Source organism: Triticum aestivum, chromosome 7B, assembly GCF_018294505.1.
Source record: "Triticum aestivum cultivar Chinese Spring chromosome 7B, IWGSC CS RefSeq v2.1, whole genome shotgun sequence".
NCBI lineage: Eukaryota > Viridiplantae > Streptophyta > Magnoliopsida > Poales > Poaceae > Triticum > Triticum aestivum.
Genome location: NC_057813.1, coordinates 47,697,330 through 47,769,418, shown reverse-complemented (window position 1 = coordinate 47,769,418; position 72,089 = coordinate 47,697,330). Strand labels below are relative to the sequence as shown.

Sequence of the window (72,089 nt, the reverse complement as noted above, 5' to 3'; positions counted from 1 at the left end):
TTATTAGCAGCGCCACTCCCCGTGCTACTGATACACCTAAAACCCGCGCTGCTGCTAGCCTTTTCCCTAGTAGTGTTGGAGATCCGGGAATACCAACTATACCTTGCTCCATCAAAAGGAATTATGTGAAAACTACTTTGTGTGATTTAGGAGCTGGTGTTAGTGTTATGTCTTTCTCTTTATATAAAATACTTGATTTGAATAAACTCACACCTACTGAAATATCTTTGCAAATGCCTGACAAATCAACTGCCATACCTATCGGTATCTGTGAGGATGTGCCCGTTGTTGTTGCTAATGTTACTATTTTGACTGACTTTGTTATACTTGAGATGTCTGAGGACGACAACATGTCGATTATCCTTGGTAGACCCTTCTTGAATAATGCAGGGGCTGTTATTGATTGCAATAAAAGCAAGGTCACTTTTCATATCAATGGTAATGAGCATACAGTGCATTTTCTGAAGAAACAATTCCAAGTGAATGGTATTAATGTTACTGAAAAATCTTCGACAATCACTATTGGAAGTTTTCAAATACCTCTACCTACTGTCAAAAAGAAATATGAAATGCTTATTGTTGGGGACATTCATATCCCCATTGAGGTAACTTAGTGATTTGCGAAAGTTTTTCGGTTTCATGCTAATCAAAAGTGGTTGTTAATAAGACCTGATCAACCTTATTAATGAATCATTTTTGAGCGGTATGAAGTTGATGAATTTAGTTAGCACTACCTTTTGTCCTTACCTTTTGTTTTCTGTTTTTATTAGTTAAATAAAATAAATGCCATGCTTTGTTTGTTTTCTGTATTTCCCGTGCAATAAAAAATGACCCAAAAATAAAAGTTATCAGAATGCTCTGAAAATTTAATATGATTTTTTTTCTGAATATATCTGAATTTCTGGTGCAAATAATATCAGAGGGAGGTGCACCCGGTGGGCACAACCCACCTGGGCGTGCCAGGACCCCCAGGCGCGCCCTAGTGGGTTGTGGTCCCCACGTGGGACCCCTCACTTACCTCTTCATCCCACATCATCACTTACCTCCAAAAAAATTCCATTGCTCTCTATCCCGTGTACTTGCTCTCAAACTCGCGGATTTCGATCTCTTTGCTTGAAGCTCCGCTTCCGAAACTGTTTCGGGGGATTGTTGCTTGGTATGTGACTCCACCATTTTTCCAATTAGTTTTCGTCTTAGTGGTTTATATTTTGAATAATTAGCTACTCTTGATGCTGCTGTAGATGAGCTTGCATGTTGAATTCTTAGAGTTCTAAGTAGTTTGAATGCTTGCTATGGCCTCTATGTATCCCTATGAGTAGTTGGTATCATTTTTGTGAAGTTTTTTTGAGAAAATTTTGTGGGCTAATAAATTTCAGAATTTTGTTCATAGGAAAACCATGAATATCTTTAGGAAGTTTGGATCTAAGAAGAACTCCAAGGGTGTTATTGAGGAGTCATCTGATAGTGATCTCCATCCTCGGAGGTTGGCGGAAGTACGATCGTGTGAATGGCCACACACCCCGTTCCTGGAAGAGGCTGGAATCCTTTAGGAGTTCACACAATATGCTGCTAATGCCGGCATCACCGACTTCATCGCAGATTAGTGTGAACAACATCAAATCCTCACAAACATCTTTGTTCAAAGTTTTACTTTCCTGCCTAGGAATAATCCTCCTGAAGTAAGCTTTGATTTATATGCTAAAAACCATCAGATAACAGTTACTGAATTTTGTAACATTTGCTTGATCCGTTCTGATGGGAGCTTAGCTGAGCCTAGGCCGGCTGGGTTTGAGGCCTTTTATCGCACTTTGACCGTGGGAGATGAGAGAGGGGTGTCAGCTACCACTATCGTTGGCTTGTATTTTCCTGCTGTTCATTACTTTGCACTTTTCATTACAAAATGCTTGCTTGCTAGGGAGAAGGTGGGTGCATTTAGTTCACCGGATCTTGCTATTTTATGTCGTGCATTAGAGGGCGACAACACTCATAGCTTGGGAGCTATTGTGGCTCGTCGCCTCCATATTAATAAATCCCAGGGTAAATTACATGGTGGGATTTATGCTACTCCTTTGGCGGCTCACTTTAATGTTGAGATACGCCCTCATGATTACCCTCTGACCAAGGTTTACCTAGACCGCGCAGCCATGGAACACTATCATTTTCTTGCACAAGATTATCCTAACATCCCTATTCCTTATAACCTGGTTTTTAGCGTTGAAACTCGTCATATTATTCCATTGCCTGCTCCTGCTTTGTTTGATTCTGTTGCCAGGGCGGATATAGGATTGTGCCTGCGGACATCATTGCCTACCGGAATGCTCAGTCTGCCGCAGAGGCAGCAAAGGAACCTCGGCTGTGGGATGAGTGGATGCCTGCTCCTCAGCACCCCTACTAGCATCCAGGCTACTGATTGACTACCAAGTTAGGCCAAAAGCCTAAGCTTGGGGGAGTACGTGTTCTCACCAACATTACATTCATGTCCAATTCTTTTCATTTGTCGGTGTTCACACTTTTTCATTGTATCATCCATGCTTAGATTTATTTTCTTGCTTTCTTCTTATGTGTTTGAAAAACCTTAGAAAACCCCAAGAAATTAGTTGTAGTTAATTTACTTTCTATGCATGCTTAGTAGTAATATTAAAAAGAAAACCCACAAAGATTTCCTTATTCCTCTTTTGCTTGTTGGGAGCTTTCCCGTGTAAATAGTTTATCTCGTTTTTGCTTTTCCATTTTATCTGCTTGTTCAAGAAAACCAAAAACTCCAAAAATATTTCAGTGTGTCTCTCTGAATTTCTTTTCTTTTTATTCGAGTTGTACCAAGGAGAAGACCACAATGAAAATGTTGAGTGGCTCTCATATGAATAATTGTTGAACTAATAAAGAGCCCAATTTACCTTGTCTTCTCCTTTTGAATTATTATTTTCATATCGTTCGGTCGTGCAAGTGAAAGGCAATAATGACGATATTCGATGAACTGGCCGTGGCAGATAGAAACTGGTATGACACTAGTGCAGAACCGGTCTTTAGTGCCGGTTCGTGACGGCCTTTAGTGCCGGTTCGCCAACCGGCACTAAAGAGTGGGGACTAAAGGCCCCCCCCCCTTTAGTACCGGTTCGTCAGGAACCGGCGCTAAAGTGCAAACACGTGGCACGAGCCAGGCCCGGGTGCGCGTAGGGCTTTAGTACCGGTTGGTAACACCAACCGGTACTAAATGTTTTTTTAATTTTTCCTTTAATTTTTCATTTTCAATTTAATTTAGTGATTGTTTTACATTATAATGAGTTGTTAAATCCATATCCATATTATACTTGATCACCTAATTAGGTGATCAAGTATAATATATATGGATATGGCATATATAATTGATCACTTAGGTAGGATCCATCCAACTGAAACTAATCTGCGGTTTCTTTCATTAAATGATATAATAACTCATCATCATATCATCATATTAATATAAAAACTCTTGCATCATATCATCAACATGAGTATATATATACTCTAGCTAGCTAGCTAAAAATCATCGTAGTCGTCATTATCACTATTTAATCATCATAGTCATTACCGCTATCTAATCACCACCAACACTAGCTAAAAGAAGAAACATTCACTTGTACCAGAAGCAAAAATATCATCGAGTTCAACATGATTGTCATGATATTATAAGCGTTCATATATAACACCACAAAAGCAAATAACTCTTTGAGATTAAGTTCAGAACGAAGAACACGGACATGAAAGGACAAGTACTACGAGCATGAACTAGCTAAATCACTCCTGCTGCTCTCTCTCAGGTAAAATAGCATAGAACATGTATAGCTCTCCTGATTCATCATACTGGAGCATGCAGATGAACCTGTCTCCTAATCGTGGGTTGCGCTTCTCATTGCTGCCCCCTAGTACTTCTCTGTGATCGTTAACAGTTTTCCTCCAATCTTTCACTATTAAGCATTCATCGCTTCTAGAAATCCTGAATGCACTCATGTGCAATGCAGGATATCTTGGCCGTAAGCTAACAATTGACATGCGACCTTTAGTCTCGATCCCCTGAGGCACAACTGTCATCAGGAGTCCCTGTTGAAGAACATCGTATAGTACTTAATTAATTAATATACTTAGCAATGAAAGTTTAGCAAAAAAAATTATGTATGCAAAAGATGCACTAAGGACAAATAGTAAAAATCTTACCATCATTCCTAAATAGATGTGACCGTAGTTCAATACGATCACTATTGGTCGCACGTTTTGAGTACTAACATTTCTAAGTCCAGGAAGAAAATTTGTCTTGACAGTATGAAGATCCTCAAGCCATGAAACATAATGACTTATCTCCTCGTAGTTTAGTTCAGCTCCGGGACAGTAGTAGGTCCTGTCTACCAAGCGTCGGACATGTTTGCTTGAATGGAAATAAGCTGTCAATAGAAATTAGTTGTCAATTATTTTTGAATAAGCAATATCAAAGACAAAATATAGTTGAGAAGAACTCACATAATGGTAGAACTGGAGGCGTTTGCACATCGACCCATATGTCTTTATTACCTTCAATATCATCTTCCGGACGAATATCAAAGGTGATAACCATATTAGGCTCAAATGCATAAGCCTTGCATAGTGCTTGCCAAGTTTTGCATTCAAAATAGGTGTACGTCTTTGCATTGTATACTTTGACGTTGAAAGTATAACCATTCTCAGTTTTCAGGTAAACTCTCTTTACCTCCATAGTTTCCATATCATTAAAACCTATCTTATCCAAGACAAAAATTCTTGCATGGCAGGGGATGCGCTAGTAGAATAGAGAAAATTAAAAATTATAAGTCAGGCAAATGAAGCATATATAAGTCATGCTTAAGTACGAAAACAGACTTGTCCTTGTGACTTACTGTATCGAATTCGAAGGTCTCATCCAGCTTGATGCTGAATCGCCTATCATCAACAAGGAAATTTCTGTCGCACAGGCCGCGCTGGTCTTCACAGTATTCGCACATAATGAAATTTTTTCCGTCGTCAGACGACATTTCCTATATATGTTCATATAGGCGAAACATTAAACACTTACTAATTCAATTAATTCAACTAATTCAACTAAGCATTTACTAAAAATAAACTAGTTTTATTAATTCAACTAGTTCAAATAATCTCATATACCTAAATTTTCTTACTAAAAATAAACTAGTTCTATTAATTCAACTAGTTCAAATAATCTCATATACCTAAATTTTCTTACTAAAAATAAACTAGTTCTATTAATTCAACTAGTTCAAATAATCTCATATACCTAAATTTTCTTATTAAAAATAAACTAGTTCTATTAATTCAACTAGTTCAAATAATCTCATGTACCTAAATTTTCTTACTAAAAATAAACTAGCTCTATTAATTCAACTAGTTCAAATAATCTCATATACCTAAATTTTCTTACTAAAAATAAACTAGTTCTATTAATTCAACAAGTTCAAATAATCTCATATACCTAAATTTTCTTACTAAAAATAAACTAGTTATATTAATTCAACTAGTTCAAATAATCTCATATAACTAAATTTTCTTGCTAAAAATAAACTAGTTATATTGATTCAACTAGTTCAAATAATCTCATATACCTAAATTCTCTTACTAAAAACAGAAAATAAGTAAAAAATAATAGAAAACAAAAAATAAATAAAAAAATATGTGTGTGTGTGTATGCGTGTGTGTATATATGTGTGTGTGTGTATGTATGTGTGTGTGTATGTGTGTGTGTATGTGTGTGTGTGGGTACGACGAGCGGGCGTACGGGCAGCGGGGGCGGCGACGACGGGCGGCGGGGGCGGCGAGGGCGGCGACGAGGATGGGCGGCGGGGGCGCGCGGCGACGATGGGGACGGCGACGACGGGCGGCGGGGGTGGCGAGGGCGCGGCGGGGACGGCGACGACGTACGTGCAGCGGGGGCGGCGATCAAGGGCGGCGGGGGCGACGGCACGGCGGCGCGGCGGCGTCGGCGTTGGCGTCGGCGATAGCACGAGAAGAAAAGTGGAGAAGTGGTCGGCGATGGAACTGATTTTTTGTAAGTGCAGTATTTATAGGAGGGGCCTTTAGTACCGGTTGGAGCCACCAACCGGTACTAAAGGCCAATTTTGGCCAGGCCAAGCTGCGGGAAACGAGGGCCTTTAGTATCGGTTGGAGCCACCAACCAGTACTAAAGGACAACATGGCTCCAACCGGTACTAAAGGACAACCATTAGTATCGGTTGGAGCCACCAACCGGTACTAAAGGCCGTGCGCTGCCACCCGCGATGCGCTGGTTTTAGTCCCACCTCGCCGAGCGAAGGGCAGCCGCACTGATTTATAAACCCAGCCGCGGCTGCCCTTTCGAACTCCTCTATATAGCAGGCTTCTGGGCCTAACTCCGGCGCGCTGCCCTGTGAGCCTGCTGGCCCTTCTGGGCCTGAATTTGCACACCCTAGGTCTGGCAGGCCCACCGGGCGGCGCCCCAACAATTTTTTTTTATTTTTTTTCTTTTCTGCATTATTTATTTTCTTGTATTTATTTTTGAGTAATTTTTATATAGTTTTTTCTTTTCTGCTTTATTTGTTTTCTTCTATTTATTTCTGAGTAGTTTTTTTTGCTGTATTTAGTTTCTTTGTGAATATTTTTGCTTTATATAATTTTTTTCTTTTCTGCATTATTTATTTTCTTCTATTTATTTTTGAGTAATTTTTTATATAGTTTTTTCTGCTTTATTTGTTTTCTTCTATTTATTTCTGAGTAGTTTTTTTTGCTGTACTTAGTTTCTTTGTGAATATTTTTGCTTTATATATTTTTTTGTTTTCTGCATTATTTATTTTTGAGTAATTTTTTATATAGTTTTTTCTTTTTTTCTTTATTTGTTTTCTTCTATTTATTTCTGAGTAGTTTTTTTGCTGTATTTAGTTTCTTTGTGAATATTTTTGCTTTATATTTTTTTTCTTTTCTGCATTATTTATTTTCTTCTATTTATTTTTGAGTAATTTTTTATATAGTTTTTTATTTTTAGCCCTGCCACAACCTCTTTAGTACCGGTTCGTGCTAGGGGAGCAAATGATGTGAGAAAGGATTGAAAATTGATGATGTGGCTTAGAATGGTGCGTACTGGACGCAAAAAAGTCTGGAGTTGTAATAAGTTTAAAAAATGAAGTGCCAGTGTAACAGATGAGTTTTCGTTCGAAACCAGCCCTGATACTTCGAAAGAGATTGTCCAGTTTGTACACGAAGTGTATCCAGTTTTTGTCGTAACACAAGAAGTGCGGAGTTCTAATAAGTTATTAAAAGTAAAAAAAGGCGCATTGCTCGTTAATTAGCTTCAAGCCTTTTGGAACAGTGTAGACTACACTGCACATAGCTCCGTGCAATCTATTCTATTCCGAAAGGCTTGAAGCTAAGCAACCTGCAGGTGAGCATTGCGCCTCTCCTTCATCGTCTTTGCACTCACGGCTTATAAACCGCTCCTACTGCCTCTCTCCTCGCGAGGTGGGACTAAAACTCAGCTTAATAAGAAACTCTAGTACCGGTTCATGCCATGAACTGGTACTAAAGGTGTTCGTGGGGCCCACAGCCTAACACAGCCTCATTAGTACTGGTTCATGCCATGAACCGGTACTAATTGTTGCCAACGAACCGGTACTAATGATGTCCGCCCGCCTAGCCGTTGGAACCGGCACTAATGGACACATTAGTGCCAGCTCAAATTCAAACCGGCACTAATGTGCTTCACATTTGACCCTTTTTCTACTAGTGTGAACTCGACTTGTTCTGTTTGTGTAAATATGTTTAACCTAGCATCCATGATTCAGCCCATTATGATTAAACATGTTTGCAATGGCAATTAGAGATTATAGTTTCTCATGCCATGCATAAGTAGCTAGGAGTGGATAATGATTTATCTTGGATATCAATATTGCGTTAAAATGATTGTGATGTAGTATGATGATATAGTATCCTCCTCTGAATGTTCGAGTGGCTTGACTTGACACATGTTCATGCATGTAGTTGAATCAAAATCAACATAGCCTCTATGATATTTGTGTTCATGGTGTTCATATCCTACTCACGCTAGTGTCCAATGTTACTTACGCATAATGCATGTTTATGACCGTTGTTGCTCTCTAGCTGGCCGCTTCTCAATCTAATTGCTAGCCTTCACCTGTACTAAGTGAGAACTTTGCTTGTACAGCAAAAACCTTGAACCCAAAGTTATTCTAGATGAGTCCACCATACCTACCTATATGCGGTATTACCCTGCTGTCCTAAGTAAATTTACATGTGCCACCTCTAAAAACTTCTAAATAAATATCTTTTTTGTGTGCCTGGATCGTTCATGGAACAACAGCAGGTGGTCGGTATCTTCCATGCTAAGCGGGTTATTCTCAGGTCGAGTGTTTATTCACTTGCCATCGCACGAGAAAAGGGCGGTAATAGGGATTCCCAGTCCCGAACTAAAAATGAAAATAATTAAACAAAACTCCCTTGGGACCGTTGTTGGTTTGGACGGCACCCATTGTTTCGGACAAGCCGTGGAATGTGATTGTCGGTGGAGGGGTAGTAAACCTTTACTTTTATCACTTGGGAACCGCCACTAGCATCCTTAGCATGGAAGATATTGATAACTGATGCTCGTGAAGTAAATGAGAAGGGTGCATGTCTCAAAATATCATTTATCTTTGTTTTAAAAACTTGAGCTCTGGCACCTCTGCAAATCACTACTTCCCTCTGCGAAGGGACTATCTATTTACTTTTATGTTGTGTCATCACCTTCTAAAACAAGCGCTAGAACCTGAGAGCACGACTGTCATGACTTATGCATTGTGTGTAGCTAATGTTGGGTGCATCATGACTGGATCTTTTCTACCATGAATTACAATGTTTAGTCGCTGCTTGAACTTTGGAGGTGCTCTGCATTTATGTTTTGCGGTCTCGGAAAGGGCTAGCGAGATACCATTATTGTCATATTATATCATGGTTGTTTTGACAACGAGTTGCCATTTGAGATATCTTATTATTGCTTGCTAGCTGATTATGTCATTGATACGAGTCATTATAATCTGTAAGAGTTATTGTCGGCATTGTTAGTTATAATGTTGGCTAAAAACCTAGGTGATGTTTAAGCTTATTTATGCAAGCAAGAGCAAAAGAGTTCGTAAAAGTTTTTCTTTTTCACTTTCAGTTTATCAATTGAATTGCTTGAGGACAAGCAAAGGTTTAAGCTTGGGGGAGTTGATACGTCTCCAATGTATCTACTTTTCCTAACGCTTTTCCTCTTGTTTTGGACTCTAATTTGCATGATTTCAATGAAACTAACCCCGGACTAACGCTGTTTTCAGCAGATCTACCATGGTGTTGTTTTTGTGCAGAAATAAAAGTTCTCGGAATGGAATGAAACTTTGCGAGTAATTTTTATATAATAAATAAGAATTTCTGGAGCCAAGACCTACTGGAGAGGGCCCCCTAGATGGGCACAACCCACCAGGGCGCGCCCACGTGGGTTGTCCCCACCTGGTGGCCCCGCAGACCCTGAAACCGACGCTATAAAATCCTATTTTTCTAGAAAAAATCAGGGAGAAAGAATTATCGCGATCCACGAGACGGAGCCGCCATCACCTCATGTTCTTCATCGGGAGGCCAGATCTGGAGTCCGTTTGGGGCTCCGGAGAGGGGGATCTTCGTTCTTCGTCATCACCAACCCTTCTCCATCGCCAATTCCATGATGCTCCCCACCAGGAGTGAGTAATTCATTTGTAGGCTCGCTGGTCGGTGAGGAGTTGGATGAGATTCATCATGTAATCGAGTTAGTTTTGTTAGGGCTTGATCCCTAGTATCCACTGTGTTCTAAGATTGATGTTGCTATGACTTTGCCATGCTTATTGCTTGTCACTTTGGGCACAGGTGCCATGAACTCAGATATGAACCGTTTATGTTATCATCATTATATCCATGTTTTAGATCCGATCTTGCAAGTTATAGTCGCCTACTACGTGTTATGACCCGGCAACCCCGGAGTGACAATAGTCAGAACCACTCTCGGTGATGACCGTAGTTTGAGGAGTTCATGTATTCACTATGTGTTAATGCTTTGTTACAGTTCTCTATTAAAAGGAGGCCTTAATATCCCTTAGTTTCCAATATGGACCCCGCTGCCATGGGAGGGTAGGACAAAAGATGTCATGGAAGTTCTTTCCATAAGCACGTATGACTATTTACAGAATACATGCCTACATTATATTGACGAACTGGAGCTAGTGTCGTATCGCCCTAGGTTATAACTGTCTCATGATGAATATCATCCAACAAGTCACTGATCCAATGCCTACGAATTTATCTTATATTGTTTCTGCTAAGTTACTACTGCTATCATCACCGTTACACTTGCTACAAAATTACTGCTATCACTGTTACCATTACCGTTACTGCTGTTACTATTATCAAAACTATCAAACTACTTTGCTAGTGATCACTTTGATGTAGCTAATTAATTTCCAGGTGTGGTTGAATTTACAACTCAGTTGCTAATACCTTTAAATATTCTTTGGCTCCCCTCGTGTCGAATCTATAAATTTGGGTTGAATACTCTACCCTCGAAAACTGTTGTGATCCCCTATACTTGTGGGTTATCATTCACACGCTGCCCTGTCGCTTGACTATAGATGTCCAGCACCTGGTTGACCTCAGCAGCACCCACATTGTTTGCGTTAAAGAACAGCAGGCTGTCATCAGCAAATAAGAGATGGTTTACTCGGGGCACCGTAGGTGCCACTTGTAGACCTTCAAGATAGGATGATTCACTTCTAGATTTAAGGAGGCCCAAAAGGCCCTCTGCTGCCAGTAAGAACAAGTATGGAGATATTGGGTTTCCCTGTCTGATTCCTCGTGATGGTTTGAATTGTTCAAGCTTCTTCCCATTGAACATGACTAAAAAATGAATAGTCGTCACCATGTTCATAACTATGTTGACCCAGCTCTCACTGAACACTAACTTTAGCATGATGGCCCTAAGGTATGGCCATTGTACTCTGTCATAGGCTTTCATCATGTCATGTTTTAGTGCACACGCTTGGTGCTTCTTTGCTATGTTCCTTTTCAGAAAAAGAAGGCACTCATAGGCAGTAATGATGTTGTCAGTGATAAACCTTCCTCGAACAAAAGTTGATTGTTCTTCTGCTATGATATTAGGTAGCACTAACGTCAACCGATTAGAAATCACCTTTGATGGTATCTTATATACAACATTGCATAAGTTGATTAGTCTGAACCGAGACAAGAGAGTGGGATTTTTTATCTTAGGAATTAATACCATCATAGTTTCATTAATGCTCTCCGCCGACTCCTTGCCTTCAACTATCTGCAACACTACTATAGTTACATCATCACCACATATGTCCTAGTGTTGCTAAAAAAAGTGGGCGGGAAAGCCATCCGGGCCTAGAACTTTGAGTGGGAACATTTGAAATAGTGCCTTCTTAATTTCATCTTGGCTGTACGGCGCATTCAGAGCAGCATTCATTTCCGGGGTCACCTGATAGCCCACAAGTATAGGGGATCAATTATAGTCTCTTTCGATAAGTAAGAGTGTCGAACCCAACGAGGAGCTAAAGGTAGAACAAATATTCCCTCAAGTTCTATCGACCACCGATACAACTCTGCGCACGCTTAACGTTCGCTTTACCTAGAACAAGTATAAAACTAGAAGTACTTTGTAGGTGTGATAGGATAAGTTTGCAAGATAATAAAGAGCACGTAAATAAAATCTAGGGGTTGTTTAGATAAAGGCACAATTAAGTTAGTTTAGTAGAGAGATTTTGTCAACAAGAAAGTTATTTGTCCCTAGGCAATCGATAACAAGTACCGGTAATCATTCTTGTAAATTTATATGAGGGAGAGGCATGAGCTAACATACTTTCTCTACTTGGATCATATGCACTTATGATTGGACCCCTAGCAATCATCCGCAACTACTAAAGATCATTAAGGCCGTGAAACCCAACCATAGCATTAAGTATCAAGTCCTCTTTACTCCCATACGTCATACCCCACTTACTCGGGTTTAAGCTTCTGTCACTCTAGCAACCCACCATAAGCAAACCATGAACATATTGCAACATCCTATAGCGTGGGGCCCTCACGTTTGCGCGAGAACTGAGGGCACCATAGGACAACACTATAAATAAAATATACAATCATACCAACCAAGATCACGATTAACCCACAGGACAAAACGGATCTACTCAAACATCATAGGATAACCATAGATCATTGAGAAATAATATATGGAGTTGAGCACCATGTTTAAGTAGAGATTACAACGGGAGAAGAGGTGTTACACCGCTGCATAGAGGGGGAGAAAGTTAGTGTTGACGGTAGCAAGATTGTTGATGTAGATCGCCGTCACGATCCTAGCCCCGACGGCACTCCGGCGCCACCGGGAGAGAGAGGGGGAGATAGCCCGCCTCCTTCTTCTTCTTCCTTGGCCTCCCCCCTAGATGGGAGGAGAGTTCCCCCTCTGGTCCATGGCCTCCATGGCTGCCGGTGGGGCGGGAGCCCCTCCGAGATTGGATCTCCCTCTCTGTTCTCTTCTGTTTCGCGTTCTCTAGATCTGGCCGAAAACCGCTTCTTATATTCCCGAAGATCCATAACTCCGATTGCGCTGAGATTTTAACACGATTTTTTTCCGGATATAACCTTCCTTGCACCCGAAGTAGTTCTCCAACCGATGTTCGAGGAGGGCACAATCCACCACGCCACGCCTGGCTCCGGGACCGCGCCCTGGTCGGTTGTGCCCACCACGGGCCTCCGTTTGCGGTGATTCCAACTCCCCAAAATCACATATATTTCAAAATAATTCTCCATAAAATTTTATTGCATTTGGACTTTGTTTGATATGGCTTTTCTGCAATACAAAAAACATGCAGAAAACAGGAACTGGCACTGGGCATTGGATCAATAGGTTAGTCCAATAAATCATATAAAAAGTTGCCAAAAGTATGTAAAAGTTGTATAATATTGGCATGAAACAATAAAAAATTATAGATACGACGGGGACGAATCAGCATCCCCCAAGCTTAATTCCTGCTCGTCCTTGAGTAGGTAAATGATAAAAAAGATAATTTTTGATGTGGAATGCTACCTAAGATAAACTTGATCATATATCTAATCATGGCATGAATATTAAGACATAAGTGATTCAAAGCAATAGTCTATAATTTGACATAAAGACATCAATACTCAGGCATCCCAACAAACAATCATGTCTTTCAAAATATCAACGCTAAAGAAAGCTATCCCTACAAAATCATATAGTCTTGTCATGCTCTGTCTTCTTAACACAAAGTATTTATCATGCACAACCCCGATGACAAACCGAGCAATTGGTTCATACTTTTTAACGCGCTTCAGCTTTTTCAACCCTCACGCAATACATGAGCGCAAGCCATGGATATAGCACTACGGGTGGAATAGAGTATAATGATAGGGGTAAATATAAAGAAGACAAAAAGGTAGAAAGTCTCACATCGATGCGGCTAACCAACGGGCTATGGAGATGCCCATCAATTGATATCAACGTGAGGAGTAGGGATTGCCATGCAACGAATGCACTAAGAGCTATAAGTGTATGAAAGCTCAATATGAAAACTAAGTGGGTGTGCATCTAATCCTATAATGAAAAATTCCCACTTGTATATGAAAGTGACAAAATAGGAGACTCTCCATATGAAAAACATGGTGCTACTTTGAAGCACAAGTGTGGTAAAGGATACTAACAATGCCCCTTCTCTGTTTGTTTATTTATTTTCTTTTTCTTTTTCTTTTTCTTTTTTTTTCTTTTTTCCTTTTTCTTTTTCTTCTTTTTTTCTTTTTTTCTTTTTTCTCTCTCTCATTGTCCGGAGTCTCATCCCGACTTGTGGGGGAATCATAGTCTCCATCATCCTTTCCTCACTGGGGCACTGCTCTAAAAATGAATAATGATGATCATCACACTTCTATCTACTTATAACTCAAAAGAAATAAAAATTACAACTCGATACCTATATATGACAAAGTATGACTCTATAAGAATGCCTTTGGCAATGTACCAGGATGTGCAATGATCTAGCATAACATGTATGAAAAATTATGGATGGTAGCCACAACTACTATGTCAGCTATATGATCATGCAAAGCAATATGAAAATGAATGCTCATGTCATCAAATGGAAGCGGTGGAAGTTGCATGGGAATATATCTCGGAATGGCCATCGAAAAGCCATAATAGGTAGGTATGGTGGCTGTTTTGAGGAAGATATAATAAGGCTTATGTGTGATATAGCGTATCATATCACGGGGTTTGGATGCACCTGCGAAGTTTGCACCACGTCTCTATGTGAGAAAGGACAATGCACGGTACCGTAGAGGCTAGCAAATTGCGGAAAGGTAAGAGTGTGTATAATCCATGGACTCACATTAGTCATAAAGAACTCATATACTTATTACAAAAGTTTATTAGCCCTCGAAGCAAAGTACTACTACACATGCCCCTAGGGGGATAGATTGGTAGGAAAAGACCATCGCTCGTCCCCGATCGCCACTCATAAGGAAGACAATCAATAATAAATCATGCTCCAACTTCATAGCATAATGAGAGACTATACGTGCATGCTTCGGGAATCACAAACCTTAACACCAATATTCCTACTAAACACAATCATTCACTAGTACCTCCCACATATTACCATCTCTATATCGCAAAACTACTGCAAGGAATCAAACATACCATATTCAGTGATCCATAAGTTTTAGGTAGGATTTTATGACTAACCATGCAATTGACCAATTCCTTTTAACTCTCTAAATAGATATAAGTGAAACATGAGAGTATAATTCTTTGTACAAAATATCATGCTCTAACAAATATAAGTGAAGCAAAAAATAATTCTTCAAACAACAGTTTTCTATGTGAAGAGAAACAGGCAATCCAAACTTCAAATGATCTAAGTCAAGCACATGAAGCATTATATAAAGCCATACTCAAAAGATATAAGTGAAGTGCAATGAGCATTCTATAAATCAACCATGGACTATCTCATACCAGCATGGTGCACAAAAGAAAAAAAATGAAAACTAAATGCAAAATACGCTCCAAGATTTGCACATATCATGTGAACGAAACGAAACCGAAAACATACCGATACTTGTTGAAGAAAGATGGGATGCCTTCCGGGGCATCCCCAAGCTTAGACGCTTGAGTCTCCTTGAATATTTACTTGGGGTGCCTTGGGCATCCCCAAGCTAGAGCTCTTGCCTCTCCTCCTTCTCCTCATATCTAAACCTCCTCGATCTTTGATCACTTCATCCACACAAAACTCAATAGAAAGTTCGGTAAGATCCGTTAGTATAATAAAGAAAATCACTACTCTAAGTACTGTTGCGAATCAATTCATATTTTATTTTTGCATTTTATCTACTGTAATATAGCTTTTCCATGGCTTATACCACCGATAAAAATTGATAGTTTCATCAAAACGAGCAAAACAATGTATCAAAAATAGAATATGTCTTAAACAGGACAGTCTGTAGTAATCTGAACATTCACCATACTTCTGGTACTCCAAAAATTCTGAAAAATTAGGAAAAATAAAAATTTTGTATATCAAGACAGTGCAAAAGGTTTCAGAACCATTTGATGTTCCAGTAAAAAATGTAAAATCGCGCACTACAGCCAAAGTTTCTGTTTTGCACTGCACAAACCAACAAGCAATTTAAACATCCTAAAGGCAAATCTTCGCACATTATTTTTATAATACAATGGATTTGTACAAGGGAATAATTATTTTTTTGAAAAGTTTCTGCAATTCAAGATTCACAAAGTTTCCATGGGCATGAACAAAGTGCAAGGCATGCTCCCGCTTCCACGGTGCTCATCCTTCTCACTTTCACTTCTCTTTTTGTGAAGTTTTAAGTTCCCCTCTATATTTTTTGTTTTTAAACTTTATAAAAGCACTCAACAGAAATAAATGACTCTCTAAAAATTCCGGGTTGTCTCCCTGACAACGCTTTCTTTAAAGCCATTAAGCTAGGCATAAAGTGCTCAAGTAATGGATCCACCCGAATCCTAAGGTATATCAAAGCCAATTTTAATTAACAATGATTTGGCATTTAGTAATGAGCACAAAGAAACATATATCATGCAATGACGATGTCTAACTCTCTTCCTATGCATCGGCATGTCATACAAGAACAATTCATGAACATCAAGTAAAGGCCAATACATAGCATAAGTAGTTTCTTGCAATTTTATCGTGTTGGAAACATAGAAAGGCGGAGACGTAGTTCCTCTCTCATAATAATTGCAAGTAGGAGCAGAAAGAACATGCGTATTACATTCATCAATATTATCATGTGTAGTGGTAGAATACAACGCATCAATATAATCCTTAATAAGTGCAAACTTCTCTAATATAGTGTAGTTTGGAGAATCCAAAAGGATAATAGGACTATCATGTGTGGGTGCAATAGCAACAATTTCATTCTTAATATAAGGAACTATAGCAAGTTCATCTCCATAAGCATAATTCATATTGGCATCTTGGCCACAAGCATAGCAAGCATCAAGTTCATCAAAAAGGGATATTTCAAAATAAGCAACGGGACCAAAGCAATTATCATAGCATTCATCCTTTGGTAAGAACGAAGGGAAATTAAACAATGTATGAGTTGAAGAGTTACTCTCATTATAAGGTGGGCATGGGTGATCAATCCGCTCTTCCTCCTTTTGTTCTTCGCTCTCCTCATCATCTTTTTTATCCAATGAGCTCATAGTTTCATCAATTCCTTCTTCCATAGACTCCTGCAAAATATTATCTCTTCTTGGACAACAGAGACTTTCTCAATAAATGCATCAATATCGAAATTGAATTTATAATTATCATAGCAATATTTAAGGATGGCAAAATTTTCAGGTCTATAAACTGAATCATCAAAATCTTCAAACTTTTCAAACAAAGATTCAATTTCGTAAGCACCCTTAAAAGCAACAAATTCTTCTATTAGTTCCACATCATAGTAATCATATATAACTCTAGCATAAGAAGCCAAGGTTTCATTGTCATTAAATTCGCATGAAAAGGGAATGTGTGGAGCATTCATCCTAGAGCAACAAGTAAAATCATATCTCAAGCATAAATCCCAAGCATACCAATGCAACATATAAATTTGATCCCATAACAATTTCCCTTTATGAGTCAAACGATAATCCCTAAAGTATTCACGTTGATCCAACATTACTCCCATTATATAGTTGAATGGGGTTTTCTCAGGGTTATCAAAGTAGTGCATAATATCTTTTACATAACGAGCATCAAGGGTTTTAGGAGGTTCCCCTTCTCCATGCATAGCAAGTACCACTAATTTTTTTGGTGTTTCGTGTTCCATATCCATAACTAAAAATAGAGAGCAACTTAGAACAGAAAATAAAAACTTCTTAGTGATAAAGCAAACAAGCACACACGAGAATATTCACCCCACGCTATTGCTCCCCGGCAACGGCGCCAGAAAAAAGGTCTTGATAACCCACAAGTATAGGGGATCAATTGTAGCCTGTAAGAGTGTCGAACCCAGTGAGGAGCTAAAGGTAGAACAAATATTCCCTAAAGTTCTATCGACCACCGATACAACTCTACGCACGCTTGACGTTCGCTTTACCAAGAACAAGTATGAAACTAGTAGTACTTTGTAGGTGTGATAGGATAAGTTTGCAAGATAATAAAGAGCATGTAAATAAAATCCAGGGGTGTTTAGATAAAGACAGAATTAAGTTAGTTTTAGTAGAGAGCTTTTGTCAACAAGAAAGTTAATTGTACCTAGGCAATCGATAACAAGTACCGGTAATCATTCTTGTAATTTTATATGAGGGAGAGGCATGAGCTAACATACTTTCTCTACTTGGATCATATGCACTTATGATTGGATCCCTAGCAAGCATCCGCAAATACTAAAGATCATTAAGGTCGTGAAACCCAACCATAGCATTAAGTATCAAGTCCTCTTTACTCCCATACGTCATACCCCACTTACTCGGGTTTAAGGTTTTGTCACTCTCGCAACCCACCATATGCGAACCATGAACATATTGCAACATCCTACAGCGGGGGCCACTCACGTTTGCGTGGGAATGGAGGGAACCATAGGACAACACCATAAATAAGATATACAATCATACCAACCAAGATCACGATTAACCCACAGGACAAAACAGATCTACTCAAACATCATAGGATAACCATAGATCATTGGGAAATAATATATGGAGTTGAGAACCATGTTTAAGTAGAGATTACAGCGGGGGAAGAGGTGTTACACCACTGCATAGAGGGGGAGAAAGTTGGTGTTGACGGTAGCAAGATTGTTGATGTAGATCACCGTCACGATCCTAGCCCCGGCGGCACTCTGGCGCCACCGGGAGAGAGGGGGAGAGAGCCCCCCTCCTTCTTCTTCTTCCTTGGCCTCCCCCTAGATGGAAGGAGAGTTCCCCCTATGGTCCATGGCCTCCATGGCTGCTGGAGGGGCGGGAGCCCCTCCGAGATTGGATCTCCCTCTCTGTTCTCTTCTGTTTCGCGTTGTCTAGATCCGACCGAAAACCTTTTCTTATATTCCCAGATATCCGTAACTCCGATTGCGCTGAGATTTTAACACGATTTTTTTCTAGATATAAGTTTCCTTGCGCCCGAAGTAGAGCTCCAACCGACTTTCAAGGATGGCACAGCCCACCACACCACGCCTGGCTCCGGGACCGCGCCCTGGTGGGTTGTTCCCACCACGGGGCTCCGTTTGTGGTGATTCCAACTCCCAAAAATCACATATATTCCAAAATAATTCTCCATGAAACTTTATTGCATTTGGACTTTGTTTGATATGGATTTTCTGCGATACAAAAAATATGCAGAAAACAGGAACTGGCACTGGGTACTGGATCAATAGGTTAGTCCAATAAATCCTATAAAAAGTTGCCAAAAGTATGTAAAAGTTGTATAATATTGGCATGAAACAATCAAAAATTATAGATACATGGAGACGTATCATCACTCTAGTAGGTACTGTATCAAGGACTTGTTCCATACTGTTCACACCCTCCGACGTGTACAGATCCATATTAAACTCATTGGTTAACCCCTCCAGCTCAGCCACATCAGCTGTCAGTTGCCCATCAAAACGCTGCAATCCTTTTTTCTGATTCTTCCTTCGCCTCCATATTGCATGTAATTGGAAGAAATAAGGATTTTTGTCGCCGTGTGCTAGCCACTCCAATCTTGCCCTCTGCCTCCACATTATCTCTTCTATGTGAAACAACTCAACAAGATGATCTACAATTTTATGCTCAGCGTGTGACGGGCCTGTTCGGTTCAGCGCAGCTCGCATATCCTGCAGCACCTTCTTCAGTGCTGCTATCTCCCACTTTATGTTACCGAAGTGTGCGTGTTCCCATCTGGAAAGATCACCCGACAGTGACATCAGTTTATCTCGAACTGCCTCCACCGAGCTACCTTGTCGCTGCTGCCATCACTCTGTAATCACCTGCTCAAAACCTGGGTCTCTCTCCTAGCATAACTCGTATTTAAAACTATGCAGGACCCAGCTGCATGCATGCACATCACGTAGGTGAAGAACAAAGGGTGCATGATCCGGGGCAGCCGCTGTCTAGTGCTCTAGTCTCGCGCCTGGGAAGGCTAGCAGCCACGACGGGCTCGCCACACATCTGTCAAGCCGCACCCGTGTATAAGAGCCGTCTGCAACCTTTTTTTTAAAAGTCCACCATGGTCCAGCGTACCCAATATCAGTTGCCCACAAGTATCAAGGGCATCGCGAAATCCATCCATCTGTGCCTGACTCTGGTTCCCAACTCCATCATGCTCATGGCCATGGAGTACTTCATTGAAGTCTCCGATGACTGCCCATGGAATGTCATTAACTCCAACAATGCTTTGGAGCATGTCCCAAGTCATGTGCCTCTCATTCACTTGGGCTTCTCCATAGACAAAAGCGAAACGAGCCTGGAAGTCCACAAGTTCATTAGTAAGCACATCAATATGATACTTCTAATAACCCACAACTTCAATCTTTATTTCATCATTTCAGAATATTCCAAGGCCTCCACTCATACCGGAGCTACTAATAGCAAAACTCTTATTGTATCCTAAAGTACCGGCTAAACTTTCAACTCTACTTCCCTCTAACTGAGCTTCAAGAATGCATATAATAGAGGGGGCAAATTGCTTCGTGAGGTCACGAAGCTCTCGAACTGTCATCGGATCGCCAACCCCGCGACAGTTCCACATGAGTAGACTCATTGCGCCTGGCGAGACCCCCCTGGGGGGGCCCGCCACACGCGCATCATTGGTTTTGTTTGTTGTAGAGTTCTTTCCCTGGCTCTTGTTAGTCGCTGATAGTGTTGCTTTAGTCCTGTTCGGCTCATGTTTGGTAGAGGGGCTTTGGGGCAGTTCTGGCCCTGTGAGGAGTTGTGTCTCTCATTTTGTTTGTTGAACTAGTTGAATTAATAGAACTAATGTATTTTTAGTAAGTAAATTAATAAACTAGTTGAACTAGTTTAGTAAGTAAATTAATATAACTAGTTGAACTACTTTATTTTTAGAAAGAACTAGTTATTTTCTATTTATAGTAAGTTTATATTTAGTAAGAACTAGTTGAATTAATAGAACTAGTTGAACATGTCATATTTGTTGTTATTTTTTTAGTTTAAGCAATTATTCGAGATGTATTAGTGATAACTTATAAGGTTTTTGCTTTTGCAGAAATCAAGGAGCCCCTCCATCATCCCCGCCGTCGTCCCCGTCACCAACCCCCTCCGACCTCGAGGTGAGACCTGCCAAATCTCCATGTATATCTTGTGTTGCTCATATAGGATATGTGGTTGCCCAAGTGGCCGGTCATGTTCAGGTTACACCTCCGAGTGGCCTATGTTTTGCCGGAGTGTTGATTAATTTCCGTTCCGGCAAATTTCAGGCCCTCGATATGTCCTTTTTAGCAAAGGTCATGCCGGATTTTTCCGTGAATTCTGGCATGACTTGTGCTAGAATATGTAGGAAATATCGAGTGGCCTGGATTTTCTTGAAAAATAATGATCTAATTTAGGTTTTTTAATACATATATTTAATTGTACAAGTTTAATATTTGAATTATGAACGTAGGAAATGTCGTACTCGGACGACGACAGTCTCCCGGGGGAGTGCAGCTGGTGCCACGACGATTGAGGTATGTGCGACAGGTTCGTTGAGCTGGACGAAGATCGACACTTCAGCATTAAGCTCGAGGAGACCTTCGATGTTGAAACGGTACGCAACAACGACAAGTGTTTTTCCGTAATTAAGCATGACTTCAACTATTTCAATGTCTAATTTTCATCTTTTACAATTCAACTAGCTTATCCCATGCCATGCAAGACGCTATATCTTGGAGAGGATGGGTTTTGAAGACCATGAAAATTTTGAAACAAAGAAAATACACCTAAGGACCCATCATGATATGGATTTTGAAGTAAATCTGTGCAGCAATGCTCAGAGCGTAACCCATTTTGGTTGCCAAAATTGGGAAGCACTTTGCAAAATGTATGGTTTTTATGAGGGTATGATTGTCACCATGGATCTTGGTGATCCTGACATCGAGCAAGACAATATGGACATTTGGGTCCTTGTTGATACGCTTCCGATTGTACCGCAATGTGAGTTTCTCAAACATAGTTATTAACTAATTTATATTGTTTATTTCAGAAGAGTTGACAGCTTATTTTGATTTTTCAAAAGATGTGCGAAAGATGGTAGACAAAACCCACTACACTAATGGCTCTGAATTAACTTATAAGGAGAAAAGTCATCTGATCGCATTTTGTACTTACCTTGAGAATTACAATACCTATTACCGAACTCCTCCAAATTATGGTGAATACGTGCCACTAGTGCACATGTTGAACCACGGTAACTTCTATGGAGATACCCTGGTAAGATTTTTTACTATTACAACAACCGTGCATCTTTTGCATACTTCTAAAACTAGTACATCATTGCTAACTACGAAGTTATTACTATGTTTTTCAACAAAAACTCCCGATGGATTGTGTGCCTCATCTGATGTATGTGAATGGTCGCAATTCTGAACATACTGCCAGGTAAATATAGGGAGCTCACCTATGCATATCGGATTTCTAAAACCGGTGAACACATGCTCATCAAAGAATGGAAAAAATGTTTGGACATTCGCAAGTAGGTTCTTGGAAGTAACAATAAGCGAAAGGAAATAATTGGAGACAGGATAATCTCCATTCTCCATAATGGAGAGTCAGGGGCTATCTTGTTTTTTGCTATTTTACCTTAGAAAATGTAGTAGGTCCTAAGAGAATGTAGTAGGTCCTATGAGGTACAATATGTTTATTATGTGGTACAGTGTGTTAGAGTTGATGATGAGGAGTACTTGTGATTATGACTAGTGACCAATTTGCTATGTGATGTCATTGATGAAAATGATGATCTTGAGGAGGTGTTATATGACAATGATGTATTATGATGATACGTTGTTAATGATATGATGATGATGATGATATTTATTATATCACTGGGTGAAAGAACCGCGGATTAGTTTCAAGTGGATGGACATCCACTTGAAACTAGTCCACGGTTCTTTCACCCCGTGATGTAATAACTCATTATGATGTAAAAATAATCTCTAAATTCCTGTTGTATGAAAACTTGTGTAAAGGTGTATGAATACAACATGAAATAAAAAATAAATAAAATACGAAATAATAGTAGTAGCGCGGGCTAGGAGAAGCGCTACTACTAATTACCAGTAGCGCTCCTCTGGGCAAGCGCTACTACTAAGTCGATTTAGCAGCAGCGCCGGTTGAGGCACGCTACTGCTAAGCTTTAGCTGTAGCATCATACCAGTAGCGCTCCAGCGCTACTGATAGGCCTAAAACCCGCGCTGCTGCTAGGCTTTTCCCTAGTACTGACATAGACAAAACTGAGTGTCCCTAGTATGCCTCTACTTGACTAGCTCGTTAATAAAAGATGGTTAAGTTTCCTGATCATACACATGTGTTGTCATTTGATGAATGGGATCACATCATTAGAGAATGATGTGATGGACAAGACCCATCCGTTAGCTTAGCATAATGATCGTTAAGTTTTATTGCTTTTGCTTTCTTTATGACATACATATTCCTCTGACTATGAGATTATGCAACTCCCGAATACCGGAGGAACACCTTGTGTGCTATCAAACGTCACAACATAACTGGGTGATTATAAAGATGCTTGGGCTCTTACATCCTTCCTTCATCCATCGTAAGATAACTCAAAACTTGAAAACTTCAATTACACAAAACTCAACAAAACCTTTGTGAGATCCGTTAGTGTAAGAAAAATAAATCACTACTATAAGTGTTGTATCAAACCATTTTTTTGGTATTATATCTACTGTATTCCAACTTTTCTATGGCAAAAACTCATCAAAGAAAACCATAGAGCCATCAAAATAAGCACACAACGCAAAGAAAACGGAATCTGTCAAAACAGAACAGTCTGTAGTAATCTGACTTTTGCAAATACTTCTGGAACTTCAAAAATTTTACCAAATTAGGAAGACAAGTGTAATTCGTATATTAATCTTCTGCAAAATCATCAGAGAAAAATCTCTTTTCTATGATTTACGAAAACTATTTTTGTGAGCGCAAAGTTTCTGATTTTCAGCAAGATCAAACAACTATTACCCAAGAAGATCCTATCGGTTCTACTTGGCACAAACTCTAATTAAAACATAAAAAACACAATCATAACAGTAGCATAATTGTGCTAACACTCAATAACAGAAAACAAAAAGCAAAAGTAAATTTTATTCATTGGGTTGCCTCCCAACAAGCGCCATAGTTTTACGCCCTTAGCTAGGCATAAAATTTCAATGATGCTCACATAAAAGACAAGAATTGAAGCACAAAGAGAGCATCATGATACATGTGACAAACACAATTAAGTCTAACATACTTCCTATGCATAGGAATTTTATAAGCAAACAAATTACCAAGACAAGAAACATCTAACATATGCAAATAAGAGGAATAAAACATTAACGATCTCAACATAACGAGAGGTAAATTAGTAACATGAAAATTTCTACAACCATAATTTCCTCTCTCATGGTAATTACATGTAGGATCATATTCAAATTCAATAATATAGTTATCACATAACATATTCTCTACAAGATCCACATGCATGCAAAGTTGACACTCTTCCAAAATAGTAGGATTATCATCAAATAAAGTCATGTCCTCTCCAAGCCCACTTTTATCAAAAATTTCATAAGATTGAACACTCTCCAAATATGCGGGATTATTTTTATATAGAGTTGACACTCTTCCAAACCCACTTTTAATATTATTGCAAACATATTCATCATGAGTCATAAATAAATTTTTAAGATCATAGGAATCATCACCCCAATCATGATCATTGCAACAAGTAGTGGACATAGCAAAATTAGCATCCCTAAGCTTGGGGTTTTGCATATTATTAGCACAATTGACATTAATAGAATTTATAGTAAAATAATAGCAATCATGCTTTTCATTCAAGGAGCTATCATGAATCACTTCATAAATTTCTTCATCGCAATTTTCAGATTCACGAATCTCAAGCAAAAGTTCATAAAGATAATCTAGTGCACTCAACTCACTAGAAGTTGGTTCATCATGATTGGATCTTTTAAAAAGATTAGCAAGTGGATGGGGATCCATATCAATAGATTTTTAGCAAGCGAAGATGCAAGCATATAGAAGGCACATGGCAACACAAGCAAACATGAGATCTGACGAGAAAACGGCGAACGAAAAAGAGGGCGAATAGAAATTACAAGTTTTTTGAAGTGGGGGAGAGGAAAATGAGAGGCAAATGGAAAATAATATAAATTGCGAGGAGATGAGATTTGTGATTAGGAACCTGGTATATGTTGAAGATCCTCCCCGGCAACGGCGCCAGAAAATTCCTTTTGATGTTGCTTGAAGCTACTTCGGTTTTTCCCCAAAGAGGAAGGGATGATGCAGCACAGCGGCCGTAGCTATTTCCCTCAGATATGAAACCAAGGTTATCGTACTAGTAGGAGAACCAAGCAACACAACGTAAACAGCCCCTACACACAAATAACAACACCTCGCAACCCGACATGTTAAAGGGTTGTCAATCCCTTTCGGGGTACGAAGCCAGAAATTGCGTGTTGACGGGAGAAAGTTGTAAAAGATTGAATAAATAGATCGCAAATAAAATAAAGTGCAGCAAAGTATTTTTGTATTTTTCGTTTAACAGATCTGAATAAAAAGTGGAAATAAAATAGATAGCAAAGCAAATATATGACAAAGAAGACCAAGGGGCCGTAGATTTCACTAGTGGCTTCTCTCGAAAAAGATAGCAAATGGTGGGTAAACAAATTACTGTTGGGTAATTGATAGAACCTCAAATAATTATGACAATATCCAGGCAATGATCATTACATAGGCATCACATCCAAGATTAGTAGACCGACTCCTGCCTGCATCTACTACTATTACTCCACACATCGACCGCTATCCAGCATGCATTTAGTGTATTAATTCACGAAAAAACAGAGTAATGCAATAAGAACGATGACATGATGTAGAAAAGATCCGTTTATCTATGGCGGTAGATATAGATCCCATCTTTTTATCCTTAGTAGCAACGATACATACGTGTCGATTCCCTTTCTGTCATTGGGATCAAGCACCGTAAGATCGAACCCACTACCGGGCACCTCTTTCCATTGCAAGATAAATAGATCAAGTTGTCCAAACAAAACCCAAATATCGGAGAAGAAATACGAGGCTATAAGAGATCATGAATATAAGAGATCAAAGAAACTCAAATAACTTTCATGGATATAAATAGATATGACTAATCATAAACTCAAAGTTCATCAGATCCCAACAAACACACCGCAAAAGAGTTACATCATATGGATCTCCAAGAGACCATTGTATTGAGAATTCAGCGAGAGAAAGAAAACCATCTAGCTACTAACTACGGACCCGAAGGTCTACAAAGAACTACTCACGCATCATCGAAGAGGCACCAATGGAAGTGGTGAACCCCTCCGTGATGGTGTCTAGATTGGACCTGGTGGGTTTGGACTCTACGATGGCTGGATGAATATTTTGTTGATGCCTCTAGGATTCAGGGATTTTTGGGGTATTTATAGAGCAAAGAGGCGGTCCAGGGGGCACCCGAGGTGGGCACAACCCACCAGGGCGCGCCTGGGCCTCCTGGCGCGCCCTGGTGGATTGTCCCCTCCTCGAGACTCCCCTAGGTGCAACCAGGGCCCAACTTCTTCCTTTTGGTCCATAAAAATCATCGTGAAGTTTCGTTGCATTTGGACTTTGTCTCATATTGGTTTCCTGCGATGTAAAAAACATGGAAAAACAGTAACTGGCACTTGGCACTATGTCAATAGGTTAGTACCAAAAAATGATATAAATGACTATAAAATGATTATAAAACATCCAAGATTGATAATAAAACAGCATGGAATAATCAAAAGTTATAGATACGTTGGAGACATATCAGTTTGGCAAGAAACCTAAGTTGTCGTTTCTTAAAGTTTGGGGTTGTGATACTTATGTGAAAAAGCTTTAGCCTGATAAGCTCGAACCCAAATCGGAGAAGTGTGTCTTCATAGGATACCCAAAAGAAACTGTTGGGTATACCCTCTATCACAGATCCGAAGGCAAAATCTTTGTTGCTAAGAATAGATCCTTTCTAGAGAAGGAGTTTCTCTCGAAAGAAGTGAGTGGGAGGAAAGTAGAACTTGATAAGGTAATTGTACCTTCTCTCGAATTGGAACGTAGCTCATCACAGAAAACCGTTCCCGTGATGCCTACACCAACTAGTGAGGAAGCTAATGATAATGATCAAGAAACTTCAGATCAAGTTACTACCGAACCTCGTAGGTCAACGCGAGCATGTTCCTAACCAGAGTGGTATGGTAATCCTGATCTGGAAGTCATGTTACTAGACCATGATGAACCTACGAACTATGAGGAAGCAATGATGAGCCCAGACTCCGCGAAATGGCTTGAGGCCATGAAATCTGAGATGGGATCCATGTATGAGAACAAAGTATGGACTTTGATTGACTTGCCCAATAATCGGAGAGCCATTGAGAATAAATGGATCTTTAAGAGGAAGACGGACGCTGATAGTAGTGTTACTATCTACAAAGCTTGAATTGTTGCAAAAGGTTTTTGACAAGTTCAAGGTGTTGACTACGATGAGATTTTCTCACTCGTATCGATGCTTAAAGTCTGTCCGAATCATGTTAGCAATTGCCGCATTTTATGAAATCTAGCAAATGGATGTCAATATTGCATTCCTTAATGGATTTATTAAAGAAGGGTTGTATATGATGCAACCAGAAGGTTTTCTCAATCCTAAAGGTGCTAACAAAGTGTGCAAACTCCAGTGATCCATCTATGGACTTGTGCAACCATCTCGGAGTTGGAATATACGCTTTGATGAGTTGATCGAAGCATATAGTTTTATACAGACTTGCGGTGAAGCCTGTATTTACAAGAAAGTGAGTGGGAGCACTATAGCCTTTCTAATAAGTATATGTGAATGACATATTGTTGATCGAAAATGATGTAGAATTTTCTGGAAAGCATAAAGGAGTGTTTGAAAGGAGTTTTTTCGAAGAAAGACCTCGGTGAAGCTACTTACATATTGGGCATCAAGATCTATAAAGACAGATCAAGATGCCTGATAAGACTTTTGATGAATACATACCTTGATAAGATTTTGAAGGAGTTCAAAATGGATCAGTCAAAGAAGGAGTTCTTGCCTGAGTTCTAAGGTATGAAGTTGAGTAAGACTCAAAACCCGACCACGACAAAAGATAGAGAGAGAATGAGAGTCATTCCCTATGCCTCGGCCATAGGTTCTATAAAGTATGCGATGTTGTATACCAGACCTATTGTATACCTTGCCATGAGTTTGGCAAAGTGGTATAATAGTGATCCAGGAGTAGATCACTGGATAGCGGTCAAAATTATCCTTAGAGGACTAAGGAAATATTTCTCAGTTATGGAGGTAATAAAGAGTTAATCGTTAAGAGTTACGTTGATGCAAGCTTTAACACCGATCTAGATGACTCTGAGTCTCAATCTAGACACATATTGAAAGTGGGAGCAATTAGCTAGAGTAGCTCCATGCACAGCATTGTAGACATAGAAATTTGCAAAATACATACGGATCTGAATGTGACAGGCCCGTTGACTAAACTTCTCTCACAAGAAAAACACGATCACACCTTAATACTCTTTGGATGTTAATCACATGGCAATGTGAACTAGATTATTGACTCTAGTAAACCCTTTGGGTGTTGGTCACATGGTGATGTGAACTATTGGTTTTAAATCACATGGCGATGTGAACTAGATTATTGACTCTAGCAGACTGAAGGAAATATGCCCTAGAGGCAGTAATAAAGTTGTTATTTATATTTCCTTATATCATGATAAATGTTTATTATTCATGCTAGAATTGTATTAACCGGAAACTTAGTACATGTGTGAATACATAGATAAAACTGAGTGTCCCTAGTATGCCTCTACTTGACTAGCTGGTTAATCAAAGATGGTTAAGTTTCCTGACCATAGACATGTGTTGTCATTTTATGAACATGATCACATCATTAGAGAATGATGTGATGGACAAGAACCATCCGTTAGCTTAGCATAATGATCGTTAAGTTTTATTGCTATTGCATTCTTCATGACTTATACATATTCCTCTGACTATGAGATTATGCAACTCCCGAATACCGGAGGAACACCTTGTGTGCTATCAAATGTCACAACATAACTGGGTGATTATAAAGATGCTCTATAGGTGTCTCCGAAGGTGTTTGTTGGGTTGGCATAGATCGAGATTAGGATTTGTTACTCTGAGTATCGGAGAGGTATCTCTGGGCCCTCTCAGTAATGCACATCACTATAAGCCTTGCAAGCAATGTGACTAATGAGTTAGTTGCAGGAAGATGCATTACGGACCGAGTAAAGAGACTTGGCGATAACAAGGTTGAACTAGGTATAAGGATACTGACGATCGAATCTCGGGCAAGTAACATACCGATGACAAAGGGAATGACGTATATTATCATCGCGGTTTGATCGATAAAGATCTTCGTAGAATATGTAGGAACTAGTGTGAGCATCCAGGTTCCACTATGGGTTATTGACCGGAGATATGTCTTGGTCATGTCTACATAGTTCTCGAACCCTTAGGCTCCGCACGCTTAACATTTGATGATGATTTGCATTATGAGTTATGTGTTTTGGTGACCGAAGATTGTTCGGAGTCCCGGATGAGATCACGGACATGACGAGGAGTCTCTAAGTGGTCGAGAGGTAAAGATTGATATATTGGAAGGTAGTATTCAGACAATGGAAGGGTTCCGGAGTGTATCGGGTACATACCAGAGTACCGGAGGGGTTACCAGAACCCCTCGGGGAAAGATATGGGCCATATGGGCCATAGGAGGGAGGCTAACCAGCCCACAAGGGGCTGGTGCGCCCCCCCCCCCCCCCCCACAAGGGAGGAGGCCAAATTGCTTTAGGGAAGGGGGCGCCACCCCCCTTTCCTTCTCCTACTCCCTCTCCTCCCCCATTTCCACCTCCATGAGAAGGAAAAGAAGGGGGGCCGAATCCTACTAGGACTAGGAGTCCTAGTAGGACAACCCCCTTATGGCGCGCCCCCAAGGGACGGCCTCCTCCATCTCCCTCCTTTATATACGTGGGCAGGGCACCCCTTGGAGACACACCAATTGTTTCAAGCCATGTGCGGCGTCTCCCGCCACAGTTTGCTCCTCCGGTCATAGCGTCGTAGTGCTTAGGCGAAGCCCTGCACGGATCACATCACCATCACCATCACCATGCCGTCGTGCTGACGGAACTCTCCCTTGACCCTTTGCTGGATCAAGAGTTCGAGGGACGTTATCGAGCTAAACGTGTGCTAAACACGGAGGTGTCGTACGTTCAGTACCAGATCGGTTGGATTGTGAAGACATTCGACTACATCAACCGCGTTAACCTAACGCTTCCGCTTTCGGTCTATGAGGGTACATGGACACACTCTCCCCCTCTCGTTGCTATGCATCTCCTAGATATATCTTGCGTGAGCGTAGGAATTTTTTTGAAATTGCATGCTACGTTCCCCAACATCACATCCTCGTCCTCTTCCACCTTGAGTGCCTCCTCCCTTACCAAGTCCTCTCCCCGCCCCTTTGAACCAGGTAGCTTGTAGGTCTTTGAAGAAAACTGAGTTTGGAGGATGAACACCATTCCCACACTCCTTAAATAGATGGCCCAATTGACCACAAACCGCGCACCAGTCAGGTAGCCTCTCAAACTTCACCCAGAAGATCTCCCTGATAACCTCTTGCTTCCTCTTGACCACCAACGACCCAACATTCTTGAGGGGTTTTGTAACATCTATCTTGACACGCACCCTACAGAAATTTCGTTCGAAGTCAGGAGACTTTGGTTCAGCATATATGAACTCGCCCACCGTTGCCGACAGAGCTTTAACCTTGGAGAAATGACCATCCGGCAGGTCATGAATCTGCATCCAGATATCCATCTTGTTAAGGGCTATGGTAGATGGTCATGTGAAGCCATCGTAGGGAGCTATCACCACATCCTTTCCCTTTAACGCCCATGGCCCCTCCTGCATGACTCATTCCCAATCACCGAAGTACGAAAACTGCAACGTGTAGAGATTTTCTTCAAGTGGTCGGATCTTCACCTCCTGTGCCAAGTCCCAAGCCACCCTCATATTCCGAAAAAACCAATACTGACTATATGTCTTGTGCATGTGGATACGCGCCATGCCCATCCATCTAGTAGCTTCAGTTAGCAGTTCATCCTCCTCGATGTGACGCCCTCGATTCAATCGTACACTAATTATACACGAAAATGTGTACGATCAAGATCAAGGACTCACGGGAAGATATCACAACACAACTCTAGACACAAATTAAAATAATACAAGCTTTATATTACAAGCCAGGGGCCTCGAGGGCTCGAATACATAAGCTCGAATACAAAAGAGTCACCGGAAGCAACAATATCTGAGTACAGACATGAGTTAGACAAGTTTTCCTTAAGAAGGCTAGCACAAAAGCAACAACGATCGAAAAGGCAAGGCCTCCTGCCTGGGAGCCTCCTAACTGCTCCCGGTCGTCGGCGTCCGTCACGTGGTAGTAGGCACCCTCGGGGTAGTAGCAGTCGTCAAAGGTGTCATCTGGCTCCTGGACTCTGTCATCTGGTTGCATCAACCAGAAAGAAAAGAAAGGGGGAAAAGGGGGAGCAAAGCAACTGTGAGTACTCATCCAAAGTACTCGCAAGCAAGGATCTAAACTACATATGCAACATTATCAAAGAAAGGCTGTATATGTGGACTGTGCTGCAGAAATGCCAGAGTAGAGAGAAGGCCTAGTCCTATCGAAGACTAGCATCTTCTGGAAACCACCATCTTGCAGCAAACAAGAGGGAGTAGAGTAGCATAAAGTAAAGTAGTAGTAGTGTAATCAACCACGGCCGAAGATCCTTTCTCGACTCCCTGCGAGAAAGAAATCCCAGAGCCATACTATCCAGTTATCATCACAATCCATTTATCATCACCATCCAATTCTCATCACAAGTATCCAGTTCTAGTTGTATCGATCGGGATACAACTCCGAGTGTCCGTTACCGTAGGACAGGCTATCGATAGATGTTTTCTTCCCTGCAGGGGTGCACCAACTTACCCACCACGCTCGATTAACTCCGTCCGGACACACTTTCCTGGGTCATGCCCGGCCTCGGCCAAACAATACGCCACAACCCGACCTAGGCTTAATAGAGAGGACAACACGCCGGACTAAACCTATGCCCCCAGGGGTCATGGGCCATCTCCCCGGAAACTCCTGCACATTGCGTATGCGGCCGGTGAGCAGACCTAGCCTCCCTTATACAAGTGAAGGCGTAACCAGTCCAACCCGGCGCGCGCTGCTCAGTCGCTGACGTCTATTAAGCTTCGGCTGATGCATACGACGCAGAATGCCCATACTATGCCCACGTGATGGTTAGTATTATCAAGCCAGAGGCCCCTCGAATCAAATATACAAATCGTAGTAGATTAGGAACGCGCGGTAACAAGCAGAGACTCACAAAAGATGTGACCCCGTTGCCCCGTCTCGAGGACTTGCGGCAAGGGCTAAGAATGCCCGGCCACGCCTCGTAATTATCTCACGGGCACCTTCCAGGTCAACCCGACTCCTCATCACTCGCAATTATGCTCGCGCGGGCACCCCTTAGGGTCGACCCGTCTTTAGTAACATGGTTTAGTGTAAAGTCATAGTAACCATAGTAACCGTGTGTCCAAACATCAAGGGGAAAACCCGAGGAATCACCCTCGGTGAATTTCACTCGATGTAATCATCAAGGTGAACATAAGAGAAATCACCCCCGAGGTTCACACTTGAGGGGTTGCACGACAGAGTCGTATCGGAAGTGGTTAAGGCGGAATCACCCTCGATGACCATGACCGAATAGCTACACTACAAGGTTAACATCAGAAGTGCTGTAGAGGTCTCACCCTCGGCACTCGATAGTAACCCAGCAGTGTCGAGCAACTAAGGGGAAAGTGATGTGCGGTGCCGGGGCCTGGTCTTCGATCCCGTTGATCGGGTCTTCAATGATGAAGCAGGGGCAACAAGGACAAGGTGGGGGTCACTGATGGATCACTAACCAACCTATACTAAGCAGTTTAGGATAAATAGGTAAGGTACAACAATAGGTACAAAAGCAGGCTATGCTTCAGAATAGGAGCAATCAATAACAATAGCAAAATCTAATGCAAGCATGAGAGAATGCAATGGGCGATATCGGGATGATCAAAGGGGGGGCTTGCCTGGTTGCTCTGGCAAGGAGGGGTCGTCGTCGACGTAGTCGATCACAGAGGCAGCATCAATCTCGGGGTCTACCGGAGAGAAGAGGGGGAAGAAACAGTAAATACAGAGCAAACAGTGCATCACAAGGCATAACGTGGCAATATGTTGTGCCGGGTGTGACCTAACGTATGGCTACACGATAAAGTGAAGGGGAATTCAACCGGGAATGTTTTCCCAGTTCCGGACCTGTGTCAGACAGATGACCGGAGGGGGAATGTTCCATGTTCAGCATGCTAGGGGCATGTGACAGATGAACAGACCGCGTAATCGGATTCGTTGGATTTTTCTAATCAACTTTCATATAGAAAACATTTTCATGGGAGTTACGGTTTAAATTCTATGATTTTTCAAAGATTAAACCATATTCTAGAATTATTCATATTAACAGAAAAGGAATATGACGTCAGCATGACGCCATGCTGACATCAGCAAGGCAACAGCGGTTGTACAGGTCAAACCTGACATGTGGGTCCAGCGGGACCCACATGTCAGCCTCTGTGAGTTTAACTGTGTTAATTTAGACTAACAGAGGGTTAATTAGAGGGTAGGCCCCCTTGTCAGTGTCTCATTTGGTTAACTAATTATTTTTCATTTACTAAACGTTTTAGTTAATTAACTGGGCGGCAGGGACCGCATGTCAGAGACACGAGGCTGCCACGTCAGCATGTTGACTGGTCAAACCAGTTAATGGGGCCGGCGGGGCCCACTGGCAGCGTCACTGGGGTGGCCCCAGGCCTGTCCACGTCGGTTGGGTCGGGGGTTTCGCCGCCGGTGACCAAAACAGCGGCGGGGCGGCTCTGGAGGTGGTCGGGATTTAGCTACAGGGCGTCTCCGGGCTCGTGTCCTAGCTCGATCGATCGAGCGGATGAAGCCGCATCGTTCTGCGGTGGTGGCCCGGGTGGAGTGGCCGGAGCCGTCGCCGGCGACATGGACGGCGGAGACCCGAGGCACGGCAAGCTCGCAAACGGTGCAACGGCGAGCAATACAAGCGGTGCTGAGCACCTACGGCGTCTACGTGAGCAGGCGAGCATGATGGACACGCTTGCGCGGGCATTCAGTCACTGGAACATGCCTGGCGACGAGCTCGGTGGAGGCGAGCTTGGACATGTGCGGAACGTCACCTATGGGCACGACAATGGCGGGAAGACGGAGGGGAGAGAGGCGAGGCTCACCGGGCGGCTATGTAAAGCCTTTTGGAAGGTTAGTAGCAGCAACAGCAGTCGTCGGAGATGACGAAGTTCGCCGGCGACAGTGGCGGAAGGGGACGGCTAGTTTCGCTCGTTGTGGAGCTCTCCGGCTCCAACGAGGGGCACCAGACGACGCAGCTCTTCGCGGCGGAGCGCTGCGGCATGATGGCTCGGCTCGGAGGCGACTGGGACCGCAAGGACGACGGCGCGCGGCGGCAGATGCGTTCGGGCGGTGGATCTGAGAAGGAGGCGAGGCGACGGAGCGAGCGGGGAGAGGGGATAGGGACTGGCGCGAGTGGGGGAGGCAGGGCAAGTGGGAGGGGAGAGGGGAGCCCGAGGCGTCGGGGCCTTATCCTCTCCCGGCGAGGCCGTGAGGTGGTCGGGTGGCGCCGAGGCGCCCGATCGGAGGAACAGGAGGGAGGCGCGCTTCGGGGAGCTGGGCTGGCCAGGCTGGGCATGTCTCTGCGGCCTTAGGCCCAGGGGCAGGGGGGTTTCCTTTTTCCCCTTTTCTTTAAACAACTTTTCTTTTTCTTTTTAGCCACAATTGACTTTGCAAAAATATGCCACTGGCCAAAATAATTTTAAACAATTGTTGGGCACTGCCAGAAAATGTTTGGGGCCATCAGGAGTTGTCCAAGCATTTTAGAAAATGAAAAGGACATCTTAAATACTGCTGGACCAGATAATAAATTCCCAGGGACAAATTTGGGAATTCCAAAAGAGGTTGGTTCCAACATGATAAATAACCAAAGATTATTTTCCACACTTTGAACATTTTAGTTTTCATGTTTGGCAAATTTGAATTTTTGACTTTAAATTGGATTTGAATTTGAATGGTGATTTGGATCAAGTGAAGATTAGCAACAGTGACATGATGACATGGCACCATTAACAGGTGATTACTGTAGCATGACACTGGGGTTGTTACAAATCTCCTCCACTACAAGAAATCTCGTCCCGAGATTTAAGTGCGGAAGTAAAGAGTAACTTCGGGAGAACTGACCCTTATAGGGTTAATTATCTGGTGAATAACTCAGGGAATGAGGCGGAAGTATCTCTCGAGTTGAAAGTTAATAAAACATTGGGAGCAAAGTATGAAGGTACAATAGGAAGTTTCAAGCGAATGGACAAACGATCGTTACCTGGACAGAGTGTGAGAAAGGGGTTCAGAGCATCGGGAAAAGATCATCTCTCGGACGGTGGCTCATGACAACACACAAAGCCAAGAGCAAATGATACTTCGGAATAAAGGATAAACATGTGAGTCAGGTTTCGATCCTATGGAACTGTGGGTTATGGGCCCACCATGTGGGTTAAAAGCAGGAAGGGCGCTAGCATTTTGCACGGTCATGATAGCAAGGCAGGTCAGAGCATAGATTGTCAATTATGTTGGCAACAACGTTGGTACCAAGGGTGAGGGACGAAGAGAACCATCCTCCTGCTCGCAAGACGAGGCGGACCAATAGGCAAAGTTCTCGTCCATCGGTGGTTACCGGAATGTCATCAACAATAGTAACAGGGTCTTACTGACAAAAATTTGTACACCGAGGTGTTTACATAAGGATGGAATTATCACTGCTCAGACAAGTTAGATCACAAGAAAGGTGAAACAAAACAATGGAAAGGAAAATGTGATTATTATGATAATCAGACCAATGGAAAGGAAAGGTGTTTATACCCAAGTATTAGGGTATAACTTTCCCAGGGAAAGGCAGAGCATGATAGGGCTCCAAGTATTAAACCATTTAGACAAAGGGGCACGGAATTTATGAGGTTTACCCATACAATAGTGTTTGGATAAATGATCAAGAACAGTCAGCATTGCGCTCCCAAATGTTCTTGTTGATGATCGGAGTACCACACACATGCTTCGGGATAGTGTTGACATGGTCATCAGGGAAATGTCAGACTTCGGATACACAAAGGATCCATCGGAAACAACTTAGAAAATAAGTCATACAATTTCAACAAGGAAAAGATGAGGGTGTGGCCGACGGGCTCAGCAACAATCCATCGGCATGTCAAAAAGGATGTATTTCCAAAATTATATGAACAAGTTTGTGTTGGGGAAGGCAAGAATGTTGTCGATGATAACACAAATCATCGAGGGGCAAGGATGGTATTTATCACCATGAATTCAATTGACATCTCTGAAGAAGCCAAAGTGTTGACGGTGATCACGACAAATTTTGTTGAGAAACTCTATGAAGATGCCATCGAGCAGCGACGACATTAAGCAAAAGGAAGGATGAAGTGAAAGGCTATGAGAACCACAGATTCGACACAAGCTCGAAATCAAACTTGTTGTTCAAGATGAAATGATAGGATGCAGAAGATCGACGCAAGCTTAACTCATCATCATGAGTTGTGCTTCGGGAAGAAGGGCCGGGTAGCACAGTTAAAACTATCTCGATAATGATATAGCCGATCAGGCTATGAATGATGTGATGGAGTATCATTCCAATGAGAATTCATAAGAGGTAGTGCAATGACACAATATCCTCGAGATAACAGGGGGCAATACTCGAGGTAGATCAAAATAGAGGTTGCAGAGATGCATTGGTCTGCAGAAGACAAGTGCTTTAACTTGTCCGAGAAAAGGAATCAAAGAATACCAATATGGTCGGAACCACGATTACAGAAAACCAAATCTCAGATATAAGATGAACTTATACCAAGGGGGGTAATTAGTTTTACGAGAAGCTTCCATGATAAGATCGGCATCGTGTCCATGGGCATGAACGCAAGGTTCAAGGTCGACTCCCACTTCTCCAATACACAACTTTTCATTCACTTCTCGATTTCGAAGAATTTGTAGTGTTGAAATTTTATCTGGCAAAACACCAGAAGAGTAAGACTCGTTAAAACTCTCGGGTTCAAACGGATTATGGGAGGGATAGGTTCAACCCGTAGGGGCATCTTAGGAACCTAATCCAAAAACTTCAGAAGTAAACAACACAAGCTCGAAAGCAGAGTATGGTTGAAAAAAAAGGAGAGGATACAATTACCAAAGGCATTATGTATTTGGGAAAGAACTTCATGAGGTTCTTTGAATATGAAGGACACTGTCGGATGTTAATCAAATAATGGATCCGGCGATCCACAACGGAGTTGATGTGAGTATCGATATTCAATCAGAAGAAGAAATAATGCAGAGGCATCGGACTTTGGATATATCTGATAATTCCAAAGCTTAAATGCAAAGGAATTATGATTTCCAATTCGAGGGATCAGAAGCCGACGCTCTGATCAAGGATGGATAAGTAGAATAGACCTAGGGGCACAATCGATGACAAATAGATTGGTCGAGAACCAGCTCATGTTCAAAATGACGTCTGAGCCAGAAAGATGAATTCTAGGAATCAACGGATGATCGGGATTATTGTTATTCATATTGAATCAATAAACTCGGAAAGGCAGTGACAAGGAATGCAATGAATATTGCGATACATATGGATGTATCCATAAAGCAGGCTGACAAGACTTTCGGGAGCAATAGGCTGCAGAGGATATTCGGGAGATCGAATAGCATTTTGAAGAATTTTTGGAAAGCATATGATCAACTGGGGATGAAGGTACAGACGGCATGGATGTTATTCACGGGGATTATCGATGGTCAGGATCTGGAAAGCAGTGGGCACAAGGTCTCAGAAAACATCGAGGAGTATCTGCAGAATCTTGTGGCGAAGCAAGCGACCATTTGTAGTGAAGGGGCTCTCCGGGATGAAGTGGTTACGAGAACCTAATGCCAGAGTTAGTAAAATCTTTAACCCGAATAGAAGAGAGATCAGAATCCCAGAGTATAGACGAGGAATAAAAGATACTAATACCACCCAATGACGACGTGGGCCCGTAAGCCACACAGCCAATTTAGTAAAACAGTTTTGGACGACTGAACTCAACTTCGGCCAAGGAGTTGAAAAGGGGGCTACCTACAGGCAGCCGGCTCTGATACCAACTTGTGACGCCCTCGATTCAATCGTACACTAATCATACATGCAAAATGTGTACGATCAAGATCAAGGACTCACGGGAAGATATCACAACACAACTCTAGACACAAATTAAAATAATACAAGCTTTATATTACAAGCCAAGGGCCTCGAGGGCTCGAATACATAAGCTTGAATACAAAAGAGTCAGCGGAAGCAACAATATCTGAGTACAGACATGAGTTAGACAAGTTTGCCTTAAGAAGGCTAGCACAAAAGCAACAACGATCGAAAAGGCAAGGCCTCCTGCCTGGGAGCCTCCTAACTACTCCTGGTCGTCGGCGTCCATCACGTGGTAGTAGGCACCCTCGGGGTAGTAGCAGTCGTCAAAGGTGTCATCTGGCTCCTGGACTCTGTCATCTGGTTGCATCAACCGGAATGAAAAGAAAGGGGGAAAGGGGGGAGCAAAGCAACCGTGAGTACTCATCCAAAGTACTCGCAAGCAAGGATCTAAACTACATATGCAACATTATCAAAGAAAGGCTGTATATGTGGACTGGGCTGCAGAAATGCCAGAGTAGAGAGAAGGCCTAGTCCTATCGAAGACTAGCATCTTCTGGAAACCACCATCTTGCAGCAAACAGGAGGGAGTAGAGTAGCATAAAGTAAAGTAGTAGTAGTGTTATCAACCTCGGCCGGAGATCCTTTCTCGACTCCCTGCGAGAAAGAAATCCCAGAGCCATACTATCCAGTTATCATCACAATCCATTTATCATCACCATCCAATTCTCATCACAAGTATCCAGTTCTAGTTGTATCGATCGGGATACAACTCCAAGCATCTGTTACCGTAGGACAGGCTATCAATAGATGTTTTCTTCCCTGCAGGGGTGCACCAACTTACCCACCACACTCGATTAACTCCGGCCGGACACACTTTCCTGGGTCATGCCCGGCCTCGGCCAAACAATACGCCGCAACCCGACCTAGGCTTAATAGAGAGGTCAGCACGCCGGACTAAACCTATGCCCCCAAGGGTCATGGGCCATCTCCCCGGAAACTCCTGCACATTTCGTACGCAGCCAGGTGAGCAGACCTAGCCTCCCTTATACAAGTGAAGGCGTAACCAGTCCAACCCGGCGCGCGCCGCTCAGTCGCTGACGTCTATTAAGCTTCGGCTGATGCATACGACGCAGAATGCCCATACTATGCCCACGTGATGGTTAGAGCTATCAGGCCAGAGGACCCTCGGATCAAATATCCAAATCGTAGTGGATTAGGAATACGCGGTAACAAGCAGAGACTCGCGAAAGATGTGACCCCGTTGCCCCGTCTCGAGGACTTGCGGCAAGGGCTAAGAATGCCCGGCCACGCCTCGTAATTATCTCACGAGCACCTTCCAGGTCAACCCGATTCCTCATCACTCGCAATTATGCTCGCGCGGGCACCCCTCAGGGTCGACCCGTCTTTAGTAACATGGTTCAGTGTAAAGTCATAGTAACCATAGTAACCGTGTGTCCAAACATCAAGGGGAAAACCCGAGGAATCACCCCCGGTGAATTTCACTCGATGTAATCATCAAGGTGAACGTAAGAGGAATCACCCCCGAGGTTCACACTTGAGGGGTTGCACGACAGAGTCGTATCGGAAGTGGTTAAGGCGGAATCACCCTCGATGACCACGACCGAATAGCTACACTACAGGGTTAACATCAGAAGTGTTGTAGAGGTCTCACCCTCGGCACTCGATAGTAACCCAACAGTGTCGAGCAACTAAGGGGAAAGTGATGTACGGTGCCGGGGCATGGTCTTCGATCCCGTTGATTGGGTCTTCAATGATGAAGCAGGGGCAACAAGGACAAGGTGGGGTTCACTGATGGATCACTAACCAACCTATACTAAGCAGTTTAGGATAAACAGGTAAGGTACAATAGTAGATACAAAAGCAGGCTATGCTTCAGAATAGGAGCAATCAATAACAATAGCAAAATCTAATGCAAGCATGAGAGAATGCAATGGGCGATATCGGGATGATCAAAGGGGGGGGGCTTGCCTGGTTGCTCTGGCAAGGAGGGGTCGTCATCGACGTAGTCGATCACAGGGGCAGCATCAATCTCGGGGTCTACCGGAGAGAAGAGGGGGAAGAAACAGTAAATACAGAGCAAACAATGCATCACAAGGCATAACGTGGCAATATGTTGTGTCGGGTGTGACCTAACGTATGGCTACACGATAAAGTGAAGGGGGAATTCAACCGGGAATGTTTTCCCGGTTCCGGACCTGTGTCAGACAGATGACTGAAGGGGGAATGTTCCATGTTCAGCATGCTAGGGGCATGTGACAGATGAACAGACCGCGTAATCGGATTCGTTGGATTTTTCTGAGCAACTTTCATATAGAAAACATTTTCATCGGAGTTACGGTTTAAATTCTATGATTTTTCAAAGATTAAACCATATTCTAGAATTATTCATATTAACAGAAAAAGGAATATGACGTCAGCATGACGCCATGCTGACATCAGCAAGTCAACAGCGGCTGTACAGGTCAAACCTGACATGTGGGTCCAGCGGGACCCACATGTCAGCCTCTATGACTTTAACCGTGTTAATTTAGACTAACAAAGGGTTAATTAGAGGGTGGGCCCCCCTTGTCAGTGTCTCATTTAGTTAACTAATTATTTTTCATTTACTAAACGTTTTAGTTAATTAACTGGGCGCCAGGGCCCGCATGTCAGAGACACGGGGCTGCCACGTCAGTGCGTTGACTGGTCAAACCAGTTAATGGGGCCGGTGGGGCCCAGTGGCAGCGTCACCGGGGTGGACCCAGGCCTGTTCACGTCGGCTGGGTCGGGGGTTTCGTCGCCGGTGACCAAAACAGCGGCGGGGCGGCTCGGGAGGTGGTCGGGATTCAGCTACAGGGCGTCTCCGGGCTCGTGTCCTAGCTCGATCGATCGAGCGGATGAAGTCGCATCGTTCTGCGGTGGTGGCCCGGGCGGGGAGTGGCCGGAGCCGTCGCCGGCGACATGGACGGCGGAGACCCGAGGCACGGCAAGCTCGCAAACGGCGCAACGACGAGCAATACAAGCGGTGCTGAGCACCTACGGCGTCTACGTGAGCAGGCGAGCATGATGGACACGCTTGCGCGGGCGTTCGGTCACCGGAACATGCCCGGCGACGAGCTCGGCGGAGGCGAGCTCGGACATGTGGGGAACGTCACCTACGGGCACGGCAATGGCGGGAAGCCGGAGGGGAGAGAGGCGAGGCTCACCGGGCGGCTACGTAAAGCCCTTGGAAGGTTAGTAGCAGCAGCAGCAGTCGTCAGAGATGACGAAGTTCGCCGGTGACAGTGGCGGAAGGGGACGGCTAGTTTCGCTTGTTGTGGAGCTCTCCGGCTCCAACGAGGGGCACCAGACGACCCAGCTCTTCGCGGCGGAGCGCTACGGCATGATGGCTTAGCTCGGAGGCGACGGGGACCGCGAGGATGACGGCGCACGGGGGCAGATGCGTTCGGGCGGTGGATCTGAGAAGGAGGCGAGGCGACGGAGCGAGGGGAGAGGGGATAGGGACTGGCGTGAGTGGGGAAGGCAGGGCAAGTGGGAGGGGAGAGGGGAGCCCGAGGCGTCGAGGCCTTATCCTCTCCCGGCGAGGCCGGTGAGGTGGTCGGGTGGCGCCGAGGCGCCCGGTCGGAGGAACAGGAGGGAGGCGCGCTTCGGGGAGCTGGGTTGGCCAGGTTGGGCCTGTCTCTGCGGCCTTAGCCCTAGTGGCAGGGGGGTTTCCTTTTCCCCCTTTTTTTAAACAACTTTTCTTTTTCTTTTTAGCCACAATTGACTTTGCAAAAATATGCCACTGGCCAAACTAATTTTAAACAATTATTGGGCACTGCCAGAAAAAGTTTGGGGCCATCAGGAGTTGTCCAAGCATTTTAGAAAATGAAAAGGACATCTTAAATACTGCTGGACCAGATAATAAATTCCCAGGGACAAATTTGGGAATTCCAAAAGAGGTTGGTTCCAACATGATAAATAACCAAAGATTATTTTTCACACTTTGAACATTTTAGTTTTCATGTTTGGCAAATTTGAATTTTTGACTTTAAATTGGATTTGAATTTGAATGGTGATTTGGATCAAGTGAAGATTAGCAACAATGACATGATGACATGGCACCATTAACAGGTGATTACTGTAGCATGACACTGGGGGTGTTACACTCGATGACCACGTCTTCCAGGTTTTCCTCATTGAGCCCTAATTCCTTCATCATGGCTTCCAGGTCGGTTTTAGAGCCCAAGCCAGACGCGCCTGTATCCATCCGATCTCTCGCCCGAGAGAAAGCTTTCCGCATGCGGTGGTTCCATAACCTCCAGCGTCTTCCCATGGTCGCGCCAGAGGTCCTCGACCCCAGTCGCCAGAGAAGAGATGGCCGGAGGGAGGGGACGAGGGGTCTCTACTGTGGGGTTTATCGGCGCCGCCCGAGAGGATAGGTAACCCTAGCGAGAGGGGACTTTCAAGACTGTGCACCAGTTTGATGGTTTCACGTCTTGGATGTTTGGGCTCGATCCTGATGTGTTGCCACTTGCGATGCTGGCCGATATTGAGTTAATGGGCCAGATACAACTGGGCCCCAAGAATCCTTCGGGCCCTTTCTGTTGTATAAATGATGATGCGTCAGAAAATAAATATTGGCCAACCAAATGTTTCATCGTTGGAACCAGGCCGCCAGGCTAACTACAGGTTTAGGGCCTGTTTGGTAACCACCCGCTCCCAGAATCTGTGGAGCGGGGAAACCACAACTCCTTTGATTCGAATAGCAGCTCCGCCAACTCCGCTCCCGGAGTTGTGGAGCGGGGGGATACCGAACAGGGTGTTAGTCCCTCACAGCAAGATTAAGAAGACTGGCTGGGAGGATATGTATATAAGTGGAGGGTATGACAACGTTGTAACTTACTTACCTGGATGGGGTATATGGGTGAACAATAAGTCTCGTGGCCTAGATCATTTGCTCACGTTGCTCTTTGTGAGCGTGTTGATCTACCATCTCCTTTTGTTGGGAGAGTGGACGTCATAACTTGTGCGAGAGAGGGTACGTGTTTGCGCGGCTCCTAACAAATTTTGAATTTAAAATTTTGGTAATTCATGTTTTAAAACCGTTTTGTATTGAATCATGATGTTGAATCCACATTTTCTGTTTTCCTATTTGATTTCAATCACAAATTTGTAATAAATACACGCCAAAATATATAACTAGATAATAAACATGCTAATGAGAAAAGTGCAGGCCGTTAGCTGCTCCCTAGTTTGTAACTTTGTATGTTGAAACTTTGCGATCTTGCAATAAACATGTAGGCTTGGCCTGTAGTCTGCCCAAACTTCACTGGTATCGATCTATCTTGTACAAAGCCACAAGGCTCCATAGGCAATATGAATGTAAATATTTAGGTTAGGATTCACTCCTCCCGTGACCAATAAAAAAAATCACGGTCGAGGTCGAGCTAGCACGTGCTCGTGCTGATGGTTGGCCTTGCTTAGACCACCAACAGCCCCACGTGCGGCATGTGAAGCTGCTAGGAAAGCGAAAAGTCCATTCTGCACCCGAGCTCATATGCATCCGCATGAACAGTAAATTTGAAATTTTTTTGAAAAAAATTCAAAAAAAATTCCAAATTTTTTGAGAGAAACATTGACAAAAGTTCTAAGTGCCTGCAAAAATTCATCATGAAATCACATTCCTGTAAGGCGTGCCAAAAAAAAACAAATTCAGTGCTTCAAAATGCGTTTGAAAGTAGCTTTTTCAGAGTATTATTTTTGTTTTTTTTTGCCACGTTTTCTAGGAATGTGATTTCATGATGAATTTTTGCAGGCACTTAGAACTTTTGTCAATGTTTCTCTCAAAAAAAAATTGAAATTTTTTGATTTTTTTTTGATTTTTTTTCAATTTTACTGTTCATGCGGGAGCATATGAGCTCGGGTGCAGATTAGCCGCGTCCCTAGGAAAGTCCACCATGACTCACTCATGGCGCTCCGACGACGCATGCATGATGATATATCAGGAATTCCCTATGTGTCGCTCTCTGCGTCATAAAGTCGAGGCTTCGCACAGGCAAGTCGACCTATTGACCAATTGGGCCGGCCCATGCATAACATTACGCGTAGCTTTCTCGTGAACGGTTCTAGGAACCTTCTAGATAATCCGAGCTGATTTTTGCCGGTTTTGGGAACCTTCTAGAAGGTTCTTGAACCGGGTTTTTCTTTTGTAATTTATGTCCATTTTTTTCTGTTCCTTTTTCCTTTTTCTTTTTCTGTTTCTGTTTCTTTTTTACTTTATTATTTTTCATTTTTTTTGCTTTTCCAAAAGTTGTAGAGTTTTCAAGAAATCCATGTTTTTCAAAAAGACTTGTTCACGAAATTCAAAAAAATGATACTTTTCAAGAAATGTTCGTGTTTTCAAAATTTTGTTCGGTAGTTTCAGAAAATGTTCTAGTTTTGAATGTTCGTGTTTTCAAACATTATTTGCGTTTGTCATTTTGTTTTGGAGTTTCAAAAAATGTTCGTACTTCCAAAATTTGTTCCTATTTTAAATTTTTTGGGAGTTTAAAAAAATGTTCATGTTTCAAGAATTGTTCGCGTTTATTATTTTTGTTCAGGAGTTTTAAAAAATGTTCCTATTTCAAAATTCGGGATTTCCTAATTGTTCTCAGTTTCATAATTTTGGTCTCGATTCCAAAAGTTGACCCCGTTTTCAAATTTTTTTTGGTCACCAATTTGAAAAAAGTTCACATTTTCGAAAAATGTTCTAAGGTTTAGAAATACAACCCTTTTCCATTTTTTGTTCACCTATATAAAAAATTTCAAAATTTCAAATTTTTAAAGGATTTTTGCAATTGTTCTGAGTTTATTTTTTTGCTCTGAATTTAAATTTTTTCCCTGCTTTCAAATTTTGTTCACAAATTCAAAAAATGTTCATGTTTCACAACATGTTCTGAAAATTTTAAAAAAATATATGAGTTCTAAATAAATTGTTCAGATTTTTAATGATGCTCCATTTTTCTAGTTATTTTTACAAATTCGAATACCATTCATGTTTTCAAAAAAATATTCAGGTATTTTAAAATTTCTTCATAATTCCGAAAGTTGATGTGAAATTTCTAAAATTGTTTGCGTTTGTTAAAAGTTATTTTTAACATAAAGTGTTCGAAATTTCAAACAATGTTTGCAATTTTTAAAGTAATGTTTAGTTTACACTGCTAAATTTAGTTCTTTAGATTTGCTCTGCTTCATACGTCAACTGCACTGTGTGGGTGGACTGGTTAGTCCGGTTCGTGCACAAGCAGTAGGTCTATGGTTCGAACTCTAGAAAGTGCCATTAAGTTTTTGCTCATTTTTCGACCGATACAGTTCAACTCGAATGGGCCGGCCCAGTCGGGCGTGCCCTGTGCGAATGGTCATCTATTTGCCGCAGAATGCGGCAAATAGGAGTTCCCGATATATCATGCGAGTTCACCGGGATTTGGGCATGAGGCCGCCACGTCTTCGGCATCGGCCATTGTGTTAATGGGCTATATGTACAACTGGGCTCTTAAATACCTCGGCCTTTCTAACGCCGACGAGTCTGAAAATATTGGTTAGCCCGTCTAGTTTAGTCCCATACGGAAACATTGAGAAAATCGGCTCAGGGAAGATGTGTATATAAGTGGAGGGCATGACAACGTTGAAAATCACTTACCTGGATCGGGTCTATGAGTGATCAATAAGGCTCATGGCCTAGATCGATGGCTCTCATTGCACTTTGTGAGTGCGTTGATCTACCATCTCCCCTTGGAGGGAGAGTGTACGTCATAATTTGTGATAGAGAGGTATGCGTTCGCGCGGCCCGTGCCAAGTTCTCCAAATTAAAATTTGTGTTGATTATGTGCCCTTTTGATATGTAAACTAATTATATTTGTTTACGGAGGGAGTATTTCTTTTGCAAACTTCCATGCTTTGATAAATATGATTTCATCACGGAACACAATCGAGACATACAAGTAGATGATGCTTACTGCCATACGGAAAGCTGAAAAGATGTCGCGGAAGAGAAGTGCATATAAGAGGAGGGTAGGGCAAGTTGTAATCATACTTACTGTAGGCCAGAGAAGTGCATTAACAATTTGACCAACATATTGAGCTCTGTTTTTTTATAAAAAAATCCTAGGCAAAAGATTTGTCATTTTTATTCATTAACAGAGAAGGTTTAGAGTTCAGGGCAAAGGCCGGAGTACAAATCATCACTCTCGCGGCATAATGTTACGCAAATGTTTTGCTCCCGCACGGCTCCAAAGCGAACACTCCTTTTTTATCTTGGCCATCAAATGAGCTCTGTTCCTTATGCTCACTTGATGCATTTATATCTGAAACATTCCAGTAGTGTTATGTATTTTGGTCATCGTCTTTGTATCATCCTGCACCTGCAGCACGGAACAACCATGCAAGTTGAAGAACAGAGCTCATTTATGTTTGCCAAGATTCGGTGTGCCTACCCGTTTGGTAGCAACATGTCAGTCTCGATTAGAGACGTAACAAAAACTCAATTCGAAGGTATGGTGCAGATGCAGTGCACCTGTGAATTTGCTTCTGAAGCATCAAGCGTGGGTGCTCTTCAAGAGCTCACAACTCGAGATCCGCCGATATGCGGGCACAAAACGAACGCCGAAACGTGAAATAGACTATCATGAAGCTGGCTAGCAAAGTCCAACAACAGCTCCAGTAATTAGCACAGGATCAAAGTTCAGTTCTTTTGTATGTGGTTTGCTGCTGACCACGGCAAGCTGTACCAGCTCTTCAGTTTTTTTTCTAGGAAAAGCTCTTCATTTATTTATTTATTTTTTTAGGAAAAGATCTTCAGTATTTTTTTTGATAAACATCATCCTCCTTTATTCAATTGTCACAAGGATTGTGTCGTTTATAATTAAAGGTATCACCTCAACAGGAGGTGATTTGCGAACCAACATGTGGTTGGATGGTTAAGGATGTGTTTGGCTGAAGGTGTCGTATGAATGGGTTGGGACCGTTCAATTTTTTTTGAGATTGAACCATTCAATTCATGTGTTTGGTTGAATATAAGTGGTGAGCTAATTATTTAGGACGGAACCACCAGTCATGCTCACATAGTCATGCATGCAAAGGGTGGCCATTTGATTCGACCGATTTGGTTGGGTGGAACGGTCCAGCATCTTCATGGCATATTCTCTTTTTTTGGCTCGAACCATTCATGTGCTTTATAACCAAACATGTCTATTTTCTGAACGATCCAACCCATTCATGACCGCCCTTGCAACCAAACGCACCCTAAGTGAACAGTGGTATCCCCAGCCCACCGGGGGTTCGAATCCTAGTGCTCGTATTTATCGTGGATTTATTTCAGAATTTTCGGTGATGCGCATTCAGTGAAAGGAGACGTTCTTGTGGACTAGATTGATGTGTTCATGGGCTAGATGCTACTGGGCCCATTAATCACTCTGCCTTCCAGAGGCCGGTGGGCTAGAAAATAATTGTCGGCCAGTTTTGTGGTCGGTCTGAAATTAATTAGGCCACGCAAGGTGAAGTTAAAGCTAAAGCTACCGCTAAAAAAAAGAACCCAAGGTAGAAATAATGCGTAAAAAACACAAGATAATTGCCTTTAGTTTCGTACCATATGGGAAGATTAAGAAGTTTGGTGCCAAAATCAAGTATATAATTGAAGGGCATGACCACTTTGAAACATACTTACCTGGGCGGGGTCTATAGGTGATCAATAAGGCTCATGGCCTAGTTTAACAGCTCAAATTGCATTTTGTGAGCGTGTTGATCTATCATCTTCTTTTTTTCGTGGGAGAGTGGTCGTCAGAATTTATGAAAGAGGTGGTACGCGTTCGCGCAGCCCCAATCAAGTTTTAAATTCAAAATTTGTGTTGATTTTCTTGTTTCCACTATTGTTTTGCACACTTAACACAAACTCTGTTTTAAATTTAAAATATTGTATTTTCTTAATGCTAACACTCATGGTATGATAAACTCGCAAAAGCAATTCATTATGTATTTGTAATAAATACACATATCCAGGAAAATAAAGTTAGTGAATGCTAACCGTGCAAGTTGTGAAGATGGTTCAGAGTAAGCTCGAATACCTGCGTACATTGATGCTGCAGCCAAGCATCGATGGCCACCAGTTATGTTTCTCAAGATACCGTATGCCCACCAGTTGGGTGGCAACATGTCGGTACACTGATTGTGTAAAAATTTTGGTTGCAGATAGATCCGGTGGAGCTTGGGCCTCATCAACCACACATATATATACGAGCAACTTCGACGGTGATCGATACTTGGACAGATAACTATGACTAACTCGGTAAGTAACTTCACACTCGTCATGTACAGCAAGAAGATGCTCACTTCACTGCTCATGGCGGCCCTCCTCATGTGCTCCTGCGCAATGTTCGTCGGCTCATCGCGCTACACCGCTGGCACGAGCGGTGAAGTGAAGGTGCGGAGCACGGCGGCATTTGCGGCGGAGGGACTCCATGGTGGCCGCAGGGCTGTAGCGAGGGGAGCGAGGTCGCTGGGGCAGAGGGTGCCAGCGAAGGCGCCCCCTCCACCAAAGCCCAACAAGTCCACCGGGTCGAAGCCTCCGCGGCCGCCGGCGCCACCCTCGCCATGCCCTCCGATGGCAGATGGTAGGTTCGTTTGATGTGTTGCTTTAGCTTTTACCGTGACCCCTCCTGCATTGTGTCACTGCTGTGGTGGACGTCGTTCCGGTCACACGGGCATTGCTTTGTGGAGTATGCGTTTCTTTGTGATCTCATAATAAAGTTAGTAAACTGAGAACCTGTCAAGCCGCGGTGATTTTCTGAACTGTTTTTTTGTTTTTTTAAGCGAACTTTAAAATTCAGGTCGGGAACGACCCAACACGCGATTAACTACGAGGATGCAAAGTCCACGGTAGCAACACAAACCCACGCACGGATGCATTATTCGATATGTTCGTCCATGCATGCAGTTTTATTTTGTCTGGCGCGCTAACCACATGCAGCTGGATCGACGATGCATGCGCCTCAACATATCTAGAGTTTTCTATATGTGCACGTATGATGCTGCTCTTGAGCCGCTAAATTAGACATTTTTTTACTTAAGCTTAATTTAAATTTGCAGAGGATATGACAAATCGCATGCTAGCACATTCGCATGTGGATCAAGGCGCCTAAAGCGAGACGGTCAGGACATACGTGGGCACCCGAAACTCAGATGCAACGGTATCTTGAGCCGTGTAGTGATTAAGACAACGTGGTCGTCTGTCATATAGGGAGTAGTTGAAGCAAGTGAATGGACATCAACGATGTAGTCAAACATGAAAGTTGATGAAAAGACTTTATTTTGAAATTGAATTCATTTTTAGATAAACTTGTTGGATTTTTTTGAGATATATAAACATGTCCAGAAGTTGATGAAAAGAGTTTCTATTGAGGGGTCTGGATGTATAACAAGGCTCACATGGCCTAGATCAATGGCTCACATTCGTGATGATCTACCATCGCCCCTTAATTGCAGAGTGAATGTCGTAATTTTCGAAAGAGCTGATAGAATCTGACAAGTTTGAAAAAAAATATAATCTTCAGAGCTAAATTGTGTTGGCACCGCCATATTAAATGTTTCTTGTTCTCAGTTTATATCTGAAAAATTTCCAGTAGCGTTTCATACCTTGGTGACGTGTGTCTCATCTTGCAGCAGAGAGCAGACTAGCCCATGCAAATTGAAGAAGAAAGCTCGTTAGGCAGATTTTTAGCCTGTTTTCTGGGCAGCGTATACCCAGTCATAGCATCGATGGCTGCTGTTTATGTTTGTCAAGAGAGATACGGCGTGCCTGCCCGTTTGGTATCAACATGTTAGTCTCAATTTATTAGACACCTACTAGTAAAAGCTTAATTCAAAAGAGCTCATTAAGCGCAAATACACGGCCATTTGCATCGTTGCGCTCCGGTGATACTGTATATGCTAATACTATATCGTCAATTTGACCAACCTAATACAAGTCATATATTATAAAAAATATACCAATATAAACTTCAAATGTTCGATTTTCAAAAGGTATAATTTTTGTGTTATATAGTTTATATTAAGATGATAAAATTGACAACCTAGGTATACATATAGGACTTATAAACTGAGACGGAGGGAGTACTATGTCTCCGGTTGACGATGGTTTTGACAGGTCGGCAATCTCCGTGCGTCCAAGTCTAGCGTACCAGCTCTCCGTTGTCCGTTCGGAGTCCACACCACACTCGCATGCGCCTGTCGCCCCCTCTCAGACCTTGTTTTGTGAGCCATCGTAAAACATTCTCGGAATGGGCCGAGATTTGCCGAGTGGCCTTGGTATAGCACTAGCCGACCGACCGTCAAATTTTGTCCCATTTGGAGGTCGTTTGATGCCCCAACCGTCAACCACGTAGCCCGAAACCCCTCTCTCTTTGCAGCCCAGCCCCTCTTCACCATAGCCCATGAGCCCATCCAAACCCCCTCCATGCTCTCGGTCGTTCGATCACGATCGTGTGGGCGAAAACCGCTCCTCATTGGACTCTCCTAGCTCCCTCTACCTATAAATAGGCCCTCTCCCCCGAAATTCATGGATGATTCCACCCTAACCCTAGCCTCCTTCTTCCTCCGCACGCTGGACACGTCCGCCCCTGCGCCGGACAGATCCTGCAGCCGCTGCCGCCCGCCGCCCGCGGCCCGCAACCGGCCCCCGAGGCTCATCCCTCCGCCGGCGCGGGTACCTCCCGTCTCCCGCGCCCCGCCTTGCCTTCGCCCGGCCCCGTCGCCGCGGGCCGCCGTCTCCGCCGCGCGGGCGCCCGGCGCCGCCGCCCCGCCTCGGCTCCGCCGCCCGGCGCCGGCCTGGCCGGCCGGCGCCGCCCTGGCCGCCCATCGGACCGCGCAGCCTCGCCGACCACCACCACCACCCCGCGCCACCCGAGCTCCGCCGTGGGCGCCGCGCCTCGCCGCCAGCCTCCTCCCACCAGATCCGGGCAGGAGATGGCCAGATCCGGCCATCCCCGGACTCCTCTGCCCCTTCCCGCGCCTCGCCGGACTTCCCTGATCCACCAGAGCTCCATTGTCGTCCGTGTTGACTTTTTCCCCGAAGGTCGTTTTTCTGCCAAGTCCTGAAAACTTTACATTCTGGTGCCCTATTCATCATGCCATAACTTCTAGGTCGTAGCTCCGTTTTGCATGCATAATATATCTAAATGTTCACTGTGAGATGATCTTCATTTTGTTCCATTGTGCCATGTTTGTTTGAGTCCATCTTATACCCTAATCATCATTGCAAGAGTGCTATATGATGTTAACTGCTGTCTGTTAACAGAACTTGCCGTTTGTCTTTTTCGTTGCATTTTGTGTGTGCATCCTATGAGCTTGATATCTACATGAGTTTTGAGCTACATCATGCCATATTTACAGTGGTGCAATCCATGTATTTTTTTGAGTCTTGTACTGAGTGCATCAAGCTCGTGAAGTAGGGTACTTGCTGTTACTGTTTTGCTAGGCTGAATCTGCTATATCATGATGCTATGTAAACCTGCTGCCACAAGTCATTCTATGCATAATCTGAAGATGTTCACTAAGGATGTTTTGTTATTCATGTTATGATCTATCCATCAATGACCCTGGTTGCATTTATAGCCAGCTGTAGCTTGTTGTAATCTTGCTCTTAAGTTGCTAAATAATATTGTTGTCAGCATGTTAACACTAAGTTTAGTTTTGCCATGAGTTTTGATAGTGATCCATGCACCCCATGACTATGCTATTGCCATGCTTAGCTTCATAATTATGTCACCTTACTGTTGGTTGACTTCACATTCCATATATTGCTCTGGGGTGAGTTGTACAAGCTCACCAGCATGCCTACTTATCGTTGTTCATGCCATGTACTGTTATTCTGAATCTCTCATACCATTTGCCATGTTTGCATGGATGCTACCATGTTTTCTGTTGATCTTTGGAATAAGTTCAGTAAGGGTGTTTTGTTCTTTGTCTTTAGTATTAGCACGCCATGCTCTATTTTGCCATGATAGCTTGTTGTAACATGTTGTTTGATAGCTCTAAACATTGCAACCTGATGTTATTTCTGCTATGTCCAATAATTTCTGCTAAGTCTGCGAAACTGTTATTATTTGCAATTTTGCCATGTCCTTTTGAGCATGTTATAATGTTTTCGGGAGATAGCTCAGTGTTCATGTCTTGCAATGCTTTACCTGTACTTCATGTCCATTCCTTTTGTTTTCCTATTGAGGTGCTGTAGCATATTTTCTTGATGCTTGCAAGATGCCCAGTTGCTGTTTTGGACAGTTTGTCCTTTAAACTTGTTTCATGTGTATGTGTTGAACCGTTGCTTCGTTTCGAGTGTGCTTTATATGAAACTTGCTTAGAATTGCATGTAGTTTCATCTTGTCATGTTGAATCCTTGTTTTGAGAGTGTTTGGTTGATGTTTGAATGTATTCTGCATCAATGCCATGTTTAACTTGTTTTGCTCATATCTTCTAGGCCGTAGCTCGAAACTAAATGAACTTTATATGAAACTTGACTAGAATTTCATGTAGATCATCTTGGTGCATTTTAACTTGCTGTTTAACAACTTGAACATAAGGTTTATTCAGATCTGGACCAATTTCAAAATATGCATATGAGGACTTACTGGATTAGTTATATGTTATTTCCGGCCTCATTTAAACTTGCTTTGAGGTGTTGCTCTTGTATGCCTCTTGCCATGCGTAGCTTCATGTAGCTTTGTCATGCAACATGTTTGGTTGTGCATCATGTCATGTTTATGTGTTGTGTGTTTACCTTGTTGTTTGCTTCTTTCCGGTTGTGCTTCTTCTTGTTAGTTCCTGTTTTGTTGTGATCGTGAGGATTTGTTTGTCTACGCTCGGTTCGTCTTCGTGGCTTCATCTTCTTCATGGACTCGTTCTTCTTCCTTGTGGGATTTCAGGCAAGATGACCGTTACCCTGGATCTCACTACTATCATTGCTATGCTAGTTGCTTTGTTCTATCGCTTTGCTGCGCTACCTATCACTTGTTCTTCAAGCTTCCAAATTGCCATGTCAGACGCTAACCTTTTTCACCCTTCCTAGCAAACCGTTGCTGGACTATGTTACCACTTTGCTCATCCTCTTCTTATAGCGTTGTTAGTTGTAGGTGAAGTTGAAGATTGTTCCATGATGGACAGGATTATGTTGGGATATCACAATATCTCTTATTTAATTAATGCATCTATATACTTGGTAAAGGGTGGAAGACTCGGCCTTATGCCTGGTGTTTTGTTCCACTCTTGCCGCCCTAGTTTCTTTCATACCAGTGTTATGTTCCTTGATTTTGCGTCCCTTCCGCGGTTGGGTGATTTATGGGACCCCCTTGACAGTTCGCTTTGAATAAAACTGCTCCAGCAAGGCCCAACCTTGGTTTTACCCTTTGCCTCACCTAGCCTTTTTCCATTGGGAGTCGCGCTCTTGAGGGTCATCTTTATTTTAGCCCCCCGGGCCAGTGCTCTTCTAAGTGCTGGTCTGAACCAAGCTGCCTGTGGGGCCACCTCGGGGAAACTTGAGGGCTGGTTTTACTCGTAGCTAGTCTCATCCGATGTTGCCCTAAGAACGAGATATGTGCAGCTCCTATCGGGATTGTTAAAACACCGGGCGGCTTTGCTGGTCTTGTTTTACCATTGTCGAAATGTCTTGTTAACCGGGATTCTGAGATTGATCGGGTCTTCCTGGGAGAAGGAATATCCTTCGTTGACCGTGAGAGGTTGTGATGGGCTAAGTTGGGACACCCCTGCAGGGTATAAACTTTCGAGAGTCGTGCCCGCGGTTATGGGACAGATGGAAATTTGTTAATATCTGGTTGTATAGAACTTGACACCAGATCCGAATTAAAACGCATCAACCATGTGTGTAGCCGTGGTGGTCTTTTCTCGGCGGAGTCTGGGAAGTGAACACGGTTTTGTGTTATGTTTGAACGTAAGTAGTTTCAGGATCACTTCTTGATCATTGCTAGCTTCACGACTGTTCCGTTGCTTCTCTTCTCGCTCTCATTTGCGTATGTTAGCCACCACGTATGCTTAGTCGCTGCTGCAATATCACCACTTATCCTTTCCTTACCCATTAAGCTTTGCTAGTCTTGATACCCATGGTAATGGGATTGCTGAGTCCTCGTGGCTCACAGATTACAACAACCACAGTTGCAGGTACAGGTTTTGCGACGATCATGACGCGAGAGCTATGTTTGCTTGTTTTGGAGTTCTTCTTCTGTTTTTTTCTTTGATCAGGGGATAGGTTCCAGGTCGGCAGCCTGGGCTAGCAGGGTGGATGTCGTTTGAGTTTATGTTTGTGTTTCATCCGTAGTCGGATGGTGCCCTTATGTATGATGATGTTGTATTCATGTGGCATTGTATGCCTCCTGTATGTATCCCCGTCTATTATGTAATGGTTTGATGTAATGATATCCACCTTGCAAAAGCGTCTTCAAGATGCGCTTCTATCCTTGGTGGGACCTTCGAGTTCCTTTAGGATAGGGTCGCATCTTGGGCGTGACAAGTTGGTATCAGAGCCTCGACCGACCATAGGAGCCCCTTGATTGATCGTGTAGTTTGGCCATTGTCGAGTCTAGAAGAAAACTGTTTTCGGAGTCTAGTTATATCGGAGAGTAGGAATTCTTTTTACTCCTCAGCCCCTTCGTCGCTCTGGTGAGGAATCTTGATGTAGGTGTTTTGAGTTACTTCTCTTCCCCTTCAAATTTTCTTTAGGATCACGCGGTTAGTTTTTCGATCGTTGTTCCTCAGCTCTTTTCATCCAGTGCATTTCTCGTCAAGTTGACTCGAGCCTCTTCATCTTTGCCAAGTTCAATCCTCAGTTGTTTTCTTTTCCCACCCGCCCACCCTTTTCTTATGGGAGCCGGAGCCCATAATCGAGTATCCATACTACTCCTGCGCAGCCTTTGCATTCTTTCAACCGGTGTTTTCTCTTGAAGTTATTCGTCGGTTCTACCTTCCAAGTTGCCTTATTTCCCGCCCTCCCACCCTCCTCTTTCCAGAGTCTGAGCCTCTATTCGAGAAGCTATTTCATTCATGCGGAGCCTCTTTAGTCTTTCCTCAATTGTCTCAACCGATGAATTCTCGTCTCGTTTGACATTCTTCATCTCTTTTGTTTCTTAGGTGGATTCAATTCAAGTTTTCCGGGTTGATCATATTCTTTTCCTTGGATCAAGTGTTCCCCTTGCTCGTTCGCCTCTTGTCATTTAATCGTTCCGGAGTGCGGAAGACATCTCAGCAGTTTCACATGTGTTCCAATTAATTCGATGTTGTCACCTCATTCAAATATTTTAATTGTTCCGGTGCTACATCTATCCCTTCAACAATCCTTTTCAACGGTGTTTTTCTATTTAGTGGGCCCTAACCCATAGGTCTTTTTCCAGGATCTTACCTGACTCTCCTAATTATTCCGGAGCTATTCCAAATTCTTTTCAGAGTTTGACGTAAGAATGAATTTCATCAGCCACATGCCTTCTCCAAGACCGCTTCCAAATTCTTTTCATTGCTGGCTCAACCTTTAATCTTTTCATTCTCCCAGAGTATCTCAGTAATTTTGGTGGTGTTCCTCATCGTTTTTCTCAACATTTGAAGTCTGAGGAAGAGTTTTCCTCTAAATCTTGTCTATTCTCTCAAAGGTTCACGGTTCTAGCTTCATGTTATCCTCTCGAATTATTCCATTTGCCAGATATTCCTTTTCTTACCCATCCAGAGTATGTCAGGAGTTGTTTTCAGTTTCTTTTCACCGAAGGCCATCATTCCAGAAGAATTCTTTGTCCTCACATTCCAGCTACCGCTATCCAATTATCCCCATGTATCTGTCAAGTATTCTTTAATCAGCTTGTTATCTCTTCATTCTTTTGCATCTAAATCCCCTCTAGCATATTGGTTCTTCTAATTCTTCCCGGTGATTCATTCTCTTTCGTCAGTCATTTTCTAATTCTTACGATGGTTCCTTCAGATACTTTTTCCTTTGTTATCATATTAATTCACTCGTTCTTTTCAATCCTATTGGTGGTTCTTGAAGACCTTCTCAAGTTTGCGATATGTCATTTCTCAATCCTTTTCAAGAAGAATAAGTAATATGACAAATCCATTGCTTGTCATCAATTTAACTTGATGAAGGATAAGCATACAATAAATCTTATTCTTATTTCCTCCAAGAGATTAATCCCTTCCTTCGGGGTTTGTTCTTGATGAATAAATTCTAGTTCCAAGTGTTTTCATCTTTTCTTTTCCGGAGTTCAAATTTTCCTCGGCTATTTTGTCGGAACCTCCATCTAAATCACCGCAAGGCTTGAATATTTATTCTTTCATCCTTCATTTCTATCTCATCATCCTTTTGCCATCGGAGTTCTTCATGGTGGTTCTTCATGATTTAATTCATTCTTCAAGAGTTCATCAAGATATTGTTGGAGGAGCGCAAATATCTTTTCCTCTTGTGTCTCGAAGTGCAATTAATTCTCCGTATTTCTTTTGAGGCGGAGTTTTGCTTTTCTTCGTTATTCCCAGATATTCAAGCATTTGGTTGTGGTATAATTTCACCTCAAGTTTTGAGTTTTTTTTGATAAGTCCGCAACAAGCTTATTCTTTCGTTGTTGATTTTCTCAACAACTCCATTCAACCCTTCCTTCTAAGTTCTTGTTCTTCCATCAGTTCTTTTCATTCAATTCTTTCAATTCCCCCGGAGGCATTGCATTGTTCATCTCGTCAAGTGCCATCTCATTGGGTGAAGTTCATGTTCTATTCCTCCCATTTTCAGCCCGAGTGTTGCCGAAATTCTTCCATTCTTATTCCTTTCCTATCTTGTTATAACCGGAGTGGTTTCAGATCTATCTTGTTTCCATGAGCATTTGATTCTCGTCATATTCGCCGTTCATCTTTTCTAACCGAGTGCTCTCAACTTTGTTCATCTTCTCTCTTGCATTTTTAATTCACCTCTTCCTCTTTCTCTTCCGTCTCGTTCCTAAGATCTCGGGGCGAGATCTCTTGTTAGTGGAGGAGAGTTGTAATGCCCCGGATTCGATGCGCCAGGTGTCTTCTAGCTATTTGTTGTTGTTGCCATGTCATTGCTTGCGTGTTGCATTTTGCCATGTCATCATCTGCATATTTTTCAAAACTTGCATCCGTTTGGGTTTCCCCGGTTCTCTTTGTTATCCGTTCGGAGTCCATACCACACACGCACGCGCCAGTCGCCCCCTCTTAGACCTTGTTTTGTGACCCACTATAAAATATTCTCGGAATGGGCTGAGATTTGCCGAGTGACCTTGGTATAGCACCAGCAGACCGCCCGTCAAATTTTGTTCCATTTGGAGGTCGTTTGATGCCCCAACCGTTAACCACGTAGCCCGAAACCCCTCTCTCTTTGCAGCCCAGCCCCTCTTCACCACAACGCATGAGCCCATCCAAACCCCCTCCATGCTCTCGGTCGTTCGATCACGATCGTGTGGGCGAAAACCGCTCCTCATTTGGACTCTCCTAGCTCCCTCTACCTATAAATAGGCCCTCTCCCCGAAATTCACGGATGATTCCACCCTAACCCTAGCCTCCTTATTCCTCCGCGCGCCGGACACGTTCGCCCCGCGACGGATAGATCCCGCCGCCGTCCGCAGCCAGTGGCACGCCGCCATGTGGCAGCGCCGCCGCCCGCCGCCCGCGGCCCGCTCGGCCCGCAACCGGCCCTCGAGGCCCATCCCTCCGCCGCCGCGGGCACCTCCCGTCTCCCGCACCCCACCTTGCCTCCGCCCGGGCCCGTCGCCGCGGGCCGCCGTCTCCGCCGCGCGGGCGCCCGGTGCCGCCGCCCCGCCTCGGTTCCGCCGCCTGGCGCCGCCCCGGCCGCCCGCCAGACCGCGCAGCCTCGCCGGCCACGACCACCACCCCGCGCCGCCCGAGCTCCGCCGTGGGCGCCGCGCCTCGCCGCCAGCTTCCTCCCGCCGGATCCGGGCAGGAGATGGCCAGATCCGGCCATCCCCGGCATCCTCTGCCCCTTTCCGCGCCTCGGCTGACTTCCCCGATCCACCGGAGCTCCATTGCCACCCGTGTTGACTTTTCCCCCGAAGGTCGTTTTTCTGCGAAGTCCTGAAAACTTTACATTCTGGTGCCCTGTTCATCGTGCCATAACTTCTATGCCATAGCTCCATTTTGCACGCATAATATATCCAAATGTTCATTGTGAGATGATCTTAATTTATTTCCATTGTGCCATGTTTGTTTGAGTCAATCTTGATACCCTAATGATCATCGCAAGAGTGCTATATGATGTTAACTGCTGTCTGCTAACAGAACTTGATGTTTTGTCTTTTTCATTGCATTTTGTGTGTGCATCCTATGAGCTTGATATCTACATGAGTTTTGAGCTACATCATGCCATATTTACAGTGGTGCAATCCATGTATTTTTGTGAGTCTTGTACTGAGTGCATCAAGCTCGTGAAGTAGGGTACTTGTTGTTACTGTTTTGCTAGGCTGAATCTGCTATATCATGATGCTATGTAAACCTGCTGCTACAAGTCATTCTATGCAAAATTTGGAGATGTTCACTAAGGATGTTTTGTTATTCATGTTATGATCTATCCATCAATGCTCCTGGTTGCATTTATAGCCTGCTGTAGCTTGTTGTAATATGGCTCTTAATTTGCAAAATAATGTTGCTGTCAGCCTGTTAACATTAAGTTCAATTTTGCCATGAGTTTCGATAGTGATCCATGCACCCCATGACTATTCTATTGCCATGATTAGCTTCATAATTATGTCATCTTACTGTTGTTTGACTTCACATTCCATGTATTTCTCTGGTGAGTTGTACAAGCTCACCAACATGCCTACTTAACATTGTTCCTGCCATGTACTGTTATTCTGAATCTGTCATATCATTTGCCATGTTTGCATGGATGCTACCATGTTTTCTGTTGATCTTTGGAATAAGTTCAGTTAGGGAGTTTAGTTCTTTGTCTTTATTATTAGCATGTCGTGCTCTATTTTGCCATGATAGCTTGCTGTAACATGTTTTTTGATAGCTCTAAACATTGCAACCTGATGTTATTTCTGCCATGTCCAGTGATTTTTGCTAAGTCCGCGAAACTGTTATTACTTGCTATTTTGCCATGTCCTTTTGAGCAGGTTATAGTGTTTTCTGGATATAGCTCAGTGTTCATGCCTTGCAATGCTTTACCTGTACTTCATGTCCATTCCTTTTGTTTTCCTGTTCAGGTGCTGTAGCATATTTTCTTGATGCTTGCAAGATGCCTAGTTGCTATTTTGGACAGCTTGTCCTTTAAACTTGTTTCATGTGTATGTGTTGAACCGTTGCTCCGTTTCGAGTGTGCTTTATATGAAACTTGCTTAGAATTGCATGTAGTTTCATCTTGTCATGTTGAATCCTTGTTTTGAGAGTGTGTGCTTGATGTTTGAATGTATTTTGCATCAATGCCATGTTTAACTTGTTTTGCTCATATCTTCTAGGACGTAGCTCCGAACTAAATGAACTTTATATGAAACTTGACTAGAATTTCGTGTAGATCATCTTGGTGCATTTTAACTTGCTATTTACGAAATTTGCATATGAGGACTTACCGGATTAGTTATATGTTATTTCTGGCCTCATTTAAACTTGCTTTGATGTGTTGCTCTTGTATGCAGCATCTCTTGCCATGAGTAGCTTCATGTAGCTTTGTCATGCATCATGCTTGGTTGTGCATCATGTCATGTTTATATGTTGTGTGTTTACCTTGTTGTTTGCTTCTTTCCGGTTGTGCTTCTTCTTGTTAGTTCCTGTTTTGTTGCGATCTTGAGGATTCGTTCGTCTATGCGCGGTTCGTCTTCGTTGCTTCATCTTCTTCATGGACTCGTTCTTATTCCTTGCGGGATTTCAGGCAAGATGACCGTTACCCTGGATCTCACTACTATCATTGCTATGCTAGTTGCTTTGTTCTATCGCTTTGCTGTGCTACCTATCACTTGTTCTTCAAGACTCCCAACTTGCCATGTCAGCCGCTTACCTTTTTCACCCTTCCTAGCAAACCATTGCTTGGCTATGTTACCGCTTTGCTCAGCCCCTCTTATAGTGTTGTTAGTTGCAGGTGAAGTTGAAGATTGTTCCATGATGGACATGATTATGTTGGGATATCACAATATCTTTTATTTAATTAATGCATCTATATACTTGGTAAAGGGTGGAAGACTCGGCCTTATGCCTGGTGTTTTGTTCCACTCTTGCCGCCCTAGTTTCCGCCATACCGGTGTTATGTTCCTTGATGTTGCGTCCCTTACGCGGTTGGGTGATTTATGGGACCCCCTTGACAGTTCGCTTTGAATAAAACTCCTCCAGCAAGGCCCAACCTTGGTTTTACCATTTGCCTCACCTAGCCTTTTTCCCTTGGGAGTCGCGCTCTCGAGGGTCATCTTTATTTTAGCCCCCCCCCCGGGCCAGTGCTTTTCTAAGTGCTGGTCCGAACCGAGCTGCCTGCGGGGCCACCTCGGGGAAACTTGAGGGCTGGTTTTACTCGTAGCTAGTCTCATCCGGTGTTGCCCTGAGAACGAGATATGTGCAGCTCCTATCGGGATTGTCGGCACATCAGGCGGCTTTGCTGGTCTTGTTTTACCATTGTCGAAATGTCTTCTAAACCGGGATTCCGAGACTGATTGGGTCTTCCTGGGAGAAGGAATATCCTTCCGGTTGTAGAGAACTTGACACCAGATCCGAAATTAAACGCATCAATCGTGTGTGTAGCCGTGATGGTCTTTTCTCGGCGGTGTCTGGGAAGTGAACACGGTTTTGGGTTATGTTTGAACGTAAGTAGTTTCAGGATCACTTTTTGATCATTGCTAGCTTCACGACCGTTCCGTTGCTTCTGTTCTCGCTCTCATTTGCATATGTTAGCCACCACATATGCTTTGTCGCTGCTGCAACCTCACCACTTATCCTTTCCTTACCCATTAAGCTTTGCTAGTCTTGATACCAATGGAAATGTGATTGTTGAGTCCTCGTGGCTCACAGTTTACTACAACCACAGTTGCAGGTACAGGTTTTGCGACGATCATGACGCGAGAGCGATGTTTGCTTGTTTTGGAGTTCTTCTTCTGCTTCTTCTTCGATCAGGGGATAGGTTCCAGGTCGGCATCGTGGGCTAGAAGGGTGGATGTCGTTTGAGTTTCTATTTGTGTTTCATCCATAGTCGGATGGTGCCCTTATGTATGATGATGTTGTATTCGTGTGGCATTGTATGCCTCCTGTATGTATCCCCATCTATTATGTAATGGTTTTATGTAATGATATCCACCTTGCAAAAGCGTCTTCAAGATGCGCTTCTATCCTTGGTGGGACCTTCGAGTTCCTTTAGGATAGGGTCGCATCTTGGGCGTGACAAGTTGGTATCAGAACCTCAACCGACCATAGGAGCCCCTTGATTGATCGTGTAGTTTGGCCGTTGTCGAGTCTAGAAGAAAACTGTTTTCGGAGTCTAGTTATATCGGAGAGTAGGAATTCTTTTTAATCCTCAGCCCCTTCGTCGCTGTGGTGAGGAATCTTGACATAGGTGTTTTTTAGTTACTTCTCTTCCCCTTCAAATTTTCTTTAGGATCACGCGGTTAGTTTTTTGATCGTTGTTCCTCAGCTTTTTTCATCCGGTTCATTTCTCGTCAAGTTGACTCGAGCCTCTTCATCTTTGCCAAGTTCAATCCTGAGTTATTTTCTTTTCCCACCCGCCCACCCTTTTCTTATCGGAGCCGGAGCCCATAATCGAGTATCCATCCTACTCGTGCGCAGCCTTTGCATTCTTACAACCGATGTTTTCTATTGAAGTTATTCGTCGGTTCTACCTTCCAAGTTGCCTTATTTCCCGCCCTCCCGCCCTCCTCTTTCTGGAGTCTGAGCCTCTATTCGAGAAGCTATTTCATTCGTGCGGAGCCTCTTCAGTCTTTCCTCAATTGTCTCAACCGGTGAATTCTCGTCTCGTTTGACATTCTTCATCTCTTTTTTTTCTCAGGTGGATTCAATTAAAGTTTTTCGGTTTGACCATATTCTTTTCCTTGGATCAAGTGTTCCCCTTGATCGTTCGCCTCTCGTCATTTAATCGTTCTGGAGTGCGGAAGACATCTCAGGAGTTTCGTCTGTGTTCCAACTAATTCGAGGTTGTCACCTCATTCAAATATTTTAATTGTTCCGGTGCTACATCTATCCCTTTAACAATCCTTTTCAATGGTGTTTTTCTCTTTAGTGGGCCCTAACCCACATGTCTTTTTCCAGAATCTTACCTGACTCTCCTAATTATTCTGGAGCTATTCCAAATTCTTTTCAGAGTTTGACGTAAGAATGAATTTCATCAGCCACATGCCTTCTCCAAGACCGCTTCCAAATTCTTTTCATTGCTGGCTCAACCTTTACTCTTTTCATTCTCCCGTAGTATCTCAGTAATTTCGGTGGTGTTCCTCATCGTTTTTCTCAACATTTGAAGTCTGAGGAAGAGTTTTCCTCTAAATCTTGTCTATTCTCTCGAAGATTCGCTGTTCTAGCTTCATGTTATCCTCTCGAATTATTCCATTTGTCAGATATTCCTTTTCTCAATCATCCAGAGTATGTCAGGAGTTGTGTCGTGGAATTAACACGTCAGATGTCCTCATGAAAGGACTTAGTCGTGGAGCCATCGCGATGGGTTAGCTTGAAGGGGTTAAACCGGACAAGGGACATGAGAGTTTTATACTAGTTCGGCCCCTTCGATGAAGGTAAAAGCCTACGTCCAGTTGTGATGGAATTGATTGGGTTTCGATGACCAGGGAGCAAATACGCTTTGCCTGGGTCTCGAGTTGTTGTTTCTTGCCTTTGAACTACCGACGGGTCGTCCCTTTATATACATAGGTTGACGCCCGGCCGGTCTACAGAGTCCCGAGGCCGGCTCATACAAGTGTCTGGCTCGGTCTCCCCTTTCCTAACTTACAATACAAGTTATACAATCATAGCGGTTTACTACCTTGGGCCCTAATCCGCCTTTGGGCTCTGGGCCTCTGAACTTCATCAGTAAAGCGCCATCTTCTGGATCTTTACGGGCTTCATTGTAGTTGAGGGTGAACCGGCCCCTCCTGGGCGGTTTACCCTTATTAGTTATATCCCCAACATTAGGCCCCATGTTGATTTGAACCAGTTCATGTCAATCTCCAATACTTAGAAAAAATCCGTGAACATCTTCTTACATTTCTCATAAACCGCCGTGATGTCTTCTCCTGTAAACTTTTGTTAAACCGATGTGACGTCATCCTCTGGATATAGCAGCGGATTGTCATGACATCATCTCTGTATAAAAATATTGAAAAGATTCCCTTTATTTATTGCTCCCGTAGATCGAGGCGACAGCTGCATCCTCTTTTGCCGCTTCAGGCCCCTCGATTTTTGCGCCTGCCGTTTTATCCTCTTGCCTTTATAAATAGGGCAAGGGGGTCTTTCCATCCCCCCCCTTGCCTCTCATCTTCCTCCTCACGACCCGAAGAACTCGAGCACCATCGCCGCCCCCGTTGATCCTCGAATCTGCACCGACCAGGTCGCTGCATCATCCTGTTCGTACCAGAGACCCTGCAACACTCCTCCGCCGCTGAGTAGCCCTGGTAAGTTCTCTTCCCGTAACCCTAGATCTCCATTAGGGCTTTGAGTTCATCCATGTTCGTCACCGTTTATCAGTACTCCGCCTTTCTTATTGAATCTATATATGCCTGTTACTTTTCTTCTGCGGCTAGATCCATGGTTTTAGTTTGCCGCATCATAGTGCCTTATTGTTCTTGGACAGACTCCATCGGGACCTTCTCTGTTCCTCTTATCACCATTGTAGGGATAAAAAAAACTTCTTTACTGAACCACTGTAGATCCAAGACTATACTGTTATTTTGTGAAACCTGTTTCTGCAACACTTAGCAAATTTCAGCTCTCCCTCTTCTAGTTAAGGGCGGTTTAACCTTAAATAGTTGATAATCCGCCATATACCATTAGCCCTTACTTAAACCGCCATCTTGACTTGAATAGTAATTTCCGGTTTATCTCGCATATAGGATTTAATCAGATTCCCCGGTTTAACACCAATTAGTGCTCCTGAACCGTCAATCATAAACCGGCCTTCATTTTCCCTTTACAATTTGCTTTTCAAGATGACCAAACAATTCTCTGCTTGCAACTGGGTTCCGTCCCGGATCACGGAAACGCAAATCAATGGATACGTTACCACTGGCGCTTTAGCCTCAAAAAATGTCCTTCACTGGCGAGTCCCTAGCCCTGAGTGCCCTCCTGAGCCTCAAGATGGAGAGGTGATTATATTCATGCAACACCTAGACCTGGGATTCATCCCTCCTGGATCAAAGTTTTTCCAGGATGTCCTTGCGAACTTTCAACTCCATCCACATGATATTGGACCGAATTCCGTGTCCAACATATGCAATTTCCAAGTGTTCTGTGAAGTTTACCTTCAAGAAGAACCATCTATGGAGCTTTTTCGGGATTTTTTCATTTAAACCGCCGCACTGAGTTCTCTGATGGTCCCAACATGGAACTTGGCGGGGTATCAATCCAGAAGAGAAAAGAAGTTGATTTCCCTCATGCAAAACACCACAACCATCCCAAAGATTGGAACCAAACATGGTTTTATTGTCAGAATACTGCCCCTACTGGAGAAAATCCGTTGCCGAGTTACCGTGCTCACTGACTCAGCGACGGCCATCCATTGCCTCTACGGCTTACCACCAGACAACGTCAAGCCTATGCCCCTCAACTTGCTAAACTCTAGGCTTTCCTTGCGAACGATTTGACTGGCATTGATCTCGTCCGCTGCTGGGTTTCTTGGGATATTCTGCCCTTAAGTCACTGTCTCGGTTTAATGCGTGAATATTCCGGCAACGTCAAGGATCCTCAATGATACCATCAAATAGAAATGACTGATGATGAGGTTACTGAATCTGTGAAAAAGATGCTTGATGAACCGATCACCGCATTCAGCCAAACCGGGCTGCGACCTTTTTACGCCTCCAACGAACTGCCAGTAGTAAAAAGTTTAACTTTATGCTTATTGATCCGCCTCCGCTTTAACAATGTATTAATACTCCTTTGTTTAATTTCACAGACTAATAGCTCCTTCTGGAAGAGGAAGACTCAAGATAAACCAGTAAGGGCTCCTCATGTGAAGAGCAAAGTCACAAAGAGAGCAGCCAAGAAGAAAACTGCCGAGTCTTCTGATCTGCCAGAAGACGTTGATGAATCGGATTAATAGGTAGAAATTGATGTTGGAAATATGCCCTAGAGGCAATAATAAAATGATTATTATTATATTTCCTTGTTCATGATAATTGTCTTTTATTCATGCTATAATTGTATTATCCGGAAATCGTAATACACGTGTGAATACTAAGACCAAAACATGTCCCTGGTGAGCCTCTAGTCGACTAGCTCATTAATCAACAGATAGTCATGATTTCCTGACTATGGACATTGGATGTCGTTGATAACGGGATCACATCATTAGGAGAATGATGTGATGGACAAGACCCAATCCTAAGCATAGCACCAGATCGTGTAGTTCGTTTTGCAAGAGCTTTTCCAAATGTCAAGTATCTTTCCTTAGACCATGAGATCATGTAACTCCCGGATACCGTAGGAGTGCTTTGGGTGTACCAAACGTTACAACATAACTGGGTGACTATAAAGGTGCACTACAGGTATCTCCGAAAGTGTCTGTTGGGTTGACACAGATCGAGACTGGGATTTGTCACTCCGTATTACGGAGAGGTATCACTGGGCCCACTCGGTAGTGCATCATCATAATGAGCTCAAAGTGACCAAGTGTCTGGTCACGGGATCATGAATTACGGTACGAGTAAAGTGACTTGCCGGTAACGAGATTGAACGAGGTATTGGGATACTGACGATCGAATCTCGGGCAAGTAACATACCGTCTGACAAAGGGGATAGTATATGGGGTTGCTTGAATCCTCGACATCGTGGTTCATCCGATGAGATCATCGAGGAGTATGTGGGAGCCAACATGGGTATCCAGATCCCGTTGTTGGTTATTGACCGGAGAGCCGTCTCGGTCATGTCTGCATGTCTCCCGAACCCGTAGGGTCTACACACTTAAGGTTCGGTGACGCTAGGGTTGTATGAATATGAGTATGCAGTATACCGAAAGTTTTTTGGAGTCCCGGATGAGATCCGGGATGTCACGAGGAGTTACGGAATGGTCCTGAGGTAAAGAATTATATATAGGAAGTGTTGTTTCGGCCATCGGGAAAGTTTCGGGGTCACCCGGTATTGTACTGGGACCACCGGAAGGGTCCCGGGGGTCCACCGGGTGGGGCCACCTATCCCGGAGGGCCCCGTGGGCTGAAGTGGGGAGGGAACCAGCCCCTGGTGGGCTGGTGCGCCTCCCCCTTGGCCCCCCTGTGCCTAGGGTTGGAAACCCTAAGTGGGGGGGGGCACCACTTGCCTTGGGGGGCACTCCACCCCCCTGGCCGCCGCCCCCTTGGGAGATTGGATCTCCAGGGCCGGCGCCCCCCTGGGGGCCTATATAAAGGAGGGGGGAGGGAGGGCAGCCGCACCCTGTGTCTTGGCGCCTCCCTTCCCCTGCTACACCTCTTCCTCCTCCCACAGTTGCTTGGCGAAGCCCTGCCGGAGTCCTGCTGCATCCTCCACCACGCCGTCGTGCTGCTGGATCTTCATCAACCTCTCCTTCCCACTTGCTGGATCAATACGGAGGAGACGTCACGCTGACCGTACGTGTGTTGAACGCGGAGTTGGCGTCCGTTCGGCGCTAGGATCTCCGGTGATAGGATCACGACGAGAACGACTACCTCAACCCTGTTCACTTGAACGCTTCCGCTTGCGATCTACAAAGGTATGTAGATGCATTAATATCACTCATTGCTAGATGAAATCATAGATGGATCTTGGTGAAACCGTAGGAAATTTTTTATTTTCTGCAACATTCCCCAATAGTGGCATCATGAGCTAGGTCTATGCGTAGTTCTCTATTGCACGAGTAGAACACAAATCAGTTGTGGGCGTAGATCTTGTCAACTTGCTTGCCACTACTAGTCTTTTCTTGCTTCAGCGGTATTGTGGGATGAAGCGGCCCGGACCGACCTTACGCATATGCTTACGTGAGACAGGTTCCACCGAATGACATGCACTAGTTGCATAAGGTGGCTAGCGGGTGTCTGTCTCTCCTACTTTAGTTGGAGCCGATTCGATGAAAAGGGTCCTTATGAAGGGTAAATAGAAGTTGACAAAATCACGTTGTGGTTATTCGTAGGTAAGAAAATGTTCTTGCTAGAACCCAATTGCAGCCACGTAAAAGATGCAACAACAATTAGAGGACGTCTAACTTGTTTTTGCAGCGATTGTCATGTGATGTGATATGGCCAGAAGTTGTGATGAATGATGAATGATATATTGTGATGTATGAGATCATGTTCTTGTAATAGGAATCACGACTTGCATGTCGATGAGTATGACAACCGGCAGGAGCCATAGGAGTTGTCTTAATTATTGTATGACCTGCGTGTCAATGATTTAACGCCATGTAATTACTTTACTTTATTGCTAAACCTTTAGCTATAGTAGTATAAGTAATAGTTGGCGAGCAACTTCATGGAGGCACGATGATGGAGATCATGATGATGGAGATCATGGTGTCATGCCGGTGACGAAGATGATCATGGAGCCCCGAAGATGGAGATCGAAGGAGCTATATGATATTGGCCATATCATGTCACTACTTTATATAATTGCATGTGCTGTTTATTATATTTTATGCATCTTGTTTACGTAGAACGGCGGTAGTAAATAAGATGATCCCTTATAATAATTTCAAGAAAGTGTTCCCCCTAACTGTGCACCGTTGCTAAAGTTCGTTGTTTCGAAGCACCACGTGATGATCGGGTGTGATAGATCCTTACGTTCACATACAACGGGTGTAAGACAGTTTTACACATGCAAAACACTTAGGGTTAACTTGACGAGCCTAGCATGTACATACATGGCCTCGGAACACAAGAGACCGAAAGGTCGAACATGAGTCGTATGGAAGATACGATCAAGATGGAGATGTTCACCGATGATGACTAGTCCGTCTCACGTGATGATCGGACACGGCCTAGTCGACTCGGATCGTGTGACACTTAGATGACTTGAGGGATGTCAATCTGAGTGGGAGTTCATTAAATAATTTGATTAGATGAACTTAATTATCATGAACTTAGTCTAAAATCTTTGCAAAATATGTCTTGTAGATCAAATGGCCAACGCTCATGTCAACATGAACTTCAACGCGTTCCTAGAGAAAACCAAGCTGAAAGATGATGGCAGCAACTATTCGGACTGGGTCCCGAACCTGAGGATCATCCTCATAGCAGCCAAGAAAGAATATGTCCTAGAAGGACCGCTAGGTGATGCACCCATCCCAGAGAACCAAGACATTATGAACGCTTGGCAGTCACGTGCTGATGATTACTCCCTCGTTCAGTGCGGCATGCTTTACAGCTTAGAACCGGGGCTCCAAAAGCGTTTTGAGGCACACGGAGCATATGAGATGTTCGAGGAGCTGAAAATGTTTTTTCAAGCTCATGCCCGGGTCGAGAGATATGAAGTCTCCGACAAATTCTATAGTTGTAAGATGGAGGAAAACAGTTCTGTCAGTGAGCACATACTCAAAATGTCTGGGTTGCACAACCGCCTGTCCCAGCTGGAGATCAACCTCCCGGACGAGGCGGTCATTGACAGAATCCTTCAGTCGCTCCCACCGAGCTACAAGAGCTTTGTGCTGAACTACAATATGCAGGGGATGGTGAAGACCATTCCTGAAGTATTTTCAATGCTGAAGTCAGCAGAGGTTGAAATCAAACAAGAACATCAAGTGTTGATGGTCAATAAAACCACTAAGTTCAAGAAGGGCAAGGGTAAGAAGAACTTCAAGAAGGAAGGCAAAGATGTTGCCGCGCCCGGTAAGCCAGTTGCTAGGAAGAAGTCAAAGAATGGACCCAAGCCTGAGACTGAGTGCTTTTATTGCAAAGGGAAGGGTCACTGGAAGCGGAACTGCCCCAAATACTTAGCGGACAAGAAGGCCGGCAACACTAAAGGTATATGTGATATACATGTAATTGATGTGTACCTTACCAGTACTCGTAGTAACTCCTGGGTATTTGATACCGGTGCCGTTGCTCACATTTGTAACTCACAGCAGGAGCTGCGAAATAAGCGGAAACTGGCGAAGGACGAGGTGACGATGCGCGTCGGGAATGGTTCCAAGGTCGATGTGATCGCCGTCGGCACGCTACCTCTACATTTACCCACGGGATTAGTTATGAACCTCAATAATTGTTATTTAGTGCCAAGTTTGAGCATGAACATTGTATCTGGATCTCGTTTAATACGAGATGGCTACTCATTTAAATCCGAGAATAATGGTTGTTCTATTTATATGAGAGATATGTTTTATAGTTATGCCCCGATGGTCAATGGTTTATTCTTAATGAATCTCGAGCGTAATATTACACATATTCATAGTGTGAATACCAAAAGATGTAAAGTTGATAACGATAGTCCCACATACTTGTGGCACTGCCGCCTTGGTCACATTGGTGTCAAGCGCATGAAGAAGCTCCATGCTGATGGACTTTTAGAGTCTCTCGATTATGAATCATTTGACACATGCGAACCATGCCTCATGGGAAAAATGACCAAGACTCCGTTCTCCGGAACAATGGAGCGAGCAACCAACTTATTGGAAATCATACATACTGATGTGTGTGGTCCAATGAGCGTTGAGGCTCGTGGAGGATATCGTTATGTTCTCACTCTCACTGATGACTTAAGTAGATATGGGTATGTCTACTTGATAAAACACAAGTCTGAGACCTTTGAAAAGTTCAAGGAATTTCAGAATGAAGTAGAGAATCAACGTGACCGAAAGATAAAATTCTTACGATCAGATCGTGGAGGAGAATATTTAAGTCACGAATTTGGTACACACTTAAGAAAATGTGGAATCGTTTCACAACTCACGCCGCCTGGAACACCTCAGCGTAACGGTGTGTCCGAACATCGTAATCGCACTCTATTGGATATGGTGCGATCTATGATGTCCCTTACCGATTTATCGCTATCATTTTGGGGATACGCTCTAGAGACAGCTACATTCACTTTAAATAGGGCACCGTCTAAATCCGTTGAGACGACACCGTATGAATTATGGTTTGGGAAGAAACCTAAGCTGTCGTTTCTAAAAGTTTGGGGATGCGATGCTTATGTCAAGAAACTTCAACCTGAAAAGCTCGAACCCAAGTCGGAAAAATGCGTCTTCATAGGATACCCTAAGGAAACCATTGGGTATACCTTCTACCTTAGATCCGAAGGCAAGATCTTTGTTGCCAAGAATGGATCCTTTCTGGAAAAAGAGTTTCTCTCGAAAGGAGTAAGTGGGAGGAAAGTAGAACTCGATGAAGTACTACCTCTTGAACCGGAAAGTAGTGCAGCTCAGGAAAATGTTCCTGTGGTGCCTACACCGACTGGAGAGGAAATTAATGATGATGATCAAGGTACTTCGGATCAAGTTGCTAATGAACTTCGTAGGTCCACGAGGACACGTTCCACACCAGAGTGGTATGGCAACCCTGTCCTGGAAATCATGTTGTTAGACAACGGTGAACCTTCAAACTATGAAGAAGTGATGGCGGGCCCAGATTCCAATAAATGGCTTGAAGCCATGCAATCCGAGATAGAATCCATGTATGAAAACAAAGTATGGACTTTGACAGACTTGCCCGATGATCGGCGAGCGATAGAAAACAAATGGATCTTTAAGAAGAAGACGGACCCGGATGGTAATGTTACTATCTATAAGGCTCGACTTGTCGCTAAGGGTTATCGGCAAGTTCAAGGGATTGACTACGATGAGACTTTATCTCCCATAGCGAAGCTAAAGTCCATCCGAATCATGTTAGCAATTGCCGCATACTATGATTATGAGATATGGCAGATGGACGTCAAAATGGCATTCCTTAATGGCTATCTTAAGGAAGAACTGTATATGATGCAGTCGGAAGGTTTTGTCGATCCTAAAAATGCTAACAAGGTATGCAAGCTCCAGCGATCCATTTATGGGCTGGCGCAAGCATCTCGGAGTTGGAACATCCACTTTGATGAGATGATCAAAGCGTTTGGGTTTATGCAGACTTATGGAGAAGCCTGCGTTTACAAGAAAGCGAGTGGGAGCTCTGTAGCATTTCTCATATTATATGTAGATGACATACTTCTGATGGGAAATGATATAGAACTTTTGGACAGTATTAAGGCCTACTTGAATAAGTGTTTTTCAATGAAGGACCTTGGAGAAGCTGCTTATATATTAGGCATCAAGATCTATAGGGATAGATCAAGACGCCTCATAGGTCTTTCACAAAGCACATACCTTGATAAGATTTTGAAGAAGTTCAAAATGGATCAATCCAAGAAAGAGTTCTTGCCTGTATTGCAAGGTGTGAAATTGAGCTCGGCTCAGCGCCCGACCTCGGCAAAAGATAAAGAAGAGATGAGTGTCATCCCCTATGCCTCAGCCATAGGATCTATTATGTATGCCATGCTGTGTACCAGACCTGACGTAAACCTTGCCGTAAGTTTGGTAGGAAGGTACCAAAGTAATCCTGGCAAGGAACACTGGACAACGGTCAAGAATATCCTAAAGTACCTGAAAAGGACAAAGGACATGTTTCTCGTTTATGGAGGTGACGAAGAGCTCGTCGTAAAGGGTTACGTCGACACAGATCTGGATGACTCGAAGCCACAAACCGGATACATGTATATGTTGAATGGTGGAGCAGTAAGCTGGTGC

The 72,089-nt window shown here is 43.3% G+C and overlaps 3 non-coding genes across 3 annotated transcripts; all 3 read left to right on the top strand.

The window, feature by feature from the left end:
• The first annotated feature begins 43,102 nt into the window (after nt 1-43,102).
• On the top strand, nt 43,103-43,264 carry LOC123163236 (U1 spliceosomal RNA). The gene has a single exon (XR_006481802.1). It is a non-coding gene; the product is annotated as a U1 spliceosomal RNA (small nuclear RNA).
• A 2,609-nt stretch (nt 43,265-45,873) lies between these two features.
• LOC123163234 (U1 spliceosomal RNA) lies at nt 45,874-46,033 on the top strand. Its single transcript, XR_006481800.1, has one exon. It is a non-coding gene; the product is annotated as a U1 spliceosomal RNA (small nuclear RNA).
• Nucleotides 46,034-47,895: 1,862 nt separating this feature from the next.
• LOC123163243 (U1 spliceosomal RNA) lies at nt 47,896-48,060 on the top strand. Its single transcript, XR_006481807.1, has one exon. It is a non-coding gene; the product is annotated as a U1 spliceosomal RNA (small nuclear RNA).
• Nucleotides 48,061-72,089: the final 24,029 nt, after the last annotated feature.